The sequence below is a fragment of the Triticum aestivum genome, chromosome 2A, assembly GCF_018294505.1.
Source record: "Triticum aestivum cultivar Chinese Spring chromosome 2A, IWGSC CS RefSeq v2.1, whole genome shotgun sequence".
In the NCBI taxonomy this organism is placed as follows: Eukaryota; Viridiplantae; Streptophyta; class Magnoliopsida; order Poales; family Poaceae; genus Triticum; species Triticum aestivum.
The window spans coordinates 79267838-79339926 of NC_057797.1; the positions used below are offsets into that span (position 1 = coordinate 79267838).

Consider the following 72089-nt stretch of genomic DNA (forward strand, 5'->3'; position numbering starts at 1 on the left):
TGACCATAGACATTGGATGTCATTGATAACGGGATCACATCATTAGGACAATGATGTGATGGACAAGACCCAATCTTAAGCATAGCACAAGATCGTGTAGTTCGTTTGCTAAAGCTTTTCTAATGTCAAGTATCATTTCCTTAGACCATGAGATTGTGCAACTCCCGGATACCGTAGGAATGCTTTGGGTGCACCAAACGTCACAACGTAACTGGGTGGCTATAAAGGTGCACTACAGGTATCTCCGAAAGTGTCTATTGGGTTGGCACGAATCAAGACTGGGATTTGTCACTCTGTATGACGGAGAGGTATCTCTAGGCCCACTCGGTAATGCATCATCATAATGAGCTCATTGTGACTAAGTAGTTGGTCACGGGATCATGCATTACGGAACGATTAAAGTGACTTGCTAGTAACGAGATTGAACGAGGTATTGGGATACCGACGATCGAATCTCGGGAAAGTAACGTACCGATTGACAAAGGGAATTGTATATGGGATTGCTTGAATCCTCGACATCGTGGTTAATCCGAAGAGATCATCGTGGAACATGTGGGAGCCAACATGGGTATCCAGATCCCAAGGCGCAGCTAGGAGGAGAAGGGGGGAAACCCTAGGAGCAGATGGGCCTAAGGCCCACCCTAGGGCGCCCCCCCTCTCCCCCTCTTGGCCGCCCTCCTCCATCCCATCTAGGGCTGCCCCCCCCTAGGGGTGGGAACCCTAGAGGGGGCGCACCCTCCTCCCCTCCTCCTATAAATAGTGGGGGTTTTGGGGCTGCCTAAGACACGAGTCTCTCTCCCTCTTGGCGCAGCCCTACCCCTCTCCCTCCTCGTCTCTTGTAGTGGTTGGCGAAGCCCTGCTGGCATGCCACGCTCCTCCACCATCACTACACCGTCGTGCTGCTGCTTGACGGAGTCTTCCCCAACCTCTCCCTCTCTCCTTTCTGGATCAAGGAGTGGGAGACGTCACCGGGCTGTACGTGTGTTGAACGCGGAGGCGCCGTTGTTCGGCACTTAGATCGAATCGACCGCGATCTGAATCACTACGTGTACGACTCCACCAACCGCGTTCTTGTAACGCTTCCGCTTAGCGATCTTCAAGGGTATGAAGATGCACTCCCTCTCTCTCATTGCTAGTATCTCCTAGATTGATCTTGGTGACACGTAGGAAAATTTTCAATGATTGCTACGTTCCCCAACACCTAGATCCCCAATTTGTCGCTCATCTCGCCATCTTTGCCTTTGTCTGCGAGGCCATGGTGGGCATCATCTGCTCCGTGGCCCTTCTGCGCCATTTCTTCTGGCTACACCTGACCAACCCCCATCAATGCTCGGGGTGCTTGAGCTTCCAGGTCGTGGCGGCGACGACCGGCTCTGGGATTGACTTTGAACTCCCGCCGTCCGCGAGTGGGTCCCAGACGTAGTGGGTGTATGTGGATGTAGGAGTGCTCAGCCCTTTCTCTTGCCTCTGTCTGCACCCACTGTCCCCAGCTCCGGCTGGGCTCACGAGAAGCTTACGAGCCCCCGCCTCACCTTTGTCTGGTTCTGGCTGAGGAGGTTGAAAGACCTTGGCTTGACCGCGCCTATGGTGATGAAGGATTTCCTCCGACGCCGCATCGCCCCACTCCAGCGCCATTCCTAGCCGATGTGGGCCCTATCTATCAGCCTGGATCACATGAGGCTTCAGGAGTCAGAGCTTCCGCTCGAGGCACAAAGAACTGTGCTCGAGGTCCTGGCGGGCGAGCCCTTGCCAGTCAATGTGCCACCGGAGGGCTGTCTCCTGTACTGTTGCTCAAACAGGGTGGAGTTCGCGGGGCAGATGCCCCCCTTTGATGAATGGGGGCTGCGTCCGATTGGCCTTGAGGGGTCCCGCGAGAACCCCGTCACCGTGGTTCCCCTCCTTGTCGCTGGCGCCGAACTTGCCCCAAGAGTGGACGCAGGGGGGCAAGTGCCGCCAAAGGCCGGAGGTGCGGGCACCGAGGTGTCGAAGATGCCCGTGGTTCCTGAGACGTCATCTTCGGGAGCCCGTAACTCTCACAGTGAGGCGGCGGCTGAGGGGGTGACATGACCCGCTGCTCCCGAGGCCGAAGCTCCCGAGGCTTCTGGGGGCCGTCGCGAGGCGGAACTTGATGGCTCTCCCCAGCTTGGCGCTTCTAAGGTCATCCCCTCGGGCGCTTCACCAGCAGCGCCCTGCGCTGGTCGCCACGTCCAACGCTTCGGCCGGCTCCGCGTAGACTTTGATGCGCTCCACAAGAGGAAGGGGTCCCCAAGCTCCAGCAGCGGCGCCCTCCGGCCGTTGAAATAGAGGATCTACATCGCCATAGATGACTAAGTACCTTATCTTTGTAATTCCTCGAGTGTTGCTTCTCTTCCTGACGGTGGCTCTTCAGGATCCCATCTACTAAGGCCGTGAAGCCTCCGGGAAGCAACCTCCTCCTACCTTGAGTCTCCCGCTGGCCTTGAGCGTCCCAGGCCAGCATGCCGCCCCCGGTGCGAGGTCGGCCGGGGAGGCAGACGTGCTAGCCTGGCACCTCGAGCCCATGCTCCTGCCATCTCTTGTTCGTGGCCTCATCGGGGGTGCGATGAGCGTGCCAAGGGCTCCTCCTCTGGTTGTGGATGGCGGCTGGGTGGATCCGATCTTGGCTTCTACTTTGTGCATTGGACCCTCCCCCGTCCAGGCCTCCGTCGTGGCCCAGATAATGATCGGGGAAGTGCCAGCCCCCAGCCCTTGCTAGAAGGGAGCGAGCCGCTTCAGGACCCTTCAGCGACCCCTGCTGTGGAGGACGGAATCGGCCGTGCGCTCAAGTCCGCGCACGAATGGAGTGTCGTCCGCCATGAGCTCTTTCAGGAGGCGATGGGCGCGATGAGCGGCTTGGTGGAGAACTTGCGGATGTAGACGCGCGCTTCGAGGCCAAGGGTCGTCGGTTGATGGAGGAGCGGCACAAACTGAAGGTGGCCATCAACCTCGGGCGGCACTAGCGCGTTGCGACCTCGCGTGAGGCCTGCACTTGAGCCTTGGAAGAGGCCCGGGAACCCGATCGTCGCCACGAGATCGCACAGAACCGCACGTGGGAGCTCTAGGCCTGGAGCGCCTCCCTAGAGCAGCAAGTGGAGGCGCGCAAGGCCACCCTAGCATCAATGAAGGGGACACCTGCCGAGGAGGAAGAGATCCTGAAGCACGGGAAGCGCTGGCGCTGGAAGCCATGGAGCGCATCCTTGAGCTTGAGCGATTGAAGACAAGGGAGCGCCAAGTCGCCCAAGCGGAGGATGTTGTCTATGCGCGCGAGGCCAGGGCTCAGGAGGAGGTCGACCGCCGGGTGGCCGAGGCTCGCGCGGATCTTGTGGGCAGGCACGACCTGAAGTTAAAGCTCATAGAAGCCGAAGTCATGGGTAGGACTAATGCCCTCAGGTCAGGGTTGACTGAGGCGGAACATCGCAAGAAAGCTGCCACAACCGCCCTGACCTCAGTGCAAGCTGAGCCGGCTTCCGCTCGTGCCGAGCTGCTTTCCCTTCAGTAGCGGGTCGCCAGTGCCGAGTCCTCCGCGCAGCAGAGCCGGGAGGAAGCGCTCTGGCGGCGGACGCTGGAGCGTGAGGGTGCTCCCATGCTCCAAAGCCTTAGGATCAGAGCCAACGCAGCGTTGGGCACCATCTGTGATGAAGATACACCTCACCCCCACTCGAACGACTATGCCAGTGACCTCCTTTTCTTCACTGGCGTGGTGACACGCCTGGAGAATCGATCCGAGAGGGCTCGCGTGCTTGTTGAGGAAAGGAGCTGCAGCTTGCTCAAGCGCGCGTTCTCCCATGTCTTCAGCCACCTCCAAAACACCTACCCCAACTTCGACTTCAACGCCGCCATTTCCCCTATGCCTGAGGCCATCCGAGGCGACCTGGCACGCTGGGTAGAGGACAATGTGGATGCTCTAGTCAGGGCCTTCACCTCCGAGGATGACGCGCTGGTGGTCACTGCGGATGAAAGCGACATAGTTAACAATGGTGCGGGCTACTCCGGCAATGGTGAAGGTGATGCCGGCGATGAGGGAGGTGATGCCAGCAATGGTGATGACGACACTGAGGGCGACCCAGAGGACGCGGTGAGCGATATGTCTGATTGAGCCCGTGCTTCCTTGTTGCTGACCCTGTAAGTTAAAACTTGGACACGGCCTTGAAAGTTGTAAGAGCATTTTGGGAGGGGGGCCCTCATGTAAACATATTACTGCCTCTATTCCTTAGGCCAAGCCGAAGATGTGTTTTTATGAGCCCGCGAGTCACGTCGCAAGCTTACTGCTGAGATTTACCTTAGTCAGGACTAGTTCCCGATCAGCTCGTGAGGTCGTCAACTCCCGAAGGGCCTGCCGATCCGTCCGAGAGGGCCTCGCGAGGAGAAAGCGCCAGCCACGGAATGGCGTGCATGCAACGCGCGCGTGCCACGCCCAGCCTCTGCTCGCGAGGGGGAGGCAGCTGGTGCGAACTCCGAGTCAGGGCAAGGAACTAGATGGCAGAAAATTGAACGAACGAGAAAAGTTACCCCCCCCCCCACGCATACCAATGAAAATTCAACTTCAACTTAAATCCAAAGCCAGAAACAGGGCTACAGAAAAGAGGTTAAGAGCAAATGGCCGCGTCCAGCACCTAGTCTAGTCTTCTTGTCTTCTCACCAGCCCGGAGCTAAGTGCTGCCACTTGGACGTGGGAGGGAGCCCCCGAGGCCCGAGGGCAGCACTCCTAAGACTCCAGGGCGTGTACAGCCCCACTCATTATTATGTGCGAGTGTCACGGGCGGAGATCTTCACATGCGCGAGCCTTACTTCATATCGCCAGACGAGGGCCCCGCCTTGCGCCGCCCTCGACCACCGTTGGTGCGACCGGAAACCAGGACGAAACCAAGGGGCAAAGGGGACGCCAGCGGCGCCCTCGGCGACCATGGGTCCTCTGCCCGGGGGAAGGCTCGCCAGCACCTCCCCGACAGAGGGCCTACCTCCGGAGGATGCCTTGCTCCGTGCCATGCGGGGAGGGACCTGGCTCCCGGCCCCTCCCCTGCAGCCCCCAGTGCGCTCCTCCTGGTGGGAGGGAGGCCGTCGAGCTAGGGCCGCCGTCCGCTGTTGTGACATGATCCTCCTGCAACCCATGGTTAGCATAAGCTTGCTCCTGAGAGGTTAGTGGTACCCTGTAGCTGTTGTCGCCGGCAAGCTTGGCGAGGCTCCTACAGGGCTCCTGGAAGGCCTCAGCTTCTAGCGCCTCCTCCTCCCAGCCTGGCTCGAGGAACGAGCCAGGGTCATCTTCCAGCGCATACTCCTGGTTCATCATGCGGGGCACGTAATCCTCTGGGGCTATCGCCCCGAAGACCTCGCTGAAGTGCCAACGCTCCATGTTGCCTGGCCCAGCGCGCCGCACTAAGGATGGTAGGGAGGCACCCCGCTGGTGCCGCGGGTGGCAACGCTCGTGCCTGCGCTCATCGAAGGTGGCGCGGGCACGATTGGGCGTCCGGTATTGCTGGTCGTGCCGGTGTCGATGAAGCCTCCTGGCGCATCTGGGGGCATGCGGGTGCGGCGAGGCCCGTCGTGCGATCCGGCTGCGGCCTGAGGCGTAAGAAGGGAGCAGAAGGGCGAAGCTCCCGAGGCCGCGGCGTCCAGTAGCTCGGTGACGCGCTCCAGCAATGCATCATGACCGCTCTCCATCAGCCGGCATCGCAACAGCTCCCGAGCCACCGTGAGTGCGGCCCTCATGTTTGCTTGTTCCCGTCGGGTGTGCGGCGTCGTGGCCGCAGCATGGCTTGAGGCCCTTGCGGCTACCCGCGCTTGTCGTAGGGTAAGGGTGGATGGCGTCTGACCGTGCCGCCCGCGCCCCGCAGCGTTTGGCGGCGCGCGTGCCGCCTGGCGCGCAGGGTTGAGGTCTTTTTGGGCGGACGGCGCTGCCCGGGCCGGCCATGCTGCCCAGCGGTCGGCGTTGGTCCTCTGGTTGCCGGACATCGGAACCGCGGAGTGTCGGCGGATCAACTGGTGGAAGAGAAGCTCTGACGCACCCCTACCTGGCGCGCCAAATGTCGGATTTCGGGTTCCGGCAAAATCCTTGAGGTTCGAACACTGGGTGCACACGAAGATCTCTCCTCCTCTCTAGCTCGCACACTCCGTATGATCTCACGGCCTAGCTCGACGAACCCAAAGAACGAGAGACGCAAGACTTATACTGGTTCGGGCCACCATTGTGGTGTAATACCCTACTCCAATGTGGTGTGGTGGATTGCCTCTTGGGCTGAGGATGAATAGTTACAAAGGAAGAACAGCCTCCTGAGGAGAGGTGTTCTTGTGCTTGGTGAACTTGTGTGGTTCGGGATGATCTGGGTCCGATCTGATCTCCTCGCTATGATGGTGGCTAGTCCTATATATAGAGGCCCTGGTCATCTTTCCAAATATTGAGCGGGAAGGGATCCCACAACGGCCAATTCGAAGGGGGGCAACTAGTACAAGCTATCCTGACAAAAGTAGTCTTCGCCTGCCAAAGGCTCTGGTGGTGACGCCGTCTTGGGGCCCACTGTGACCTCCTTCCTGCTGTCCTGCTGGTCTTGGCCTTGTTGCACCGATATGGAAACATTTGCCTGATACCTCGGGACTCCTCGCCGGCGCTTGCTCTTTAGAACCAAAGAGGAAACGATGACACTGCGCGCGCTGGCCCCCGCCTGGCTCCAGTCGTCATGGCTTGCGTCACACAAACCTCACGAGGTGCCCCTTGCCTTGATCTTTCCGCCCCTCGCGAGCCAGCCTGGTGGGGCCGCCCCTGAGGAGGTCCTGCGCAGTCCGCCTCGCGAGGCTTGGCCCCTCGCGTGGGTCTTGAGTGATTGTTGGTGAAGATGGGCCGTACAGGGCCGCTGGTGGAGCCACGCCGTAGGCCGCAGACAGACAAGTCTGGGGACCTCCGTCCCCAGAACACCGACAAGCACCGTCAACATGTCTGCCACAATATTGAAGAGGATAGGAGACATCGGAGACAAACAGATCAAGATAAGTTTTTTATTCAGCCAATTAAAGCTACTATGTCCGAACAAACATAGTTCTAATATTACTCATATTCATCGTCATTGTAATTTATCTAGTCACACTTTGCAAACTTTGGTAGAACTATTGAGTGCGACGTTTCTGTGTCCAGGCTCATCTGCACCCGCTCAGAAAAAATTCTCAAAAAATTTAAAACAAATACAAAATATTTCAAAAAAAAATTCCATGGTAGCCAATTTATCACGTGAGGTCCGCTCCAAATTTTAGGTCATTTGGACTTCTAAGTAGCTTTCAGCAAAAAACACAAATCGGGTCAGAATAGTGCGTGAACAGTATACATTTTTACACCTCGAATTTGTCTTTTTTTTCCGAGAGATGCTCAGATGTCCAAATCATTTGAAAATTGCAGCGAATCTCACGGATCAAATTTTCTACCACAAAATATGAATTTTTTTTCTAGTATTTGCTTTGATTTTTTTCATCAAGGCGGGTGCAGCTGAGTTTGAGTTGAGAAGTGGATTACCGCTCAAGGGCGAACTATGATGTGGCTTGGTTCCGGACCAAAGGACGTTTTGCAGCTGTCATGCGTGATTGTACTCCTGGTTAAGTAATACAAGAATTATTTCGCAAAAAAATCAATATATGTTCAACACTGTGAATGCCATACTCATGATTATTTTCTGAATTTCCCCGCAAAAAAAGAGATTATTTTCTGAATTAAATTAATCAAAAATTTGCTACTATACTCAACGCCAACGACTCTTCGCTGGTTTTCCTGTCGAAAACAAAGACCGCCCGCTGGTTCATTGATAAAGACCTGCCCTCACGTGAGCGGACAGTGGTGAGTCAGCGACCGAAATTCAGACATTCTCAGAAACAGAGATTTTATCCACGCGACCACGTACAAGCAGAGTTGCAAAAAGAAGTGAATTCCACGTTTTATCCGTCCCACATTTGTGACTGTATTTACCCTACGATGTAGAGAGATATTGCCCGCTCAAAACAACAAGTGCTCAAAACTAATATTTGTAGCTGCAACTAGCATTGCCGACTCGCATGACTTCTACACAAGCCTCCAAAAGCAGATCCCCACGGGTTTTTGGCACAGCATTTCGTTCCAGATACTTCATAGATAAGATAATCATAGTCTTGAGCGAAGCAGTGCACGTGAGCGTGCAGTGAAACCGCCCATCTTCCCTCGGAATCCAGCAATGGACGCAGATGAGACACGGATGAGCCACGCACCACAGCAATCTTAGAGAAGTCACAATTTCTCCCACCGTTTTAAAATAGATAACCCAACTTTATATTAACTTTAGTATAAAGTTGAGTAATTTATTTTGGGACGGAGGGAGTATTTGCGAAATGCGAAGTATAGTAGTACTACTCACCACTCAGGATGATGAACTGCAGGCGTGACGACCAAACCAGACGAGTCATTTATTAGCGGCACTACACGGGCAGATGAGATTAACCAGAGCGGACGCGGTCGCCGGCTGCAAATCGACATGCGCGGGGCGGATCAGTTGGCCGCCGGCTTGAAGGAGGTGAGGTTGCGGGTGTTTTTTCTTGACCGGTCAACCTGCCAGTTTGAGACGGATTTGACACGCCCGGCTGTATTATACGAAACGGCAAAGCACCTCCCGAACAATCAGGTAACCAACGGCTGTTCAATGGTTTTTCTACTGAAAACAGACTGCCCACTGGTTCATTGACAAAGACTTGCCCTCACGTGAGCCCATAGGCGATAGTGATTGAAATTCAGACATTCTCTCCCCTCAAAAAAAAATACAGACATTCTCAGAAACAGAGATTTTATCCACGCGACCACGTGCGAGCAGAGTTGCAAAAATAGAAGTGAACTCCACCTTTTATCCCTCCCACATTTCTGACAGTGTTTACTACCCAACGATGTACGACGATGTAGAGAGATACTCTCCGCAAAAACGAACTGGCTCAAGAACAAATATTGTCCCTCAAATATATATAAGTAACATTAAATTAGTGTTAGATACATTTATTTGAAGTGTTGGAATTTTGATAGTAGGCCTTTGGTCCAAAGCCTAACTAAAATTCTGAAATTCTCTTGGCCCATTATGCACACATGTAAGTGGAGTGAGTGAGGCTAAAGTTTAATCCCACTCCGGAAGTTGAGAGAGAGTTGCACCTCTTTATAAGGTGAGCTCTTCTACCACTTGTATGAGCATGAGAAGAGGAGACCTACACGCGCGCTCCTCCTCCTCGCTCGCCGTGGGTTGCGGGATTGAGCCGAGCCAAGGACAGAGCTATGCACGTTGTCTATATTTTTGCTGCTCGGGAAAATTAATGAGTCATTAATTAATAATTAACGGACGCGTTAATTACTGAACCGTTTCCGATTTTTTTGGATCGTGACGACTCGGACGTGGGGTTTACTCCCACGACCTGCCCGGCCGCCGCTTCGTATGGTTTCTCACCACCGTTCCAGATCATTGCGCCGCCAAGCAAGTCTTCTCCATCCCTCCTTTCGGCGTGCACCGGGAGAAGGGACAACAGGCCTCCGGAACCCCGCCTCTCGTGATCCTGTACGGGAGAGGGTCGATCAGGTTTTTGGGGAGCGCACTCGCGCGACTGCTGGCAGCGACGACTTCTTCCCCCGACCTCGGCAACCTCATCCTCGACGACATGGGCGACAACGTCAACGCCGGCAGTGCTGCTCCCGCTGCACCGTATGTGATTCTGTCCTTCTTGTTCGAGATCATGGTAGAATTCATGTTTCTAGTATGTGCCCTAGATGTGATCTGTTCATCTGCTATGCTAGTTCGCATGATTAATTTAATCTCTGCTAATGTAGTCATGATTTATCTTCTAATTATTCGGATTAAATCTCGTAGTAACTTGCTCATATTTCCGACAATCCAAAAACCTGATTATAGGCAATTTACTCCGAGTGGTTTTGGTGCGCATCTGAAGCCGCCCGCCTTTAAGGGGGGCGCAATATAAGAGGTGGCGCACGAGAGCAGTCTACTGGTTTTAGACCATGGGCTGCTATGAGTCTATGACGCCACCAAGGGCAAGCCTGATGGCGATCTTAATCCAGCACAGCTGGAAGCCTTTGAGAAGATCGATACTCTCTTTAAAGGCACTCTTATGAGTGTTCTGCATGATTCCATTGTGGATTCGTATATGTCGTTTGAAAACGGCAAGGACATGTGGGCTGCGCTCGAGGCCAAGTTTGGTGCCTCGGACGCCGGCATCGAGTTGTACATCATGGAGCAATTCTATGACTACAAGATGACTGATGAGCGCTCTGTTGTACAACGGGCTCATGAGATACAGTCGCTCGCAAAAGAACTTGAGTACTTCAAGTGTGTGTTGCTGGGAAAATTTGTTGCCGGAGGCATCATTGCCAAACTTCCACCTTCGTGGAACAATTTTGCTACTTCCCTGAAACACAAGAGACAGGAGTTTTCCGTTGCGGATCTCATTGGTACTCTTGATGTTGAAGAGAAGGCGAGAGCAAATGACACACGTGCTCGAGTTGCTGAGGGAGCTTCTAGTGCCCACATGGTACAGAAGAAGAACTCCCAGCCCAACAAGTTCAAAAACAATAAGAACAAAACTCAGGGCAAAGGCAAGTTTGATACAGAGAACAAGCCATCACATTCTAACAACTTCAAGAAGAATTCTCATAAGGGGAAGGGACTTTGCCATATCTGCGGTGATCCTAATCACTGGGCTCCGAAGTGTCCTAACCGCTTTGAGGAGCGCGAACATGAGAAGAGCGGCAAGTCCGCTAATGTTGTCATCGGTGATATTGATATGAAGGAATCAGGGTACGGTATTTTTCCTACCATCCTTTCAGTATTTCAATCCCCTGATTGGTTAATTAACACCGGTGCCAATGTACATGTTTGTGCTGACGCCTCCATGTTTTCTTCTTACCAGGTAACAGGGACTTCACCCGTGCTGATGGGGAACGGGTCACATGCCATCGTTCGTGGTGTTGGTACGGTCGATCTGAAGTTTACTTCGGGGAAGACTATGCGCCTGAAGAACGTTCATCATGTGTCGTCCATAAATAAAAATCTCATTAGCGGTTCCCGTTTATGTCGAGATGGTTTTAAGTTGGTTTTCGAATCCAATAAAGTTGTAATTTCTAAGTATGGACAATTTGTTGGAAAAGGCTATGAGAGCGGAGGCTTGTTTCGCCCGTCTTTATCAGATATTTGCACTAAAGTTATTAATAATGTTTGCCACAACAATGAGTCTGATATTTGGCATTCACGACTTTGTCACATTAACTTTGGTTGCATGACGCGGCTAGCCAATATGAATTTATTCCGAAAATCTCTACTATCAAAGGCTCTAAGTGCCAAGTATGTGTGCAAGCTAAGCAACCTCGCAAGTCCCATAAGACTACAGAGGCAAGAGACTTGGCGCCACTAGAGCTTATACATTCTGGTCTTTGTGAGATGAATGGCGTGTTGACAAAATGTGGAAAGAGATACTTCATGACGTTGATTGATGACTCCACTGGATATTGTTATGTGTATCTTCTAAAATCAAAAGATGAGGCTTTAACTTTTTTCAAAAACTATAAAGCTGAGGCAGAGAACCAACTTGATCGAAAAATTAAACGGCTTAGGTCTGATCGTGGTGGAAAGTACTTTTCCAATGAATTTGATCTGTTTTGTGCGGAACATGGTATAATCCATGAGAGGACGCCTCCATACTCACCTCAGTCAAATGGGGTAGCCGAAAGAAAGAATCGAACTCTAACTGATATGGTTAACACCATGTTAGATACATCGGGTCTTTCCAAGGAATGGTGAGGGGAGGCGCTAATGACTGCGTGTCATGTCTTAAACCGAGTTCCCACAAAGCATAAGACCATGACTCCGTTTGAGGAATGGGAAAGGAAAAGATCGAAACTCTCTTACCTACCTACTTGGGGTCGTTTGGTGAAAGTCAATATACCAATTCCCAAGAAGCACAAGTTTGGACCAAAAACCGTGGATTGTGTTCTTCTGGGCTATGCTTTTCATAGCATTGGATATAGATTTTTGATAATAAAATCAAAGGTATCCGACATGCATGTTGGTACGATTATGGAGTCGAATGATGCAACTTTCTTTGAGGACATATTTCCTATGAAGGATATGTCGAGTTCATCAAATCAGGAGATACATACTCCATCTAGTGAGGAATTCGCTGTAATTCCTGAACCCACTATTGCAATGGAACACGTTGAGAATCCTATTGTGGGTGACAATGGAACTCCTGTGAGGAGAAAGAGACAGAGGACTGCAAAGTCTTTTGGTGATGATTTCATTGTGTACCTTGTGGATGACACACCCAGGACTATTTCAGAAGCCTATGCATCTCCTGATGCTGACTACTGGAAGGAAGCTGTTCGTAGAGAGATGGATTCCATCTTAACTAATGGTACTTGGGAGATCACTGACCATCCTTATGGGTGCAAATCTGTAGGATGTAAGTGGGTGTTTAAGAAGAAGCTTAGACCTGATGGTACGATTGAAAAGTATAAGGCACGGCTTGTGGCCAAGGGTTATACCCAGAAACAAGGTGAAGACTTTTTTGATACTTACTCACTCGTGGCTAGGCTGACCATAATTCGGGTGCTAATATCACTGGCTGCCTCACATGGTCTTCTCGTTCATCAAATGAACGTTAAGACAAGTTTCCTCAATGGAGAGTTGAAGGAGGAAATTTACATGGGTCAGCCAGATGATTTTGTAGTACCTAGTCAGGAAAGAAAGGTGTGCAAGTTATTAAAGTCTTTATATGGCCTTAAACAAGCTCCTAAGGAGTGGCATGAGAAGTTCGAAAGAACATTAACTGCTGCCGGCTTTGTAGTAAATGATGATGACAAGTGTGTGTACTATCGCTATGGTGGGGGTGAAGGAGTTATTCTTTGTATGTATGTCGACGACATACTGATCTTTGGAACCAAACTTGATTTAATCAAGGAGGTTAAGGATTTCTTATCTCGTTGTTTTGAGATGAAGGATCTAGGAGTAGCTGATGTTATCTTAAACATCAAGCTGTTGAGAGATGAGAATGGTGGGATCACACTGCTTCAGTCTCACTATGTGGAAAAGGTCTTGAGTCATTTTGGGTATAGCAACTGCACGCCTTCTCCAACTTCATATGATGCTAGTGTGTTGCTTCGAAAGAACCGACGGATTGCTAGAGATCAACTGAGGTATTCTTAGATTATTGGCTCGCTTATGTATTTGGCGAGTGCCACGAGGCCTGACATCTCTTTTGCTATGAGCAAGCTGAGTCGGATTGTGTCAAAACCGGGAGATGATCATTGGCATGCGCTTGAGAGAGTTATGCGCTATTTGAAAGGCACCACGAGCTATGTGATTCACTACACCGGGTATCCAAGGGTACTGGAGGGTTATAGTGACTCAAACTGGATATCTGATACTGATGAGATTAAGGCCACAAGTGGTTATGTTTTTACAGTTGGTGGTGGCGCTGTTTCCTGAAAGTCTTGCAAGCAGACCATCTTAACGAGGTCAACTATGAAAACAGAACTCACAGCATTAGACACTGTCACTTTTGAAGCAGAGTGGCTTCGTGAACTCTTGATGGGCTTACCTATGGTTGAAAAACCAATACCCCCTATCCCGATGAACTGTGATAATCAAATTGTGATCGTCACGATAAACAGTTCAAAGGACAATATAAAGTCCTCAAGACATGTGAAGAGGAGACTAAAATCTGTCAGAAAATTGAGGAACTTCGGAGTTATTACGTTGGTTTATATCCAAACATCGAAAAACTTGGCAGATCCCTTCACAAAGGGTCTATCACATAACGTGATAGATAATGCATCGATGGAGATGGGCTTGAGACCCACCGCATGAGTTGTCCATAGTGGTAACCCACTCTATGTGATCGGAGAGTGAAGTAGAAGTGGGAGACAAGCTGTTGGTCAGCTGAGAAGAGAGTATCCCTATATTAACTATCCCACTCCGTGAAGATGCAATACTCTCCTGATCTGCATGGCAGGTTGATACTTATCTTAATGTGTTACAAGTGGCTTATTCGGGTAAGCAGAGATGTTGTCCTGCAGAACATCTTCTGAGGAACACATCTATATGAATCTGACTGTTAACATCGCAGTCTGTGAGAATTGGGTGTTCTCTAATAAATTCATGAAAAGCCCCTGGAGTACGACGTATACGCTCCACCCGCGGGGAAGCCTTGCGGCAGCCCAGTATCGGTCAAGAATTTGTGTGAGACTAGTCTCGCAGAAAACTTGTAGTTCAAGGTATAGTCCACTATTTAAGTTGTGATCTAGTGTAGCATAAATCTCTAAGTGGAAGTTCAACTTCACAGTCTCCACTAAGCACCGGTATATAAACAATGTTTTGGAACTAAATGATGAGATGTGCCAATGAAACTTTGTGGGGAATTGTTGGGATTTTGCTAGTAGGCCTTTGGCCCAAAGCCCAATTAAAATTCTAAAATTCTCTTGGCCCATTCATGCACACATGTGAGTGGAGTGAATGAGGCTAAAGTTTAGTCCCACCCTGGAAGTTGAGAGAGAGTTGCACCTCTTTATAAGTTGAGCTCTTCTACCACTTGTATGAGCATGAGAAGAGGAGACCTACACGCGCGCTCCTCCTCCTCGCTCACCTCGCCACGCCGCGCCGCGGATTGCGGCATTGAGCCGAGCCGAGGACAGAGCTATGCACATTGTCTCGGACGTGGGGTTTACTCCCACGACCTGCCCGGCCCGCACTATATAGTCAAGCGGACGTCTACCCTAGCCGCCGTCGCTTCGTATGGTTTCTCACCACCGTTTCAGATCATTGCGCCGCCAAACAAGTCTTCTCCATTCCTCCTTTCGGCATGTACCGGGAGAAGGGACAGCAGGCCTCCGGAACCCTGCCTCTGGTGATCTTGTACGGGAGAGGGGCGATCAGGTTTTTGAGGAGCACACTCGCGCGATTGCTGGCAGCGACGACTTCACGAACGACGACTTCTTCCCCGACCTCGGCAACCTCATCCTCGACGACATGGGCGACAACGTCAACACCGGCGGTGCTGCTCCCGCTGCACCGTATGTGATTCTATCATTCCTGTTCGAGATCGTGATAGAATTCATGTTTCTAGTATGTGCCCTAGATGTGATCTGTTCATCTGCTATGCTAGTTCGTATGATTAGTTTAATCTCTGCTACTATAGTCATGATTTATTTTCTAATTATCCGGATTAAATCTCATAGTAACTTACTTATATTTCCAACATGAAGAACAAGATTGGGACAAATTTATTCGGACGAAGAAAGTATTTGCAGCTGCAACTAGCATCGCCGACTTGCATGACCGTGACATTATTATACAAGCCTCCAAAAGCAAGTCCTCACGGGGTTTTGGCACAACTTGTGCGTTCGGTGAGACACGACCTGGTCTAAATCAGCGACTCCTGGCTAGTTTTTCAATTGAAAACAAAGAACGCGCACCAGTTCACTGATAAAGACATGCCCTCACATGACCCGATAGTGAGTGAGTGAATGAAATTCAGACACTACGAGAAAGCCAGATTTTATCCACGTGAAACAGAAAACAGCGGCTTGCATAACTTTACACAAGCCTCCAGAATCTAAAAAATAAAATAAAGCACACAAGCTTCCAGAATCTAAAGCAAATTTCCTCACGGGGTTTTGGCACAACATTCGGTTCCAGAAACTTCACAGATAAGATAATCATCGCCTTAGCGAAGCAGTGCACGTGAGCGTGCAGTGAAACCACCCCCCTTCCTTCCAAATCAAGCAATGGGTGACAGCCAGGGATCACAACAATCTCAGAGTACTCACAATTTTATTTGCCAAATACACTAGTAGTAGTAGTAGTAGTCAGGATGATGAACTGCAGGCGGGACGGCCAAACCGCACGACTCATTTATTGGCAGCACTAGCAGTACTACAAACTACACAAAGGACGGGCGGACGAGATTAACCGGAGCGGACGCGGATCGGCATGCGCCGGAGGGGGTCGGATCAGTTGGCCGCCGGCTTGAAGGAGGTGAGCTGGCGGGTGTTGGTCCAGGACTGCTCGTAGACCTCGGCGACGTAGGGCGCGCTGTTGCCGGAGCCGTCGGCCGCGTCGACGAAGAGGCGGTAGTTCATGCCGGAGACGACCTGCTGCTCGCCGCGCGTGACCCGGCGGAACCGCAGCCCGTCGCTGGCCAGCCTCGCGTGCTGCTCCACCGCCCACCCGCCCAGCTCCTGGATGTGCGCGTCCCTCACGTCCGGGATGGGGCCCCACCCGCCGACCCGCGCGCCGCGGCCGCCCAGCGCCACCGCCGGGGCGGCGGCCGCGAGGCCCGCGACGAGGAGGGCGAGGAGGAGGAGGACGGGTCCCCGCGCCATGGAGATGACTGGAGACTGGTCTTGGGGGTTGGGAATTGGGAGCGGTGGTGGATCTGCTGGAAGCGTCGAAGGAAGTGATTGCGTGAAGGCGGTTTGGTTTGGGCGCACTTGGGTCGTGATGGCGAATTTATTGAACGGTCTTGGTGCCAAGGGCCCATGGGAAGTGGCGACAGGAGAGCGAATGACTTTTTGGACGCAAACAATGCACGTGAACGTGAACGCTGCATCTCATTCGGCCTCCCTATATGACTTTTTGAAGCTTCATAGGGCCCCTCGGCACATTCCAGAGTGCGCCAACGGTTTTTTCGGCGGTTTTCAGTTTCTTTATTCTAATTTTTTTACTGTCGGCAAGGAGGGCCAATATTGGACGCCTGCGTCGCGTGCGTCCAAGAGTAGAGCTTTCCCCCAAGGGCACGCAAACGGGCCGGCCTCATTTGCAAACGGCGAATGTAAATCTTCATGAAGAAAATGAGGCGTGCGGAGTAGAACTCCGGACCTCAGGATACAGAGCACGGTTGATAGCGAGTCGAGTCGAGTCGAGCTAGCAAGTCTGCCGTGGTAAAACGCAGCGCTAAATTTTAAGTAGTAGTTATAGAGGCAGATTGTTCTAAAAATTTTTACAGTGGCAGATCCGTTGTTTTTCTCAAAAATTTCAACATTTCTTGGAGAAACTATGACAAAAATTTCTTAAAGAATTTGAATAATGTTTGAAAATGTGAACAGATTTCAAATTCTAATAAAACATTTAAAGCGAGAACAAATTTGGAGAAAATGTGATTTTTTTAAAACATGAACATTTTTTATACACTGAATTTTTTGTAATATACACCGAACAACTTTCACATACATAATGAACATTTTTTAAGATAAGTTGAACATTTATTGACATATGGTGAACATTTTTTAATATACAATGAACATTTTTTTTAATACACAATGAACTTTCTGTATAATACGCAAAAAGGAGAAGAAAAAAGAAAAGGTAAACGGAAAAAACCGAAGGAAAGAACTATAAGAAAAATCACAGAAAATAAAAAAATAAAAACATATTGTGGATAAAGAACAAAACATGAAGAAAACAAACAAAGAAAAGAGAAAGAAAAAACAAAAATAAATAAATAAATAAAAGAAAATCCGGTTTGGAAGAAGGTTCCTAGATCCCTCAGCAAATAAAACAACATCGAAGTCATGGGCTGGCCCATGTGGACGCGACAGATGATGGCTCACTTCAGCAAAAAAGCATCTGTTTGCCTCTAATGTGCACCCAATACCAATAGGTATTGTCGTTGGCAAAAGGACCCAACGTCTTCTCTACTATCTCTATCTCTACTAACTTAAAAATCTCTGTCTCTATACTTCTCCATATCTCTATATCAATACATACTAATATATTCCCTCCGTTTCTAAATATATGTTTTTATAAAGATTTCACTATGTAGAATACATATGAAGCAAAATAAATGAATCTATACTCTAAAATGCATCTACATACATCTGTATATGATCCATAATGCAATCTTTATAGAGACTTATATTTAGGAACGAAGGGAGTACGAAGGAAGATTCATACGTAAATCCATCGGCCTGGCCTCACGCGATCGAGCAGCCACCCGTTTACACATTGGCCTCGCTCATTTTCAGGTGCGGTTATGTCCCATCTGTTCCGAGGAAGAAGCCTACCTCGCCTACATAGCACCGCTGGTGGACCGACCAAGTAGGACGTGCATGTCATGTTGACGACAATCAAATTTAATTTTTTCCTTTTTAATTTCTTTATATTTTAAATGCATATACCACATAAAATTAAATTTATGTAATAACTTTAAAACCACAAATTTGAAAAAAAAATGTTAACATGATATAAAAAATTAGGTAGTGCAGTTTTTTTAAAATTAGAACTTTCAAAAAGGTGCGTAGGCTCATCTGCACCCGGTGAACAATAAAATAAGAAAGAGCAGAAAAATAAAAAAGATAATCCTTTTTTTCCCTCCAAGATGCTCAAGGGCATGATGTTCGTGGGTGTTTCGACATTCGAGGTGCCCATAGCAAAAAAAAATACAAATTCACGCCCCAAAATTTTGCAGAGACATCCCGCACAGAAGCAGAAGAGGTTCATGGGTGACGTCTACCCACTAGAAAATCATTTTCCATGGAAGTTTCGATGGGAGCCCAAGAATTCGTGAGATACTACTAGTAGTCCTCGCTGTAAAATGGCTGGACGTGGATGAACTAGGTACGAGACACTGTCAGAACTGCCCAAGAAGTCCATGGATTCCGTGGAAAGATGAAAGGGAGATCATTTTCTTGCTCCGCCCGCACGACACGGTGCGGAAGATAATACTCAAGGAAGCAGTACTACTCACTGCAAGGCTCCGGTTGCTACTTGACACACACGCCCGTGTAGTTTTCTGCCCGGCGTCTCCACGCCGCCAGAAGAAAAATCGTAACAATGGCGAGTTTTTATGGGCTGCGCGTGTGCTTCTTCAAGGCAAACACTGCAACCGTGGCAAAGGAACCATGCAGTCTATGCTAGCCCTTGGTCTGCTCCTGCTGCTGAGCATCCACGCAGAGATGGCCTTGGCGGCGGAAGACGGCCAGTTCGCCTACCAAGGCTTCGCGACGGCGAACCTTACGCTGGATGGCCTTGCCGGTGTCACGCCCAACGGCCTCCTGCTGCTCACCAACACGGAGACCCTGGGAAAGGGCCATGCCTTCCACCCTGCTCCACTCCGCTTCCTCCAAACTTCCACGAGCAGCACCGCCATGGCGCGGTCCTTCTCCACGTCCTTCGTGTTCGCCATTACTTCCAACTACGATGGGCTGACCAGCTATGGGCTTGCATGTTGGAAATATGAGCAATTTACCAAATAATTTTATTAACAGAAATACTAGATAAAGCATGACTAATATAATAGAGATAAAACAAGTCATGCATTCTCACAAAGAGAAGGTAAGTAGCTTCTGCATATATGAACCGTAGCCTATCATATCTGTAGCAGACAGTAGAACTAGTTGCATATATGAAGTAGAACCTAACATATTTAGGGCAAGTATTAGTACGAGAAAATGCGGCAGGATATCTAACAGAAAGAAGAACACATACGGGACAGCAGCAGCAGTAACACTGGACTTGCGGTCGGTGTCCTTGCCAGCCATGTCGTCGAGGAGGTTGTCCACGTCGGGGAAGAAGTCGTCGTCGGGGAAGTAGTCGTCGGAGTCTGGGGCGTCCGTGACGAAGAAGTCAGTCAGTAGTCGCGCAGAGCGCTCCCCAAAAACCTTATGACCCTTCTCCCGTACAGGACTCAAAGAGGTGCGGTTTCGGAGGCCTACTGTCCCGACCTGCGGTGCACGCCGCAAGCTGGGATGAGGAAGACAGCAGCAGCTCAGAGATTGGAACCGGTGGCGAGAGGAAGGAGAAGTTCTGGTGTGTCTCTCTAAGAGGAGCGACCTCCCTTTTATAGGCGCAAGAGAAGGAGGCGAGAGGCTGCGCCAGGACCTGAAGGGAACGCGGGAGACGAAACAAACAGACAGCAGCCGAAGGGTGCAGCGTTCGTATTCAATGTCCACTACAGCAAAAACTTTCCAGCTCCCGAATGACCTTTCGTATACCCGTAGTGCGTGGCAAAAATTTAGACATCGGCTCGGCTCATTCCCGCAACCCGCGGCGCGGCGCGGCGCGTCGTGACGAGGCGTGGCGAGGCGGACGGTGGAGGAGGATCGCGCGTGGATGTCCCTCTTGTTCTCATGCTCATACAAGTGGGGAAAAACCTCCCTTATAAGGAGGTCCAACTCCCACAAAACTAGCAATGTGGGACTAAACTTTAGTAGTATCCCTTGCTTTGCACAAATGAGCTAAGTAGGCCTCTAGGATTTATTAGGAATTTCTGAAATAGTTATTGGGTTGCCCCCAATATAGACTAAATTCCAGCAATCCCTCACCAGATCCCAGAGGCACACAGAAATTTGCCTTTGGTTCCAAAACACTGTTTTATATACTGGTACTGCAGTGGAGACTGTTAAATTGAACTTCCACCTAGAACTCTATGCTACACTAGTAAGCAACTTGAACAGTGGACTGGGCCTTGAACTGCAAGTTTTCTGCGAATCTAGCTTCACATAAAGCCTTGACCGATACGTGGCTACCGTGGGTCTTCTCCGCGGGCGGAGCTTATGCGTCATACTCCGAGACCTTTCATGAGTTTTCTAGAGAGAACCCTACTCCCATAGATTGCGACGTTTAACAATCAGACTCATATAGGTGCGTTTTTCAAAAGATGTTCTGCAGGACAACATCTCTGCTTTAAAGAGTCACTTAGAACACATTAAGATATACATCAACCTGCCATGCAGATTAGGAGAGTATTGCATCTTTATGGAGTGGTATTTTAACAGTAAGGGTACTCTCCTCCCAGTTGACCAACAGCTTGTCTTCCACATCTAATTCACGGGATCTCCGATCACAAAGAATAGGTTACCACTGTGAACAACTCATATTGTGGGTCTCATACCCATCTCCCTCGATGCATTATCTATCACATTACGCGATAGACCCTTAGTAAAAGGATCTGTCAGATTTTTAGATGTTTGGATATAATCCAATGCAATAACTCTGGAGTTTTTCATTTTTTTGACAGACTTTAACCTTCTCTGAATGTGTCTTGATGACTTCATGTTATCCTTTGAGCTGCTCACTTTCGTGATCACAGTTTGATTGTCGCAGTTCATAAGAGTACCCGGTACATGTTTCTCAACAACCGGCAAGTCATTCAAGAGCCGGCGAAGCCAATCTGCTTCGACCGTAACTGTATCTAGTGCTGTGAGTTCTGCTTCCATTGTTGACCTCGTTAAGATGGTCTGCTTGCAAGACTTCCAAGAAACAGCGCCACCTCCATGAGTGAATACATAACCGCTCGTGGCCTTTATCTCATCAGCATCTGAGATCTAGTTTGAGTCACTATACCCTTCAAGCACCTTTGGGTGCCCGGTGTAGTGAATTCCATAATTTGCAGTGTCTTTCAAATAACGCAAAACTCTCTCTAGAGCTTTCCAATGCACGTCTCCTGGTTTTGAGACAAACCGACTCAGTTTGCTAACAGCAAAAGAGATGTCAGATCTTGTAGCACTGGCTAAGTACATAAGCGAGCCAATAATCTGAGAATACTTCAATTGGTCTCTAGCAATTCTTCGATTTTTTCGAAGCAACACACTAGCATCATATGGTGTTGGAGAGGGCTTGCAGTCACTGTAGCCAAAGAGACTCAAGATCTTTTCCACATAGTGAGATTGAAGCAATGTAATCCCACCATCATCGTCTCTCAACAACTTGATGTTCAGAATGACATCAACCACTCCTAAATCCTTCATCTCAAAACAACAAGATAGGAAATTTTTTACCTCCTTAATAACATTCAGATTTGTTCCGAAAATCAGTATGTCATCAACATACAAGCAAAGGATAACTCCCTCGCCCCCACCATGGCGATAGTACACACATTTGTCAGCTTCGTTTACAATGAAGCCTGCAGCTATTAAAGTTCTTTCAAACTTCTCATGCCACTGTTTCGGTGCTTGCTTGAGTCCATACAAAGACTTCAGCAATTTGCACGCTTTTCCTTCCTGAACATCTAGTACGAACCCATCTGGTTGTTCCATATAACTTTCCTCATCCAACTCTCCATTTAGGAAAGCAGTCTTAACATCCATTTGATGAATGAGAAGACCATGTGAGGCAGCTAGTGAAAGTAGAACTCGAATAGTGGTCAGTCGAGCCATAGGTGAGTAAGTATCAAAGAAGTCTTCACCTTCCTTTTGGGTATAATCCTTAGCCACGAGCCAAGCCTTGTACTTTTCAATAGTACCATCAGGCCTAAGCTTCTTCTTGAATACCCATTTGCATCCTATAGGTTTGCACCCATAAGGACGATCAGTTATCTCCCAAGTTTCATTCTCTAAGATGGAATCCATCTCGTTATAAACCGCTTCCTTCTAGTAGTCAGCATCTTCAGATGCATAAGCCTCTGAAATAGAACTGGGAGTGTCATCTATGAGATACACAAGGAAATCATCACCAAAGGACTTTGTAGTCCTCTGTCTCTTGCTCCTAGTAGGAACTTCATTGTTCTCCTCCACAGGACTTTCAAAGTGTTCCATCGAAATGGCAGGTTCGGTAATTGTAACTGGCTCCTGATTCGATGAACTAGGCATCTCCTGATTAGATGAGGTAGACATATCCTTCATGGGACAGATATCTTCAAAGAAAGTCGCATTATTCGACTCCATGATCGTACCGACATGTATGTCAGGTACCTCAGATTTTACAACCAAGAATCTATAGCCAATGCTATGAAATGCATATCCCAGGAAAACACAATCCACAGTCTTTGGTCCAAGCTTCCGCTTCTTTGGAATTGGAACATTGACTTTCGCCAAACAACCCCATGTTCGTAGATAAGAGAGTTTTAACCTTTTCTTCTCCCATTCCTCGAATGGAGTTATCTCTTTGTTCTTTGTGGGAACTCGGTTTAGGACATGACATGCAGTCAATATCGCCTCCCCCCACCATGCCTTGGAGAGACCCGAAGTGTCTAACATGGCGTTAACCAAATCTGTTAGAGTATGGTTCTTTCTTTCAGCCACCCCATTTGACTGAGGTGAATAGGGAGGCATCCTCTCATGGATTATACCATGTTCCGCACAAAAAGCATCAAATTCATTGGAAAAATACTCTCCACCACGGTCGGACCTAAGCCTCTTGATTTTTTGATCAAGTTGGTTTTCCACTTTAGCTTTATAGATCTTGAAAAAGTTCAAAGCCTCATCCTTAGATTTTAGAAGATACACACGGCAGTATCTAGTGGAGTCGTCAATTAACGTCATGAAATATTTCATTCCACCTTTTGTCAAAACACCATTCATTTCACATAGATCTAAATGTATGAGCTCTAGTGGTGCAAGATTTCTCGTTTCCGCAGTCGTGTGAGACTTACGAGGTTGCTTAGCTTGCACACAAACTTGACACTTAGATCCCTTGACAATGGTGAAACTAGGAATTAAGTTCAACTTCGCTAGTCGCGACATGCAACCAAAATTAACATGACAGAGACGTGAATGCCACACATTGGATTCACTATTGTTGCAAATATGATTAACAACTTTATTGCAAACGTCTGATAAGGATAAACGAAACAGACCTCCCGACTCATAGCCTTTACCAACAAAGGTTCCATACTTGGATATTACAAATTTATTCGACTCAAAGACAAGCTTGTAGCCATCTCTACATAGAAGAGATCCGCTAACAAGATTTTTATTGACGGAGGGGACATAATGCACATTCTTCAGCCGCACGGTCTTTCCCGAAGTAAACTTCAGATTGACCGTGCCAACACCACGAACAAAAGCATTTGAACCATTGCCCATCAGCACGGTTAAAGTCCCTGCGGTCTGATAAGACGAAAACATGGAAATATCACCGCATACATGCACATTAGCACCCGTGTCAATCAACCAATCAGGAGAATGACATACTGAACAAATAGTGGGAAATATACCATACCCATCATCCTTCATGTCAGTGTCTCCAATCACAACATTAGCGGTCTTGCCGCCTTTCCCAGGGTGATGCTTGTCATAGCGATTATGGCAACTAGGAGCCCAATGATCAGGATCCCCACACACATGACAGACACCTTTCTTCTTGTCATTCTTCTTCTTGAAGTTCGTGTGTTGCACAACCTTGTTCTTCCCATCAAACTTTTCTTTACCATCAAACTTGCCCTTGTTCTTGAACTTGTGGGGCTGGAAGTTCTTCTTCTATACCAGATTGGCACTAGATCCTCCCTCAATACCTCGAGCACGCGTGTCCTTTGCTCTCGCCTTTTCTTCCACATCAAGAGTGCCAATGAGATCCGGTACGGAAAACTCTTGTCTCTTATGTTTCAGTAAGGTAGCAAAGTTCCTCCACGAAGGAGGAAGCTTAGTGATGATATATCTGGCAACAAACTTGTCCAGTAACATACAACTGAAGTGATCAAGTTCTCTCGCAAATGACTGTAACTCATGAGCTTGCTCAACCACGGAGCACTCTTCAGTCATCATGTAGTCATAGAACCAGCATCCGAGACCCCAAACTTGGCCTTGAGTGCATCCCACATATCTTTTCCATTATCAATTGACGCATAAGCATCAACTATGTTCTCACCAAGAACACTCAAGAGAGCAGCCTTAAACAGAGTATCCATTTTCTGAAAAGCTTGTGCCTGTTCAGCATCAAGCTCTCCTTCAGGTTTGCCAAGAGTGGCGTCATAGCAACTCATGGTCTGAAACCATAAGACAGCTCTCACGCGCCACCTATTATAGTGGATACCCTCAAACATAGGAGGTCTCATGAAAGCAGCAAAACCACTTAGTGTAAATTTGGAAGTGCGTTATATCGACTAGAGGGGGGGTGAATAGGCAATTTTTATGAAATTCTTCACTGAGGAATTTGCTGGTGAGGAAATTTCTTAGCGAAGAACTACTAGCAGCGGAATAAGTACTCAAAAGTAAACACAACAGAATACAAGCATAGTCATCATGATGAAATGAAGACAGGCACGGAGTACAGGAAGCGTAATCACATGATAACACAGGATGAAGACAAACCGACTCAAGAAATTGAACTGAGGAAATTGAGAAAGTCTTCAGTCAAAGTCTTCAAACACAGAGATGAACAAACATACAACACGGTTATGAGGAAATGAAAGAGTTGAGGAAATAGAACCAGTAAGCTCGGTGAAGACAATGATTTGGTAGACCAGTTCCAACAGCTGTCTCAGTTGTACGTCTGGTTGGAGCGGATGAGTATTTAAACTCGAGGACACACAGTCCCGGACACCCAGTCAAGGACACTTAGTCCAAGACACCCAGTCCTCACCGTATTCTCCTTGAACTAAGGTCACACAGACCTCGTCCAATCACTCGTGGTAAGTCTTCAGGCGACTTCCAAACCTTCACAAACTTGGTCACTTGGCGATCCACAATTCCTCTTGGATGCTATAGACCATGACGCCTAACCATCTGGAAGAAGCACAGTCTTCAAAGATAACAAGCGTCAGATGCACTCAGGATCAATCTCTTCAGTGATGCTCAATCACTTGGGGTTTGTAGGTGTTTGGGTTTTGTTTTTTTGGTTTTTCCTCACTTGATGATGGGTTGCTCTCAAATGACAAGTGTCAGTTTCTCTCGGAGCAGCCAACCAGCTAGTGGTTGCAGGGGGCGGCTATTTATAGCCTAGGGGGCAGCCCGACATGATAAGACATAAATGCCCTTCAATGTTATGACCGTTAGGTGGATAGATATTTTGGGACAGCTGGCGCATAGCACAGCAACGGTCGGAATTTTGAGTAGTAAAATCCTCAGGGCTATCATGTTCCTCACTGTGTAGGCAATCCGCACTGGCGAATTCCTAACTCCTCAGTCAGGACAAATTCCTCAGAGACCAGAAGAACTTCGTCTCTGTCACTGAAGAAATTGACTGAACTGTATGAGATTTCCAATGGCTTCACTCGAAGGGATTGGTAGGTGTAGGATTTTGAGTTGAGCATCACACGGAAATTTTTCCTTAGTATTTCCTCCACCCCCTTTAACAGTACGGTGTTTCCTATGACTCAAGAAAGAGAAAAACAAAACTATGAACATGAAAGTCTTCAAGCTTCATATTTCTCGCATGAATATCAAGTCTTCACGGACACACCAATTTCTTCACTTTCAAAGTCTTCATGAAAGTCTTCAGAAATACCAAAATCTTCAGTCGAAGATATTCATTTTTAGGGGTCGACTTTTCCTGTAAATACCAAACTCCTCATAGACTTATAGACATGTGTACACTCACACACGCATTAGTCCCTTAACCTATAAGTCTTCAATACACCAAAATCACTAAGGGGCACTAGATGCACTTACAATCTCCCTCTTTTTGGTGATTGATGACAATATAGGTTAAGTTTTCAACGGGGATAAACATATGAAGTGTAAATACTGATATTGAGGAATTTGATTGCAAGATATAGAAGAACTCCCCCTGAAGATGTGCATAGTGAGGAATTTGCTTTTGAATCAATGCACACTTGAAGAGTTGAATCATGGAGATCTCCCCCTATATCTTGTAATTCATACATGCATTTAACATATAATATGAAGAATTTGAAATGCATGATGAAATATGGTGCCTGGTGAAATTCAGCATGCGTGCAATAATATTTAACGAGGAATAAGCATGCAGAATAGTGCATCAAGAGTATCAGAGCATAGTGCATCAAAAGTATCAGAGCACCATCGGGTTTAAGATTACAACTCGATCCAATAAAGTTTCAGAAGAATGACAGTTGTAACTTAGCAGATAAAAAACGTCCATATAGTAGACCCGCTTGAAGACTAACTCATATTTCTCCCCCTTTGTCATCGAATGACCAAAAGGATCGAAAATGAGGACTAACGCCCCTGAAGATAATCATGTTGATGAAGGAGCGCCAGCGTTGTTGGGGTCGTTGGTTGATGTAGGGCCTGCCGCAGTGTCGTCCAAATCTTCGTGTTCATCAGTGTCGCGTGATGAAGAATATGAGCTGGCCACCAGAGAAGGAACCTTGACCTTCTTGAATTTCTTCGGTGGAGGTGCAGACCAGTCAAAATCTTCATTAAGACCCATGTTCTTCGGATCTTCTTCACCATACAGATGTGACAGGATTGCCCAGGTGTGATCGAAGACTTGATGGAGGAGTAGTGGTTTTTCTTCACTGCATTGTGTGTGGCAGTCATGTTGTGAAGAAGTGAGCCAAACTGACGCTTAACCCATTTGTGATTTCGATCCACCTTCTGGTGAAGACTAAGCAGAAGTTCACAGTTAGTCATCACACGCGGAGCAGTGGCTTGAGGAGTGGACTTAGGTGCATTGGCAGAGTCATGTGTGGCAGAGTCATCATTGGTGGAATAAGATGCAGCTTTGCGAAACTGACCATCCAATGGATGAATGCCTTCATCAATTACAGCTGGTGCCTTGCCCTTTCCATCAACTGAGGAATATGTCTGCTTGAGGACTTCAATTGGGGGCAGGTAGCTGAGATGGTTCTGAAAATCAGCTTTGTAGTTGAGTGAAGACCTTGTCCTGAGGAATCTCATGATCCAAGGTGCATAAGGCTTCAGCTCAAACGGAGACAGTGCAACATTGGCCATAGTCCTCATGAAGAAATCGTGATAATTGACAGGAATGCCATGAACGATGTTGAATACCAGATTCTTCATGATGCCAACATTTTCCTCATCAGATGAGTCATGGCCTTTGATAGGACTGATTGTCCTCGTAAGAATACGATAGACAGTTCTGGGCACGTACAACAATTCATTCACGAGGAATTTGGTTCTTGGTGCTTGACCTGGCTTCAAAGGTTTCATCAGCACCTGCATGTAATGATGTGTGAGCTTAGGTTCACTGTAGATGCAGCAAGCTTCTTCAAGGGGAGGACTAAGTGGTAGAGCACGAAGCAATTCAGAGGCTGGTGCGGTGTAGTGAGTGTTTTCAGACATCCAGTCCAGCACCCATGAATTCACATCTTCAGCATCTCCGGTGATGTGCAGTGTTGCATAGAATTGAAGAATCAGTTCTTCATTCCAATCGCAGATGTCAGAGCAAAAGTTGAGCAGCCCAGCGTTGTGAAGAACACTGAGGACTGGTGCGAAGCACGGCAGAGATTCCATATCCACGTGAGGAATATGCTCATGGTAGAAAATCTTCTCCTTGTTGAATAACACTGAGGAATAGAAATTGGCTTGACTAGCAGTCCAGAAACGCCTCTTCCTAATGCGAGCAGAGTCATATGGGTTGTAATCTTCGAAGAATACATGCTCGCCGAAGAAATCATCCGCCTTGAACTTTTGCTTGCATGAGAATGGATCCTTCGGCTTCGGCAGAGGAGTTTCAGTGAGTTGCATCACGACCTCAGGAATCTCAATCGCAGGTTCTTCAGGCTGAGGAATTTCTGGTTCCTCCTCAGTGACAGTCTGTGTAGTTGGTTGTTCAGCAGCAGCAGTTTTTTCAGCGCTAGTGGCTGGAATTTCCTCATGGACAGATGCAGTGGGATGAGTTTCTTTAGAACCCATGTGAACAGTTTGTGTGGGGGACTAAGGAATTTGATGTAGAGGGGTGAACATTGGAGAGTTTGGATGCTGACTTTCCCAGAATTCATCACTGATTATGGGTGTGGAGCAGCCAATGTCCACATCATCATCTTCCATTTCTTCAACGCCAGCCTCTTCAGCTGTGAACTGAGGCACAGGCGAGGAGATGATAGGTGTTGAAGGGATCGCATCCACTTCAATTTCTTCATCCAATGGTTCATACGAAGCAGCAGAATGAGTTTCTTCATCAGATCCGCTGGGGATCACATATTCTTCATCAAAAGGAACAAGGTCCTTTGATGGCCTGGTTGAGATGGGAACAACATCAATCGGATGTGCAAAAGAACTTGTCATAGGCTTCATTTTCTTCGAAGCTGAAGAATCTGAAGTAGCTGATGCTTTTCTTTTCTTCACTGCAGCATGCTCTGCAGCCTTGGTCTTCTTCACATCCGATGCAGATGGAAGGATTAGAGTTGAAGTTGGTGCAGGAGCAGCTGAGGAATCTAGTTGATTTTCTTTAGGCACAACTGATGCAGTTGCCCTGAGTTCTTCAGTTTCTTCAGGCACACCACTAGTGGGTGCCCTGGTAATTTCTTCAGCGGCTGGAATGCAGTCATCAGCCCTGCAACTCACATTATCTTCAGCAGCCTGATTGTCATCAGTGATGCTGTCATTTTCTTCAGTAGGCTGAGCAGATGCTTCATCCTGAGGAATTTCCTGTTGCGTTGGGGCTGCAACATTGGAAGTGAAGTTATCCACAAGTTTCACAAAACGAACCTTGGCTCCAAGCCAATCAGCGCGATATGCTTCAAAGTCATCACTGAGTTTCTTAATCTCAGTCTGAGTAGTGACAAGTTCTTCAGTTGTCATAGAAACAACATTTTTCTTCAGATAGCGCTCTTTCTTGTACTGCACTTTCTTAATCTGCCTGGCCTTCTCAAATTTCCACTTTTCTTCTTGAATGAAGTGGGTCAGCATGTGACTCTGGCCAGGAGTCAGCTTGAAGTCAGGCAAGGGAGTGTTGGGGTCCTTGTGCCAATCATCAATGTAGTCAAGGATCAGCTTGGGATCCAAAAGCAGTGGCACCTCTGATCCTTTGGCTCTAGCGGCCCTGACTTGCCTGTCTCTGATGATTTCTGCAAGTTCATCATCATCAGCTTTGTCTTCATCAGACGACACTTGGAAAGCGACTTGCTTCTTTTGAGGACTTGGGCGTGGACCTCGTCCAGCAGTGGCCTTTGTCTTCAGCAGTGAGGGGCCAGCTGAGGAACTTGGTGCAGCTGAGGAACTAGCTGAGACACATGAGGCAATGGAGATGCCGACAGTCCTTTGGCATGAAGCGAGACGCACAGGTGCTGAGGATTTGGTCGAAACAGCTGAAGGCTTTGGCAGAGGAGCTGAGGACTTTGGAGGAATAGGAGCAGCATGAGGAATTAGCCGTGAGGGCTTTGATGATTCTGGCCGTGAGGGCATTGCTGAGGAAGCACTTGGCTTGCGTGCAGGCTTCTTTGACATAGCCTTCTTTGGCTTGACAGCAAGGACCTCAGCAGAGGCAGCAGCAGCAGCAGAGTCTTCATTAAATTTCCTCACCGCTTCTCTGGCTTGCTTAGCCAGCTTGGCTTGGCGCTTGGCCCATTCATTAGGATAGTCCTCACCGCGCTTGAGGCTGGTGGGATCTGCTATTTGGCCAGGTGCCAATGGAGCTCTTGGGCATGGAGGATTGAGTGCGAATTTCTTCATATACTTAGGAGTGACATATCTGTACTCCCTCCATTCTCTTGCCCATCTCCTCTCTATCTTCTGAATGCGCACTTTGCGCTCATTCTTGATTTCCTCAGTAGGTGTGCAGTACCCAGCATATATGTCATTAGGGATTTCAAACACTGTATTTACCGCATGCCTCTTTCCTCCCTTCTGTGGCCTTTTACCATCAGCCATTTTCTTTAGTTGAGGAATTTGAACAATCGAATTCTCTGAAGAAGTATGCAACTTTTCTTCGAGGAACGCTGCAAATGAGTTAAGTTGATGAGAACCTAGTGATTCAGCAGCTGACATGTGTACCTGTGAACAGAGTATAGTTGCGAGGAATTTGGAGAGGTCATATGCGTTCTCAGAAGGTTTTTCAAAATGAACAAGTTTGAGGAATTTGACCAGATGAGTCTTGAAGATTTTCACTAAGCGTTCTTTGTCTTAGGTTCCAGAGTTGTATAGATCGAAGATCCACACAATTGAGGAATCTTGAAGAAAAATGATGCTTAGAGAAACGAATCAAGAACAGATGACTTTGTGAGGTGTTCAGTGTGTGAAGATATGAAGAAAAACACTTTTGAAGATTTTGTAGATAATCTTTCGAATCAGCGAGGGCAGTAAAAGTAACTTTTATTTACCCTCGACGAAGAACATGATGAACTGGAGTGAGGAGATGTGAAGTTCGTCTGTGCAGATCTTCCACGCCATAACTTGGCGGAGGAAGACGGCTACGGCGGCGGTGGGTGAAGATGTCCACGGTCGGCGCGAGTACGTCGGCGACGAGGTCGAGACAGTGAAGCTCTTCCTCACCGGCGGCGATGAAGTAGCGGCGGCGCTAGGGTTTGAGAAGCTCGAGCTGGAGAGAGAGGTTGAGCGGAGTAAAAGAAGTGAGGAAGGGAAGGAGGGGTATTTATATCCACGGTGAAAAACTGCTCGCCCGAAGAAATTGGACGAACGTGCCCCTGACTCTTCTCATTCACATGACATGTGTCACCCACGTAGTGAGAGGTGGAGATCGTGTTAGATCGTGGGTGAGTGGGTAAGTGTATCGAGGGATGTGGAACGGTTTGAGCGGCAAAACCGAAAATTTCGATAAGATAGGTTTTAAAGTTCCGTTCGCAATTTCTTTAGCTGACAAGGACATAATGAAGATTTTGAACGAGTTTCAAATAGAATGCACATGAAGAATTTGTGAACAGATTAGGTTGAGTATAGCATAGAGGGGAAGGGTCTGATCACATTCACTTAGCAGAAAACCAACTTGAAGAAATAGCAATAAGTGAATGGTGTAGAGGACATAAACTCATATATATAGCCAATGAAGAAAAACGACGGAACCAGTGAAGACTATGCAAAGTTGAAGAATATGAATAATTTGAGGAATTTCAACTTTTGGTAGTGGCGTGACCCACCGTATAAGAATGATGATTTCAGACACCGCGTACAATTATCGTAGGGTTCTGAGAATCAAATTCTTTGTTAATTTCTTCACACTAAGAGTGTTATTCTTCATTGATTGAAGAAAAATGTTTCTTCATGTGTTGCACATCAAAGTCATCAATTTTGCATAAGTGTTAGGATGAGTGTCCTTTTCAAAGAACATTCGAAGACCCTAAGATATTTAGCTCACACCGCAACTTGCTAAATCTCTTCTCATCCAAGGGCTTTGTGAAGATATCGGCTAGCTGTTCTTCAGTCTTCACATGCTCAATAGAAATGTCGCCCTTCAACACATGATCACGAAGAAAATGATGATGAATCTGAATGTGCTTTGTCTTCGAGTGCTGAACTGGGTTGTGAGCAATCTTGATGGCACTCTCATTGTCATAGAAGAGAGGCACATTCCTCATGTTGACGTCGTAGTCCTTGAGAGTTTGCTTCATCCATAGCAATTGGGCACAGCAAGAACCAGCGGCAATGTACTCAGCTTCAGCAGTAGATAGTGATATGCAGTTCTGTTTCTTCGAGGACCAACAGACCAAAGATCGTCCGAGGAAATGACATGTACCAGATGTTGACTTGCGATCCACACGATCACCAGCATAGTCAGAGTCAGAATATCCAACAAGATCAAAAGCCGAGCCCTTGGGGTACCATAATCCAAGTGTTGGTGTGTGAGCTAGATATCGAAGAATATGCTTCACAGCCTTATGGTGTGATTCCTTCGGTGCAGCTTGAAATCAGGCACACATGCAAACACTAAGCATTATATCTGGCCTAGATGCACATAAGTATAATAAGGAACCTATCATGGAGCGGTATACCTTATGATCGAAGTCAATACCATTTTCATCAGTGCACAAATGGCCATTTGTGGGCATAGGAATTTTGACGCCTTTGCAATCTTGCATGCCGAATTTCCTCAGTACATCCTTGAGGTATTTCTCCTGAGATATGAATATGCCATTGTGTTGTTGACGAATTTGGAGACCTAAGAAGAATTTCAACTCTCCCATCCTAGACATTTGATATTATTCACTTATCATATAGGCAAATTCATCACTATAACGTTGGTCAGTACAACCAAAGATAATATCATCAACATATACTTGGCACACAAACAATTCACCATCATAAGATTTAGTGAAAAGAGTAGGGTCGAGTGAACCGGGTTTGAAGCCTTTCTTCATGAAGAGTTCCTTCAAGGTATCATACCAAGCCCGTGGGGCCTGCTTGAGGCCATAGAGGGCCTTGTTGAGTCTGAAGACTTTGTCAAGATTCTTTGGATCTTCAAAACCTGGGGGTTGAGCAACATATACTTCTTCCTCAAGCTTACCATTGAGGAATGCACTTTTCACATCCATTTGATATAGAGTGATATCATGATGGCTAGCATAAGCAAGTAATATGCGAATAGCCTCAAGTCTAGCAACAGGTGCAAAAGTTTCATCGAAATCAATTCCTTCAACCTGTGTGTAGCCTTGAGCTACAAGCCGTGCCTTATTCCTCACCACAAGGCCATTTTCATCTTGCTTGTTGCGGTAGATCCACTTTGTGCCGATGATATTGTGCTTGAGAGGATCTGTACGTTTGACCAGTTCCCAGACATTGTTAAGCTCGAACTGATGTAATTCCTCTTGCATGGCCTGAATCTACTCAGGCTCCAGAAATGCTTCATCTACCTTAGTGGGCTCTGTAATAGAGACAAAAGCATACTGCCCACAAAAGTTAGACAAATGTGAAGCTTTTGAGCGTGTGAGAGGACCTGGCGCTTTGATGTCATTGATGATCTTTTCAACTTGCACTTCTTTTGCAATGTGAGGATGAGCTGGTTGTCATTGAAGAATTTGATCAGCGTTTTCTTCAGCATTTTCTTCAGGTGCATTAGCTCGACGTTCTTCATGTTCTGGAATGAATTCTTCAGCAGATTCTTCAGTAGGAATGACATCCTCAGTAGCCTTGAACTTGATAGTTTCCTCAGGTGCTGGTTCATCTATCACAGTACGTAGGTGCTCTCTTTGCGAGCCATTAGTTTCATCGAACCGCACATCTACAGTTTCAACAACTTTGTGAAGAACGTTGTTGAAGACTCTGTAGGTGTGCGAGTCCTTTCTGTAACCAAGCATAAAACCTTCATGTGCTTTCGGTGCAAATTTTGAGTTGTGATGAGGATCTCTAATCCAACATTTAGCACCGAAGACTTTGAAATAACTTACATTGGGTTTCTTATTAGTGAGGAGTTCATAGGCAGTCTTTTTGAAGAATTTGTGAAGATATACTCTGTTGATGATGTGGCATGCAGTATCAATTGTCTTAGTCCAGAAATGACGAGGCGTTTTGTATTCATCAAGCATAGTGCGAGCCATCTCAGCAATAGTCCTGTTCTTGCGCTCAACGACGCCGTTCTGCTGAGGAGTGTAAGGAGCAGATAACTCATGAGTGATACCAAGTTCATCAAGATAGTCATCGAGACCAGAATTCTTGAACTCAGTGCCATTGTCACTTCTGATGTGCTTGATCTTCACACCAAAGTTGGTTGAAGCCCTCGAGGAAAATCGTTTGAAGACTTCCTGCACTTCATGTTTGTAAGTAAAAAGGTGTACCCATGTGTAACGAGAATAATCATCAACAATAACGAAGCCATATTGAGATGCTTCATTTGAGATAGCAGAATAATGATTAGGACCAAAGAGATCCATGTGAAGCAATTCAAATGGGCGAGTGGTGGTCATGATAGTCTTCGCTGGATGCTTGGCCTTGGTCATCTTCCCAGCTTCACAGGCTCCGCATAGGTGATCCTTGAGGAATTTGACATTCTCGATGCCAATGACATGCTTCTTCCTCGCAAGCGTGTGCAAATTCCTCATGCCTGCATGACCAAGTCGTCGATGCCAGAGCCAGCCTTATGAAGCTTTTGCAAGTAAGCACATGGCTGGTTGTGGTCCTGTAGAGAAATCAACAATATACAGGTCTCTTCTCCTAAAGCCTTCAAAGACTTTGGAATTGTCAGCTTCCATAACCACAACACAACGGTACTTGCCAAAGACAACAACCATATCAAGATCACAAAGCATTGAGACAGACATAAGGTTGTATCCTAAGGACTCAACAAGCATGACTTTGTCCATGTGTCGATCCTTTGTAATCGCAACCTTACCTAGACCCAATACCGGACTTTTGCCTCTGTCAGCAAAGATAATATGCTTCAGATGCGACGGACATAATGGAGCATCCATCAATAGATTCTTGTCACCAGTCATGTGGTTTGTACATCCACTATCGAGGACCCACTCAGTGGCTTTGGGTTGATCATCCTGTAGATGAATTAATGCATCTTACAAACTCATATACTTCATCAGTGAAGAATATGACATCAATTCATTAGATCCATTTCATCAAGTAAAAGAACTAATAACGCAATATGAGGGCGTGAGAAATGAAAGTTCATTCCTTCATGGTTAGCCTGCGTCCTTTCAGGCATGCTCATGTCTCCAGCAAATTCTTCAGACGATTACATGCATCTAGAGACCTGACCCTGCAGAAGAGATTAGTTCTTTTTCTTCACCACCCACATCTGAAGGGGTGGCAAAGAGTTCATCATTCTGCGAGCTCCATACGATAAGGATGGCATAGAAGCCAATCCATTTCGTTTCACATAAGATGGGTTAGAGTAAGCATATGAGTAAGCAGAGAAATTCTTTGAGGACTTATGGACATAATGATTTGAAGAATAATGCACATATCCATAATCCTTAGATCTTCCCTGCGAAACAGACGGGTTAGCATGATTATGTTTATATGAGGACTTTGATCCATATGAGGAATTTGGTCCGTATGAGGAATTTGATCTGGGGTTCCTATTCTTCACACGTGGCGTCATGATGACATTCACCTGAAGATTTTCAAGGCATCTTTTGGGAACCCAGATTTTCTTCATAGGGGAGCCGTTCCTGCAGTTAGTGCCAATATATCTAGCAAATACTTCACCATTCTGGTTTTTGAATAGCTTATAGTTGGAGTAAATTGACTCATCATCAGAATGAGAAGATTCACATGCAAATCCAGATAAGTTAGATGGATCAATTGGAGGTCCCTTTGCAGCAACCCATGTAGCTTTGGGGTACTGCTCAGGCTTCCAATATGTACCATCAACATTGAGTTTCCTCTCAAAGGCGATACCCTCTTTCCTAGGGTTCCTGTTGAGGATCTGCTTTTTAAGCACATCACAAAGAGCCTGATGCCCTTTGAGGCTTTTGTACATGCCTGTCGTGTACAATTCCTTCAGCCCTGCGTCGTCAGTGATACTAGCAATGTCCTCAGATGAGGAATTAGTGATAGCAGAGGCATGTGAAGAATTTGAACCATTAGCAGCATTTGAACATTCAGGTGAAGAATTAGCAGATTCACGTTCAATGCACTTCAAGCATGGTGGAACAAATTCTTCCTGAGAAGCGCTGATTTGTTGAGCAAGTAATGAATCGCGCTCCTTCTGAAGATCTTCATAACTCACTCTTAGCTTCTCAAGGTCTTGCTTTCTTTGAAGAAATTCATAAGAAAGCTTCTCATGATCCGATAAGAGAGTGTTATGTTGATCTTGAAGGGTGTCATACTTAGTATGAAGTCTCTGAAGACTTTCAGCCAAAGCTTTTGACTGATCCATTTCCTCACCCAACATATCATCGCTCTTGTTCAGCATACAGTGAGCTTTTTCCAAAGCTCTTTGTTGTTTAGTAGCAAGGGAAGCAAGTTTGACATAGCTGGGTCCAAATTCATCACCAGATTCATCATCACTGGACTCGGATAGGTAGCATTCGGTTACCTCAGCATCTTTTGCCATAAGGCATGATGCAGAAGATGATGATTCTGGTTCGAATGTCATCGTTTTGAGAGATTCCTTGAAGTCCTCAAACCAAGGATGATGACAAGTTCGATGACCTTCATAGACCTCAGAGAGACGGTCCCAGATGAGCTTCGCATGATCGAGATGCATGATATTCCTGAACTGATTTTGTGACAGACTGGAGCAGATGACATCCTTCGCCGTGAGGTTGAGAAGAGTATACTTGCGAATGTCATCAGCATCCGCCATCTTGCACAGATCAGTCAGGCCAATCTCAGTGACAGTCCACAACTCGCTGTTCATCGCCATGAGGCATTTCTTCATCATGGCCTTCCACTTGGGATACTCATGACCGTCAAAGATGGGGAATGTCACCTTCGTCATACCTGCGGTTGACATAACTAAAACTCCAGGCGGTTAAACCAAAATCACACAGAACAAGGGAGTACCTTGCTCTAATACCAATTGAAAGTGCGTTATATCTACTAGAGGGGCTGAATAGGCGATTTTTATGAAATTCTTCACTGAGGAATTTGCTGGTGAGGAAATTCCTTAGCGAAGAACTACTAGCAGCGGAATAAGTACTCAAAAGTAAACACAACAGAATACAAGCATAGTCATCATGATGAAATGAAGACAGGCACAGAGTACAGGAAGCGTAATCACAGGATAACACAGGATGAAGACAAACAGACTGAAGAAATTGAACTGAGGAAATTGAGAAAGTCTTCAGTCAAAGTCTTCAAACACAGATATGAACAAACATACAACACACAGTTATGAGGAAATGAAAGAGTTGAGGAAATAGAACCAGTAAGCTCGGTGAAGACAATGATTTGGTAGACCAGTTCCAACTGTTGTCTCAGTTGTACGTCTGGTTGGAGCGGCTGAGTATTTAAACTCGAGGACACACAGTCCCAGACACCCAGTCCTCAGCGTATTCTCCTTCAACTAAGGTCACACAGACCTCGTCCAATCACTCGTGGCAAGTCTTCAGGCGACTTCCAAACCTTCACAAACTTGGTCACTCGGCGATCCACAATTCCTCTTGGATGCTCTAGACCATGACGCCTAACTGTTTGGAAGAAGCACAGTCTTCAAAGATAACAAGCGTCAGATCCACTCAGGATCAATCTCTTCAGTGATGCTCAATCACTTGGGGTTTGTAGGTGTTTGGGTTTTGGGTTTTTTTGGTTTTTCCTCACTTGGTGATTTTCGCTCAAAGTCCTCGGAGGATGGGTTGCTCTCAAATGACAAGAGTCAGTTTCTCTCGGAGCAGCCAACCAGCTAGTGGTTGTAGGGGGCGGCTATTTATAGCCTAGGGAGCAGCCCGACATGATAAGACATAAATGCCCTTCAATGATATGACAGTTAGGTGGATAGATATTTTGGGACAGCTGGCGCATAGCACAGCAACGGTCGGAATTTTGAGTCGTAAAATTCTCAGGGCTATCGTGTTCCTCACTGTGTAGGCAATCTGCACTGGCGAATTCCTAACTCCTCAGTCAGGACAAATTCCTCAGAGACCAGAAGAACTTCGTCTCTGTCACTGAAGAAATTGACTGAACTATATGAGATTTCCAATGGCTTCACTCGAAGGGATTGGTAGGTGTAGGATTTTGAGTTGAGCATCACATGGAAATTTTTCCTTCGTATTTCCTAGACCCCCTTTAACAGTACGGTGTTTCCTATGACTCAAGAAAGAGAAAAACAAAACTATGAACACGAAAGTCTTCAAGCTTCATATTTCTCGCATGGATATCAAGTCTTCACGGACACACCAATTTCTTCACTTTCAAAGTCTTCATGAAAGTCTTCAAAAATACCAAAATCTTTAGTCGAAGATATTCATTTTTAGGGGTCGACTTTTCCTGTAAATATCAAACTCCTCATAGACTTATAGACCTGTGTACACTCACACACGCATTAGTCCCTTAACCTATAAGTCTTCAATACACCAAAATCACTAAGGGGCACTAGATGCACTTACAAAATTGCCTATAATAAGGTTTTTGGATTGTTGGAAATATGAGCAATTTACCAAATGATTTTATTAACAGAAATACTAGATAAAGCATGACTAATATAGTAGAGATAAAACAAGTCATGCATTCTGATAGAGAGAAGGTAAGTAGCTTCTGCATATATGAACCGTAGCCTACCATATCTATAGTAGACAGTAGAACTAGTTGCATATATGAAGTAGAACCTAACATATTTAGGGCAAGTACTAGTACGAGAAACTGTGGCAGGATATCTAACAGAAAGAAGAACACATACGGGACAACAGCAGCAGTAACACTGGACTTGGGGTCGGTGTCCTTGCTAGCCATGTCGTCGAGGAGGTTGGCGACATCGGGTAAGAAGTCATCGTCGGGGAAGTGGTCGTCGGAGTCCGGGGCGTCCGTGACAAAGGAGTCAGTCAGTAGTCGCGCAGAGTGCTTCCCAAAAACCTTATCACCCTTCTCCCATACAGGACTCAAAGAGGTGTGGTTTCGGAGGCCTACTGTCCCGACCTGCGGTGCATGCCACAAGCCGGGATGAGGAAGACAGCAGCATCTCAGAGATTGGAACCGGTGGCAAGAGGAAGGAGAAGTTCTGGTGCGTCTCTGTGAGAGGAGCGACCTCCCTTTTATAGGCGCAAGAGAAGGAGGCGAGAGGCTGCGCTGGGAGCTGAAGGGAACGCGGGAGATGAAACGAACAGACAACAGCTGAAGGGTGCAGTGTTCGTATTCAATGTCCACTACAGCAAAAACTTTCCAGCTCCCGAGTGACCTTTCGTATACCCGTAGTGCGTGGCAAAAATTTAGACATCGGCTCGGCTCATTCCCACAACCCGCGGGACGTCGTGACGAGGCGTGGCGAGGCGGGCGGCGAAGGAGGAGCGCGCGTGGATGTCCCTCTTGTTCTCATGCTCATACAAGTAGGGAAAGAACCTCCCTTATAAGGAGGTCCAACTCCTACTAAACTAGCAATGTGGGACTAAACTTTAGTAGTATCCCTTGCTTTGTACAAATGGGCCAAGTGGGCCTCTAGGATTTATTAGGAATTTCTGAAATAGTTATTGGGCTGCCCCCAATATAGACTAAATTCCAGCATTGCGTTCGTGGTCGCTCCAACCTCGAACCACTCAGCATCGAGCGGCGAGCAGTACCTGGGCCTCCTCAACACAATAAACGGCACGGCGAGCGACCCCATCTTGGCGGTCGAGCTCGACACCATCATGAACGTTGAGCTCCACGACATCGACAGCAATCACCTCGGCATCGACGTCAACAGCCTCATCTCACGGCAGGCCAGCCCGTCTGGGTACTACAACAACGAGAACGGGGCCTTTCAAGAGCTGAGGCTCAATAGCCGCCGACCGATGCAGGTCATGGTTTTCACTTTTACTATGATTTCATTAGTTCAATTATTCAATGATTATGGTAGTAGACATAAATTCAAATTATTTTGTTGACCTTTTCTAAATACTTGGTTGGATCTCAATCAAATTCAAGTGAAAATTTTGGTCCTTTGTCCAAAATGAAAATTGAAACCAGCGATTTCGGCTATGGCTGAAATATTTCTAAAAATGAAATTCAAAACCATGTGCAAGTGTGGGTAGACTACGACGCCCAATCTAGCCGACTCAACGTGACATTAGCACCCGTCCAAGTACCAAAGCCCAGGAATCCTTTACTCTCTGAAGTCATTGATCTCTCCACTGTCATGGCGGACACGATGTACATTGGTTTTTCGGCTTCCAGAGGTTATGGCCTAGGCACGCGCCACTATGTCCTTGGATGGAGCTTCAGCATGGGCGGGGCTACCCCGCTACTAGACATCTCCAAGCTACCCACCCTGCCATGCATGGGTCCCCAGTCTCGCTCCAAGATGTTGGATGTCGTGTTGCCACTGGTCGCGGCTTTGCTTGTCATTGCGGTGCTAGCCATGGTCTTCTTCTTCTTCTTGTGGCGTCGACGCCAATTCACGAAGGTGCAAGAAGATTGGGAGGACGAGTTTAGCCCACATCATTTTGCATACAAGGATATATTTTATGCCACTGAGGGGTTTTCAAGTAGGAATTTACTTGGTGTAGGAGGATTTGGAAGAGTGTACAAAGGAGTGCTTTCTGCCTCCAATCTGGAGATTGCGGTGAAGAGAGTGTCACATGATTCGAAACAAGGACTAAGAGAGTTCATTGCTAAGGTGGTGAGCATTGGTCGTCTCCGCCACCGGAATCTTGCACAGTTACTAGGCTATTGCCGTCGAAAGGGTGAACTTCTCTTGGTTTATGACTACATGGAAAATGGTAGTCTTGACAAATACTTGTACAATGGAAACAAGCCAACTCTACAATGGTCTGAGAGGTATCGAATCATCAAAGGTGTTGCATCAGGTTTGTTGTATCTTCATGAGGAATGGGATCAAACCGTCATCCATAGAGATTTTGACCATGGCACGGTTATATGACCATGGCACGGTTGCTAAAACAACACATGTGGTGGGCACCATGGGATACCTTGCACCCAAACTTATCCGCACTGGGAAGGCAACACCCTTAACTGATGTGTTCGCATTTGGCGTGTGTCTCCTAGAGGTCGCATGTGGTCGTAGGCCAATTAGCATCAGTAAGGATGTCACACAAATAGTGTTGGTCGACTGGGTGCTTGAAGGTCACCACAACGGCTCAATTCTTGACGCAGTAGATCCACGGCTCATGGGGAATTTCAACATAGAGGAAGTCACTCTCATGCTCAAATTAGGTTTATTATGCTCCTACCCATCATCCAGTGGAAGGCGTAGCATGCGGAAGATAGTGCAATACCTGGACCGTGGCCAATCAGTTCCTGACCTGTCTCCAACCTACATGAGTTACAACACGTTAGCAATGATGCAGAATGAAGGGTTCCATTCGTACATAATACCGTCCAATTCGTCGAATAGCATTGTGTGGTCAGTCTTCGGTGACAATTCTGCGGGAGGGGAGGTGAAGGCTTGCAATTGACGCCTCTTTTTTGTTCCTTGTCTCATTGTTCCTATAAGTGCTTGTAATCCACTCGTGATGTGAGCTTTCCTTTGAATATCTTGTGAACCATGTGTGCTGGGGGAGCTCTTTTACTAATGAACGAAACCACGTTTTCATAGTGATATTTCTATCTTGTACATCAGTTTAGTGGTCATTAGTGATATTACCTCAACTTTCAAGTGACAATCTCTAGCAAGTTGATGTGCACCCATGTGCGGTTCTCCCAAATTAAATGGTCCACCTAGGTACGTTTACTCTGTTCTAGTTAGGAAGTAGTAGTAATCGTCGAGACTCGAGAGTGAGGCCCTAGCTCTGCTGCTAGTCCCCAGCGAGGTGTGAGTGTGAGCTAGTTTTGGATTTCTGGCCCAACTTTTGCGTCTAGAAGCCTCACGCATTGTGATCACAACCAATCTGTTGTAATTTGATCATGTTATGTAATTGTGCTTATAACCCCAATTGATCTTCGAGTCAATATATACTAGTAGAATGCCCCGGCATTGTTGCTACGGAAAAAATGCATATATTGTTTGAACAATTATTCTAATATGAAATATGTGTCGAACTTAATGGAACATGGTTTCCATCCATACAATAATAGTTGAGAGATTTTACGGTACATTTTACTACCGCCAGAGGGGAGTAGTATAGGATCATATCAGCCATTGATTGCATGGGCTTTTTAGGTGTTGTGAGTACCAAATTTTATTTTATTTTTACCTACTCAAGGGTAATTTGGTCCAGTTAGCAGTATGAGACATGATCGTGAATAATCACTCAGGCATCCCATTTTCCTCTCTGGCCTCACATCTTCTTTTCCGCCTCCGCCGCCGGCGACCTTTCCCTCTTGGCGTTTCACCCTGCCCACGTCGTTCCGTTCCCCCTTTGTCCTATTCTAGTTATGGTGGTAAGGGCCAAGAAAAACATGAACTGCACATGATGAATTGGGCTTTGAATGTATGAACCAAATAGGAGAATCTTAATATTAAGGATTACAAAGTTATAACCCCATGCCGCCGCCGGCAGCGGCCATAGCTGTTATCCCCAAGAACCTGCGAGCAACTATTTCTCTCTTCTGCATGCAGCATCCCCATGACCCAGCGGCAGGCAACCAGGAAGCTCGCTGCTACCTCTTGAGCACTGCATTGGATTCCCTTGAAGAGGAAAGGATGATGCAACAAAGTAGCGTAAGTATTTCCCTCGGTTTTTGAGAACCAAGGTATCAATCCAGTAGGAGGCTACGCACGAGTCCCTCGTACCTGCACAAAACAAATAACTCCTCGCAACCAACTCGATAAGGGGTTGTCAATCCCTTCATAGTCACTTACGAGAGTGAGATCTGATAGATATGATAAGATAATATTTTTGGTATTTTTGTGATAAAGATGCAAAGTAAAATAAAAGGAAAGGAAATAACTAAGTATTGGAAGATTAATATGATGAAGATAGACCCGGGGGGCATAGGTTTCACTAGTGGCTTCTCTCAAGAGCATAAGTATTTTACGATGGGTGAACGAATTACTGTTGAGCAATTGACAAAATTGAGCATAGTTATGAGAATATCTAGGTATGATCATGTATATAGGCATCACGTCTGAGACAAGTAGACCGACTCCTGCCTACATCTACTACTATTACTCCACTCATCGACCGCTATCCAACATGCATCTAGAGTATTGAGTTCATGAAAACAGAGTAACGCCTTAAGCAAGATGACATGATGTAGAGGGATAAATTCATGCAATATGATAAAAAAACCATCTTGTTATCCTCGATGGCAACAATACAATACGTGCCTTGCTGCCCCTACTGTCACTGGGAAAGGACACCGCAAGATTGAACCCAAAGCTAAGCACTTCTCCCGTTGCAAGAAAGATCAATCTAGTAGGCCAAACCAAACTGATAATTGTTGGAAATATGCCCTAGAGGCAATAATAAAATGATTATTATTATATTTCCTTGTTCATGATAATTGTCTATTGTTCATGCTATAATTGTGTTATCCGGAAATCATTAATACATGTGTGAATACATAGACCATAACATGTCCCTAGTAAGCCTCTAGTTAACTAGCTCGCTGATCAATAGATAGTCATGGTTTCCTGACTATGGACATTGGATGTCATTGATAACGGGATCACATCATTAGGAGAATGATGTGATGGACAAGACCCAATCCTAAGCATAGCACAAGATCGTGTAGTTCGTTTGCTAGAGCTTTTCCAATGTCAAGTATCATTTCCTTAGACCATGAGATCGTGTAACTCCCGGATGCCGTAGGAGTGCTTTGGGTGTACCAAACGTCACAACATAACTGGGTGACTATAAAGGTATACTACAGGTATCCCCGAAAGTATCTGTTGGGTTGACACGGATCGAGACTGGAATTTGTCACTCCGTATGACGGAGAGGTATCTCTGGGCCCACTCGGTAATGCATCATCATAATGAGCTCAATGTGACCAAGTGTTTGGTCACGGGATCATGCATTACGGAACGAGTAAAGTGACTTGCTGGTAACGAGATTGAACGAGGTATTGGAATACCAACGATCGAATCTCGAGCAAGTAACGTACCGATTGACAAAGCGAATTGTATACGGGATTGATTGAATCCTCGACATCATGGTTCATCCAATGAGATCATCGTGGAACATGTGGGAGCCAACATGGGTATCCAGATCCCGCTGTTGGTTATTGACCGGAGAGTCGTCTCGGTCATGTCTACGTGTCTCCCGAACCCATAGGGTCTACACACTTAAGGTTCGGTTACGCTAGGGTTGTAGAGTATTAGTATGCAGTAACCCAAAAGTTGTTCGGAGCCCCGAATGAGATCCCGGACGTCATGAGGAGTTCCGGAATGGTCCGGAGGTGAAGATTTATATATAGGAAGTCCAGTTTCGGCCATCGGGAAAGTTTCGGGGGTAATCGGTATTGTACCGGGACCACCGAAAGGGTCCCGGGGGTCCACCGGGTGGGGCCACCTATCCCGGAGGGCCCCATGGGCTGAAGTGGGAGGGGAACCAGCTCCTGGTGGGCTGGTGCGCCCCCATGGGCCTCCCGCTGCGCCTAGGGTTGGAAACCCTATGGGTGGGGGCGCCCCACTTGGCTTGGGGGGCAAGTCCCCCCCCCTTGGCCGCCGCCCCCCTTGGAGATCCCATATCCTAGGGCTGCCCCCCCTAGGCGCCCCATATATAGTGAGGGGGAGGGAGGGCAGCTGCACGAAGTCTCTGGCGCCTCCCTCTCCCCACGTAACACCTCTCTCTCTCTCTCTCTCTCTCTCTCTCGTTGGAGCTTGGCGAAGCCCTGCCGAGATCACCGCTGCTTCCACCACCACGCCGTTGTGCTGCTGGATCTCCATCAACTTCTCCTTCCCCTTGCTGGATCAAGAAAGAGGAGACGTCTTCCCAACCGTACGTGTGTTGAACGCGGAGGTGCCGTCCGTTCGGCGCTTGGTCATCGGTGATTTGGATCACGACGAGTACGACTCCATCAACCCCGTTCTGTTGAACGCTTCCGCTCATGATCTACAAGGGTATGTAGATGCACTCCCCTCTCCCTCATTGCTAGATGACTCCATAGATTGATCTTGGTGATGCGTAGAAAATTTTAAAATTATGCTACGTTCCCCAACAGTGGCATCATGAGCTAGGTCTATGCATAGTTTCTATGCACGAGTAGAGCACAAGTTGTTGTGGGCGTTAATTTTGTCAATTTACTTGCCGTTACTAGTCTTATCTTGATTCGGCGGCATCGTGGGATGAAGCGGCGCGGACCGACCTTACACGTACGCTTACGTGAGACTGGTTCCACCGACTGACATGCACTAGTTGCATAAGGTGGCTAGCGGGTGTCTGTCTCTCCCACTTTAGTCAAATCAGATTCGATGAAAAGGGTCCTTATGAAGGGTATATAGAAATTGGCATATCACATTGTGGTTTTGGCGTAGGTAAGAAACGTTCTTGCTAGAAACCTATAGCAGCCACGTAAAAACTTGCAACAACAATTAGAGGACGTCTAACTTGTTTTTGCAGCATGTGCCATGTGATGTGATATGGCCAAAAGGATGTGATGAATGATATATGTGATGTATGAGATTGACCATGTTCTTGTAATAGGAATCACGACTTGCATGTCGATGAGTATGACAACCGGCAGGAGCCATAGGAGTTGTCTTAATTTATTTATGACCTGCGTGTCAACATAAACGTCATGTAATTACTTTACTTTATTGCTAAACCGTTAGCCATAGTAGTAGAAGTAATAGATGACGAGACAACTTCATGAAGACACGATGATGGAGATCATGATGATGGAGATCATGGTGTCATGCCGGTGACGATGATGATCATGGCGCCCCGAAGATGGAGATCAAAAGGAGCAAATGATATTGGCCATATCATGTCACTATTTGATTGCATGTGATGTTTATCATGTGTTTGCTTCTTATTTGCTTAGAACGACGGAAGTAAATAAGATGATCCCTCACAGTAATTTCAAGAAAGTGTTCCCCCTAACTGTGCACTGTTGCTATGGTCCGTTGTTCCGAAGCACCACGTGATGATCGGGTGTGATAGGTTCTAACGTTCGCATACAACGGGTGTAAGCCAGATTTACACACGCAATACACTTAGGTTGACTTGACGAGCCTAGCATGTACAGACATGGCCTCAGAACACGGAAGACCGAAAGGTCGAACATGAGTCGTATAGAAGATACGATCAACATGAAGATGTTCACCGATGATGAATAGTCCGTCTCACGTGATGATCAGACACGGCCTAGTTGACTCGGATCATGTATCACTTAGATGACTAGAGGGATGTCTGTCTGAGTGGGAGTTCATTAAATAATTTGATTAGATGAACTTAATTATCATGAACTTAGTCTAAAATCTTTGCAATATGTCTTGTAGATCAAATGGCCCACGCTAATGTTTCCCTCAACTTCAATGCGTTCCTAGAGAAAACCAAGCTGAAAGACGATGGCAGCAACTACACGGACTGGGTCTGTAACTTGAGGATTATCCTCATAGCTGCCAGGAAAGCCTATGTCCTTGATGCACCGCTAGGTGAAGCACCTGTTTTCCCTGCAGAACAATACGTTATGAACACTTGGCAGACACGTAGTGATGATTACTCCCTGGTTCAGTGCGGCATGCTTTACAGCTTAGAACCGGGGCTCCAAAAGCGTTTTCAGCAACATGGAGCATATGATATGTTCCAAGAGCTGAAAATGGTTTTCCAAGCTCATGCCCGGTCGAGAGATATGAAGTCTCCGACAAGTTCTACAGTTGTAAGATGGAGGAGAACAGTTCTGTCAGCGAGCACATACTCAAAATGTCTAGGCTGCATAATCGCTTGTCTCAGCTAGGAGTTAATCTCCCGGATGACGCGGTCGTTGACATAATCCTTCAGTCGCTCCCACCTAGCTACAAGAGCTTTGTGATGAACTTCAATATGCAGGGGATGGAAAAGACCATTCCCGAGGTATATTCAATGCTGAAATCAGCAGAGGTGGAAATCAAAAAGGAACATCAAGTGTTGATGGTGAATAAAACCACTAAGTTCAAGAAAGGCAAGGGTAAAAAGAACTTCAAGAAGGACGGCAAGGGAGTTTCCGTGCCCGGTAAGCAAGCTGCCGTGAAGAAGTCAAAGAATGGACCCAAGCCTGAGACTGAGTGCTTTTATTGCAAGGGAAATGGTCACTGGAAGCGGAATTGCCCCCAAGTACTTAGCGGAAAAGAAGGCCGGCAATACCAAAGGTATATGTGATATACATGTTATTGATGTGTACCTTACCAGCGCTCGTAGTAGCTCCTGGGTATTTGATACCGGTGCAGTTGCTCATATTTGTAACTCAAAACAGGAACTGCGGAATAAACGGAGACTGGCGAAGCACGAGGTGACGATGCGCGTCGGGAATGGTTCCAAGGTCGATGTGATCGCCGTCAGCACGCTACCTCTGCATTTACCTACGGGATTAGTTTTAAACCTCAATAATTGTTATTTAGTACCAGCTTTGAGCATGAACATTGTATCTGGATCTCGTTTAATGCGAGATGGCTACTCATTTAAATCTGAGAATAATGGTTGTTCTATTTATATGAGAGACATGTTTTATGGTCATGCCCCGCTGGTCAATGGTTTATTCTTATTTAATCTCGAACGTGATGTTACACACATTCATAGTGTGAATGCCAAAAGATGTAAGGTTGATAATGATAGTCCCACATACTTGTGGCACTGCCGCCTTGGTCACATTGGTGTCAAACGCATGAAGAAACTCCATGCAGATGGACTTTTGGAGACTCTTGATTATGAATCATTTGACACGTGCGAACCATGCCTCATGGGTAAAATGACCAAGACTCCGTTCTCCGAAACAATGGAGCGAGCAACCAACTTATTGGAAATCATACATACTGATGTGTGCGGTCCAATGAGCGTTGAGGCTCGCGGTGGCTATCATTATGTCCTCACCCTCACTGATGACTTAAGTAGATATGGGTATGTCTACTTAATGAAACACAAGTCTGAGAACTTTGAAAAGTTCAAGGAATTTCAGAGTGAGGTTGAGAATCAACATGACAGGAAAATCAAGTTCTTACGATCAGATCGTGGGGGAGAATATTTGAGTCACGAATTTGGCACACACTTAAGGAAATGTGGAATAGTTTCACAACTCACGTCGCCTGGAACACCACAGCGTAATGGTGTGTCCGAACGTCGTAATCGCACCCTATTGGATATGGTACGATCTATGATGTCTCTTACCAATCTACCGCTATCATTTTGGGGTTATGCTATAGAGACTGCCGCATTCACTTTAAATAGGGCTCCGTCGAAATCCTTTGAGACGACACCGTATGAATTGTGGTTTGGCAAGAAACCTAAGCTGTCGTTTCTGAAAGTTTGGGGATGCGATGCTTATGTCAAGAAACTTCAACCTGAAAAGCTCGAACCCAAATCGGAAAAATGCGTCTTCATAGGATACCCTAAAGAAACTATTGGGTATACCTTCTATCTTAGATCCGAAGGCAATACCTTTTTTGCCAAGAATGGATCCTTTCTAGAGAAAGAGTTTCTCTCGAAAGAAGTAAGTGGGAGGAAAGTAGAACTTGATGAAGTATTTCCTCTTGAACCGGAGAGTGGCGCGGCTCAAGAAATTGTTCCTGAGGTGTCTGCACCGACTAGGGAGGAAGATAATGATGATGATCATGAAACTTCAGATCAAGTTGCTACTGAACTTCGAAGGTCCACAAGGACGCGTTCCGCACCAGAGTGGTACGCCAACCCTGTCCTGGAAATCATGTTGTTGGACAATGGTGAACCTTCGAACTATGAAGAAGCGATGGCGGGCCCAGATTTTGACAAATGTCTGGAAGCCATGAAATACGAGATAGGATCCATGTATGAAAACAAAGTATGGACTTTGACTGACTTGCCCGTTGATCGGCGAGCCATAGAAAATAAATGGATCTTTAAGAAGAAGACAGACGCGGATGGTAATGTGACCATCTATAAAGCTCGGCTTGTCGCTAAGGGTTATCGACAAGTTCAAGGGGTTGACTACGATGAGACTTTCTCACCCGTAGCGAAGCTGAAGTCCGTCCGAATTATGTTAGCAATTGCCACATTCTATGATTATGAGATATGGCAAATGGACGTCAAAACGACACTCCTTAATGGTTTCCTTAAGGAAGAATTGTATATGATGCAGCCGGAAGGTTTTGTCGATCCTAAGGATGCTGACAAGGTGTGCAAGCTCCAACGCTCAATCTATGGGCTGGTGCAAGCATCTTGGAGTTGGAACATTTGTTTTGATGAGATGATCAAAGCATTTGGGTTTATGCAGACTTATGGAGAAGCCTGCGTTTACAAGAAAGTGAGTGGGAGCTCCGTAGCATTTCTCATATTGTATGTGGATGACATACTATTGATGGGAAATGATATAGAATTCTTGGAAAGCATAAAGACCTACTTGAACAAGTGTTTTTCAATGAAGGACCTTGGAGAAGCTGCTTATATATTAGGCATCAAGATCTATAGAGATAGATCGAGATGCCTCATTGGTCTTTCACAAAGTACATACCTTGACAAGATATTAAAGAAGTTCAATATGGATCAGTCCAAGAAGGGGTTCTTGCCTGTATTGCAAGGTATGAGATTGAGCACAGCTCAATGCCCGACCATGGCAGAAGATAGAGAAAAGATGAGTGTCGTCCCCTATGCCTCGGCCATAGGGTCTATCATGTATGCCATGCTGTGTACCAGACCTAATGTAAACCTTGCCGTAAGTTTGGTAGGAAGGTACCAAAGTAATCCCGGCATGGAACACTGGACAGCGGTCAAGAATATCCTGATGTACTTGAAAAGGACTAAGGATATGTTTCTCGTCTATGGAGGTGACGAAGAGCTCGTCGTAAAGGGTTACGTCGATGCTAGCTTCGACACAGATCTGGATGACTCTAAGTCACAAACCGGATACGTGTATATTTTGAATGGTGGGGCAATCAGCTGGTGCAGTTGCAAGCAAAGCGTAGTGGCGGGATCTACATGTGAAGCGGAGTACATGACAGCCTCGGAGGCAGCACAAGAAGCAATCTGGGTGAAGGAGTTCATTACTGACCTAGGAGTTATTCCCAATGCGTCGGGCCCGATGACTCTCTTCTGTGACAACACTGGAGCTATTGCCCTTGCCAAGGAGCCCAGGTTTCACAGGAAGACCAGGCATATCAAGCATCGCTTCAACTCCATTCGTGAAAATTTTCAAAATGGAGACATAGATATTTGCAAAGTGCATACGGACCTGAATGTCGCAGATCCATTGACTAAACCTCTTCCTCGAGCAAAACATAATCAACACCAGAACTCTATGGGTGTTCGATTCATCACAATGTAACTAGATTATTGACTCTAGTGCAAGTGGGAGATTGTTGGAAATATGCCCTAGAGGCAATAATAAAATGATTATTATTATATTTCCTTGTTCATGATAATTGTCTATTGTTCTTGCTATAATTGTGTTATCCGGAAATCATAATACATGTGTGAATACATAGACCATAACATGTCCCTAGTAAGCCTCTAGTTAACTAGCTCGTTGATCAATAGATAGTCACGGTTTCCTGAGTATGGACATTGGATGTCATTGATAACGAGATCACATCATTAGGAGAATAATGTGATGGACAAGACCCAATCCTAAGCATAGCACAAGATCGTGTAGTTTGTTTGCTAGAGCTTTTCCAATGTCAAGTATCATTTCCTTAGACCATGAGATCGTGTAACTCCCGGATGCCGTAGGAGTGCTTTGGGTGTACCAAACGTCACAACGTAACTGGGTGACTATAAAGGTATACTACAGGTATCCCCGAAAGTATCTGTTGGGTTGACACGGATCGAGACTAGAATTTGTCACTCCGTATGACGGAGAGGTATCTCCGGGCCCACTCGGTAATGCATCATCATAATGAGCTCAATGTGACCAAGTGTTTGGTCATGGGATCATGCATTACGGAACGAGTAAAGTGACTTGCCGGTAATGAGATTGAACGAAGTATTGGAACACCGACGATCGAATCTCGGGCAAGTAACGTACCGATTGACAAAGGGAATTGTATACGGGATTGATTGAATCCTCGACATCGTGGTTCATCCGATGAGATCATCGTGGAACATGTGGGAGCCAACATGGGTATCCAGATCCCGCTGTTGGTTATTGACCGGAGAGTCGTCTCGGTCATGTCTACGTGTCTCCCAAACCCGTAGGGTCTACACACTTAAGGTTCGGTTACGCTAGGGTTGTAGAGATATTAGTATGCGGTAACCCGAAAGTTGTTCGGAGTCCCGGATGAGATCCCAAACATGACGAGGAGTTCCGGAATGGTCCGGAGGTGAAGATTTATATATAGGAAGTCCAGTTTCAGCCATCGGGAAAGTTTCGGGGGTAATCGGTATTGTCCCGGGACCACCGGAAGGGTCCCGGTGGTCCAGCGGGTGGGGCCACCTATCCCGGAGGGCCCCATGGGCTGAAGTGGGAGGGGAACCAGCCCTTGGTGGGCTGGTGCGCCCCCCATGGGCCTCCCTCTGTGCCTAGGGTTGGAAACCCTAGGGGTGGGGGCGCCCCACTTGGCTTGGGGGGCAAGCCCCCCCCCCCTTGGTCGCCGCCCCCCTTGGAGATCCCATCTGTAGGATCGAAAGTATGTCTAGAGGGGGGGTGATTAGACTACTTGACCAAATAAAAACTTAACCTTTTCCCAATTTTAGTTCTTGGCAGATTTTAGCTATTTTAGGACAAGTCAAGCAATCATCACACAATTCAAGCAAGCATGCAAAGAGTATATTGGCAGTGGAAAGTAAAGCATGCAACTTGCAAGAATGTAAAGGGAAGGGTTTGGAGATTTCAAACGCAAATGGAGACACGTATGTTTTTCCCGTGGTTCGGATAGGTGGTGCTATCCTACATCCACGTCGATGGAGACTTCAACCAACGAAGGGTAACGGTTGCGCGAGTCCACACAGGGCTCCACCCAAGGGTAACGGTTACGCGATTCCACACAGGGCTCCACCCACGAAGGGTCCACGAAGAAGCAACCACCCACAAAGGGTCCATGAAGAAGCAACCTTGTCTATCCCACCATGGCCATCGCCCACACAGGACTTGCCTCACTAGCGGTAGATCTTCACGAAGTAGGCGATCTACTTGCCCTTACAAACTCCTTGGTTCAACTCCACAAACTTGTCGGAGGCTCCCAAGTGACACCTAGCCAATCTAGGAGACACCACTCTCCAAGAAGTAACAAATGGTGTGTAGGTAATGAACTCCTTGCTCTTGTGCTTCAAATGATAGTCTCCCCAACACTCAACTCTCTCTCATAGGATTTGGATTTAGTGGAAAGAAGATTTGAGTGGAAAGCAACTTGGGAAGGCTAGAGATCAAGATTCATATGGTAGGAATGGAATGTCTTGGTCTCAACACATGAGTAGGTGGTTCTCTCTCAGAACATATGAATTGGAATGGTGTGTGTGTGTTCTGATGGCTCTCTCCATGAATGAAGAGGAGGTGGAGGGGTATATATAGCCTCCACACAAAATCCAACCGTTACACAGTTTTCCAATCTCAGTGGGACCGAATCAATAAACTCGGTCGGACCGAAAATGTAAACCTAGTGACCGTTAGAGATTTTTGGTGGGACTGACATGCAACTCGGTAGGACCGATATGGTTAGGGTTTGGGCATAACGTAATCTCGGTGAGACCGATTACACAAACTCGGTGAGACCGAATTTGGTAATTAGCTAACCAGAGAGTTGGTCAGGCAAACTCGGTGGGACCGATTTGCTCTTTCGGTGAGACCGAGTGGAACTCGGTGAGACCGAAAAGTTACAAAGGGGAAACACTGAGTTTACATTGCAATCTCGGTGGGACCGATTCGCTCTTTCGGTGAGACCGAAAAGTTACGAAAGGGAAACAAAGAGTTTGCAATCCCATCTCGGTGAGACCGAGATCCTTATCGGTAGAACCGAATTGCTAGGGTTTGGCAGTGGCTAATGACAAGTGAAACTCGGTGGCGCCGGATAGGAAGAATCGGTAGGACCAAGTTTGGCTTAGGGTTTAGGTCATATGTGGATATGGGAAAGTAGTTGAGGGTTTTGGAGCATATCACTAAGCACATGAAGCAAGAGGCTCATTGAGCAACACCTCATCCCTCCTTGATAGTATTGGCTTTTCCTATGGACTCAATGTGATCTTGGATCACTAAAATATAAAATGAAGAGTCTTGAGCTTTTGAGCTTGAGCCAATCCTTTGTCCTTAGCATTTTGAGGGTTCCACTTTCACATCCATGCCATGCCAATCATTGAGCTTTCCTGAAATAATCATCTTGGAATAGCATTAGCTCAATGAGCTATATGTTGTTATGAATTACCAAAACCACCTAGGGATAGTTGCACTTTCAATCTCCCCCTTTTTGGTAATTGATGACAACAGATAGATCAAAGCTTCGACAAATGATAATAAGCATGAAATATATCGTCGCTTTGAGAAGTATGTGATAAGTAAGAGCTCCCCCTAAATTTGTGCATATTTAAAATTTGCTTTGGACTGAAAATGCACAAGGAGTTAGAGTCATGGGTTACTCTTCCTTGTCACATACATCTTGGTGGAGCGCTTAAAATGATAAGAATGAAATACATGCACTCATCACCAAGAATAGTGAATGATCACATAAGATAGATAAGATAATAGCATTAAGCAAGGATTAAGTGTAGCTTATGATCAAACACATGATCATCAATGTCTCACAAGCATAGTATCTCAGCACTCAAAAGCAAACAAGTTTGAAAAACCACCAAATAAAGCAAGAGAGAAAAGCAACACTCTCTCTCTCGAAGCCTATGATCTATACATCTTCTCCCCCTTTGGCAACAAGTTACCAAAAAGTTCCTAGAAAATGCATAGCACTAGATCGACGCTCAGGCTTGATCTTCTGGTGGTGGTGGAGTCCGGATCACTCCAAGGACGAAGGCTTCGGTAGATGCTAAAGTAGACGCTGGAGTTGGAGCTGAGGTAGATGCTGGAGCTGGTGGAACTGAGGCTGTGGCTGGTGCTGAGGTGGTGGCTCTTGTGTCAGCAACTGGCACAGCAGACGACCTTGGACCAATGGGCACTCTGGCAAAGGCATGGGTGGTAGTCCTGCCTCTCCTCTCCTGCATATCATCTTGGAGCTGCTCCACTGCAGTCTGAATCTCCGTTACCTTGACATCCAAGTCATAGAACTTTTGTTCCATGATTCTCTCTAGGCTTGCCTGGTTTTGAGTTAGGGTGGCTAGTCCTTTCTCAATCCGCAGGGTGGATGCAATGAGGTAACCAAGATGCTCTTGTTTGGTCTTCAAGAAGTACTCAGATGCCTTCTCTTGAGTTGGCATCTTGGCAGCTTTCTCCTTCCTTGCCTTCTCCTTCTTTGCAAATCCTTGGGCAGATGACGGTTCATTTTCAGTCATGACAACTTCATTGTCCTCAAAATCTGGACGGATGGGCAGGTGTTCCTTGTCCAATAAATATATGCCCGTTCCCATCTTGGAGTTGATGAGCTCCTGGATCTGAGGGGCATATCCGCAACTCCTCTTCTAGTCTGCTGCAGTCCTCTTGATTGTTTCCACTATTAGGCTCATCACCTTGAACTTCTGAGGTACATCAAATACATGAAGCAGGTTGATAGCATGGCCTCTGATCATCTTGTGATCTCCAGACTTGGGCAATAAGGTGTGCCTCAATATGCAATTGATTGTTGGTAGTCCTGACAGAAGATAGTGCACTGAGCCAAATTTGAACGTGTCAAGTGCCTCATTGGGAATTTCCTTGTACATATTGGACATGGAGTTATGGTCCATCTTCTTCTTGGCATATATATCCAAGTCATCACCATGCTCCTCTGGGGCATTAATGATCTGTGCCCACTCAGCAACTGTGGATTGGTACCTTGTACCCTCAGACATCCATATGATCCTCCCATCTGAATAAAAATGTGCTGTGGAGTAGAATTGCATGATCAGCTCCTCGTTCCACTTTGTGAGCTTCTGCCCAACAAAGTCAGCAACTCCACAAGCACTAAAGCTGTCAAATACTCCAGGGTAGTGCTCCTCATTCTCCTTCATGTAGGTCCAGTCGACCCATCTCATATCACAGACTATGGGCTTCTTATCAAGCAAAACTGTCTCATAAAAATCTTATTGCTCCTTGGTGTGGAACCTGTAATCCACGGCAGTCCTCCTCCTAGAAGCATACATGTCTGCTTCTCTCCACTTCCTGAGCCTTGAATCTCTCCTGAGCTTCATATCCTCAGCCACAGGATGAGCATCGTTGTGGTCTAGGATCTTGGGCTTTAGCTTTCTCAGGACATTCTCTTCCTCTTCTTCAGCAACAGTCTCTGGCACTGGGGCCTTGTTCTTCTCAGCTACAGGAATGCTCCTTGTATTCCTCTTTGGTTTTGGCTTGGAGGCAGCTTTGGGCTTAGATGCAGTAGCCCCTGACCTTATGGCATCACCCATCAGCTTGGGTGCCTTGGGTGTTGGTGCAGCTACCTCTTCTTCCTCTTCCTCTTCCATGATGGAAGCTTTTCCTAGCACTCTGGCTACGGTCTTCTTGACCCTTTCCTTCCTCTTCTTGCCTTCTGCAGCAACTGGCTCTTGGGGAGTGGGCTTCTCAGTTGAGGCTCTTGCCTTTGACATGGGCTGCCTGCCTGCTGGCCTTTTAATTTTCAGCCCTGGCTTTGTGCCTTGAGCTGGCTCAACTCTCTTGGAAGTGGCCTCTTCCTCTGCCACATAGTCCTCATCTTTGGAATCTGAAGTCCTCTTCTTCCTCTGTCTCGTGGCAGCCTTTGGCAAGTTGCTAGGGGTGCTCCTGCTGCCCTCATCTGAAGAACTTGAGGGACTAGTGCCCTCACTCATGTGCACCTGCTGCTCTGACATGTTTTGGCTATCACTTTGATCAGACATGCTGCAAACTGACTGCTGACCCTGTGAACAGATTATAGATGAGGTAGAAAGGATGAGCATCACAAAATGCAGAGATTTTTGCAAAAGAATGATCCAAAAACTTAGTTTTAGTTTCCCACTGAAATCATCTTGGATCTACCGATTTTCAAACTCGGTGATACCGAAGCAGTTTTGGAACCTAAACTAGTGAACTCGGTAGGACCGAGTCACAGTTCGGTGGCACCGAGACTGCTAGGTTTTCACTGAGTTCCAAAATCGGTCACACTGATAAGTAATTCTCGGTCAGACCGAGTCTCACTTGTGCAATGGCATAAGCCAAATCGGTGGGACTGAGATGGTTTCGGCGGAAACCTAACCCTAAAATTTTCGAATCAAACCTAATCTATAAGCGTTTTGACTGGATAGAAGTGTTTCAATCGTGGCAAGAAACATGAAGAACACAATGTGCTAGGAATTGGACGGGGAATAGCACTATGATCGAGTCCATACCCTAGTTCGGCGGAGACTCGCTACGGCGGCAATGGCGGGGGCAGAATTCCCGTTGACGGCGACGGAGACCAGCTACTGGAGGCGGCTGGTGGCGAGAAGACGATCCGGAGACCACGAAGGCAGAGCAGGCTATCGCGCGGGCGAAGGGGTTCGGAGAAATTTCCAAAATTTTGCCCGTGACTATATATAGCCCGACCCTGTCGGTGTGACCGAGTGGAACAACTCGGTGGCACTGAGATTCATAACTGCGTGCAGTTACTGAAACTCGGTGTGACCGAAATGTTCAAATCGGTTGCACCAAGATCGAAAACCTAGATCAACTTAATGATCTCGGTAGGACCGAAAGTAGGGTATCGGTCAGACCGAGAATCATAAAGAGGTTTTGGAAGTTTAAGTCTATGACGAATCGGGGACTCCGAGCGCTCCTCACACAGAGTGGTTCGAATCTGACTTGATCAAATTTTGTGACGTAGCATGAATAGAATTTGAGACGAGAAAAGCATAGATAGCTAGAGGAGGTTCTTAGGCATTCTTGTCCATCCACTTGGCAAAAAGAAATAAAACCGAACAATCAAAACAACAAGTGGATGTCCTCGAATGAGTAAAATATGCAACCAGCATGCTCACACAATAAGATGGCAAATGAAATATGTGGCAAGGCATGCACAACCAATTCTAGCATCTATCAAGCAATTTGCGATGACTAGGTCATCTATATATGAGTATATTGACTTAGGAGTCAAGTGAGAACACTTGATCATAGGTCATACTCATCGTTTAAGCTCAAGTGGGGTTACCACTTTTACATAAAGCATTGTTTTGTTCACATCTTTAGAGTTGCTTTAGCTCAAGTCTTAGAGTAAATCTCCCCCTAGATGTGATATCCCCCCTAAGAGGGATGAACTAACCTTGGGTTTTGTCGATGATGACTTCATGTAGATGTTGAAGATGTGGATGCTCAATGTTGATGTAGATCACTTGGAGCTATCCATTTGAGTGAATTGCACTTTCAATACCTACATGGGTTAGTCCCACAAGGAACAAACAAGGATATCCATAGACATAGAGTGATGCACACACAAGATGATGTCCATGAAGACTTTTAGGTTACCTTGTCCCTTGTCTTACCAACAAGAGGGTTTGTGACTCCTTGAACTAGTGCAAGATGTGGAAGTTGATTGCACTTGTTCTTGCCAAAATGATAAGAGTGAAGTATGTTGGCGGAGTCACCCTCGAGAACTCTCTAGTTCTTCTTCTTTTGGAACCACACCATCTTGATGGGAATCCTTAGAGTTGTAGTCGTCCTTGATGAAGTGGAACTTGAGGTAGTCTTGGGAATCCACTTGACTAAGGTCTTTGGAGCTTCTTCAAATGCATCAATTTCCTCTTGAAGCTTGTCCTTGCCTTTTTGCTTGTAGTCTTGTGGTGGAAGATCATCTTGAGCTTGTGTCCCCTTGAAAGAAGTATCATACTTCTCTTGTTGAGGAATAAACTTTGTCTTGGGCTATTGATCTTCTTCCCACTCAACTCCATTGGCATTGAACTTTCGTTCAAAACCAACACCTTGATTCTTCCGGTGCATTCCTTGCTTGCGCACAATTTCCTCGAAGTGCTTACTCCCGGCAAGGCTTTTGTACACTCCTTTCTCTATAATTCCCTTCAATAAACTATTTTCTTGCTCAAGTGTAACTTGGCTAAGAGAATCATTAGTGGAATCAAGAGAACTACTAGAAGCAACAATATTGGATTTAACATGATCATTGTTACTGCTAGAGGAAGAATCTTTCTTGTTACTAGACTTGACTTGAGGCATGTAAGTGGATAAGAGTAAACGCTTGGCAATGTAAGAAGAACTTTTCTTGCGGAGATCATCATTGATTGCTTTTAAGAACTCATGCTCTTGCTCAAGATTGAGCTTCTCAAAGCGTAATTTCTCATGAGCTCTTAAAAGTTCTCGATGATCTTCGAAGATGGTTTCATGAGCTAACTTAAGAGTGTTTAGTTCTTTAGTTAGGGACTCAATCTTCTCCTTATCATCGTCATTCGTTTTATCTTGATTAGCATGTTTAATTGACATTTCATCATAGTATTCATCACTAGAGTTGTTAATAAGAAAATCATCACCTAACAAGTCATCTTCATCACTATTGAAATCAACATACTCGGGGTGTGTTACCTTAGGACCTTTGGCCATGAAGCATCTTCCAATTCCTTCATTTGGTGAGTCAAATATGTCGTAGGAGTTGGTTGACACAAGTGCTAGACCGGCAACACCTTCATCTTGAGTATCTTCGGAGTCGGAGTGATAACTTCTTTCGGAGTGGCTGTCGGAGTCGGAGTCGGATACCCATTCACCAACATGAGCTTGATGTCTTCGTCTTGTATAGCTCCTTGATGATTTTTCCTTCCTTTCCGAATCCTTGCTTCTCCGTGAGTATCTTTGTTCATAACGATCATCTCTACTCCTTCTCTCTCTTGGTGGTGATCCTTTGCTTCTTCTTTTTGGAGAATCTTCTCTTATCTTGTAGGGAGACGTAAACTCATTGGAATAGTGTCCGGGTCTTCCACAATTGTAGCAGTTTCGCTCTCGACTAGAAGATCTTTTGTCATTGTAGGACCTTGACTTGAAGCTTCTATCTTTGCTTCTACTCTTGTAGAACTGGTTGAAGTTCTTCACCATTAAGCTCAATTCTTCATTGAAGTCTTGTTTCTCACTTGATGATGTAGGGGCTTCACATGAGGCTTTATAGGCACCACTTGATTTGTTGTGAAGTTCCTCTTTATCCTTAAGTGACATCTCATGAGCAACAATTCTCCCAATCACCTCCGTTGGCTTGAGATATTTGTAATTGGGCATCATTTGGATCAATGTGCACACGGTATCATATTTTCCATCCAAGGCTCTTAGAATCTTCTTGATGATGAACCTATCGGTCATCTCTTCACTTCCTAAGCCGGCAATCTCATTTGTGATGAGAGCAAGCCTAGAGTACATTTCAGCGACACCTTCACCACCCTTCATCTTGAACTTGTCAAGTTGGCTTTGGAGCACATCCAACTTGGATTCCTTGATGGAGTCGGTACCTTCGTGCATATCAATCAAAGTGTCCCAAATTTCCTTTGCATTCTCAAGACGGCTGATTTTGTTGAATTCTTCGGGGCACAATCCATTGAAGAGAATATCACAAGCTTGAGCATTGTATTGCAACATCTTCAACTCAACCGCGGTAGCTTCACGGTTTGGTTCTCTCCCATCAAAGAAGTCACCTTGCAAACCAACACACACAATAGCCCAAACGACGGGGTTATGTCCAAGAATATGCATTTTCATTTTATGCTTCCAACTAGCAAAATTAGTACCATCAAAGTAAGGACCTCTACGGTGATAATTTCCCTCGCTAGATGCCATACTCTCCTAGGTTGTGAAACCAAGGCTATGACCACCAAAAGCTATGGAGATCAAAGCAAATGGAGACCAAAGCTCTGATACCACTTGTAGGATCGAAAGTATGTCTAGAGGGGGGGTGATTAGACTACTTGACCAAATAAAAACTTAACCTTTTCCCAATTTTAGTTCTTGGCAGATTTTAGCTATTTTAGGACAAGTCAAGCAATCATCACACAATTCAAGCAAGCATGCAAAGAGTATATTGGCAGCGGAAAGTAAAGCATGCAACTTGCAAGAATGTAAAGGGAAGGGTTTGGAGATTTCAAACGCAATTGGAGACACGGATGTTTTTCCCGTGGTTCGGATAGGTGGTGCTATCCTACATCCACGTTGATGGAGACTTCAACCCACGAAGGGTAACGGTTGCGCGAGTCCACACATGGCTCCACCCAAGGGTAACGGTTGCGTGAGTCCACATAGGGCTCCACCCACGAAGGGTCCACGAAGAAGCAACCACCCACAAAGGGTCCATGAAGAAGCAACCTTGTCTATCCCACCATGGCCATCGCCCACACAGGACTTGCCTCACTAGCGGTAGATCTTCACGAAGTAGGCGATCTCCTTGCCCTTACAAACTCCTTGGTTCAACTCCACAAACTTGTCAGAGGCTCCCAAGTGACACCTAGCCAATCTAGGAGACACCACTCTCCAAGAAGTAACAAATGGTGTGTAGCTAATGAACTCCTTGCTCTTGTGCTTCAAATGATAGTCTCCCCAACACTCAACTCTCTCTCATAGGATTTGGATTTAGTGGAAAGAAGATTTGAGTGGAAAGCAACTTGGGAAGGCTAGAGATCAAGATTCATATGGTAGGAATGGAATGTCTTGGTCTCAACACATGAGTAGGTGGTTCTCTCTCAGAACATATGAATTGGAATGGTGTGTGTGTGTGTTCTGATGGCTCTCTCCACGAATGAAGAGGAGGTGGAGGGGTATATATAGCCTCCACACAAAATCCAGCCGTTACACAGTTTTCCAATCTCAGTGGGACCGAATGAATAAACTCGGTCGGACCGAAAATGTAAACCTAGTGACCGTTAGAGATTTTCGGTGGGACTGACATGCAACTCGGTAGGACCGATATGGTTAGGGTTTGGGCATAACGTAATCTCGGTGAGACCGATTACACAAACTCGGTGAGAACGAATTTGGTAATTAGCTAACCAGAGAGTTGGTCAGGCAAACTCGGTGGGACCGATTTGCTCTTTCGATGAGACCGAGTGGAACTCGGTGTGACCGAAAAGTTACAAAGGGGAAACACTGAGTTTACATTGCAATCTCGGTGGGACCGATTCGCTCTTTCGGTGAGACCGAAAAGTTACGAAAGGGAAACAGAGAGTTTGCAATCCCATCTCTGTGAGACCGAGATCCTTATCGGTAGAACCGAATTGCTAGGGTTTGGCAGTGGCTAATGACAAGTGAAACTCGGTGGCGCCGGATAGGAAGAATCGGTAGGACCAAGTTTGGCTTAGGGTTTAGGTCATATGTGGATATGGGAAAGTAGTTGAGGGTTTTGGAGCATATCACTAAGCACATGAAGCAAGAGGCTCATTGAGCAACACCTCATCCCTCCTTGATAGTATTGGCTTTTCCTATGGACTCAATGTGATCTTGGATCACTAAAATATAAAATGAAGAGTCTTGAGCTTTTGAGGTTGAGCCAATCCTTTGTCCTTAGCATTCTGAGGATTCCACTTTCACATCCATGCCATGCCAATCAATGAGCTTTCCTGAAATAATCATCTTGGAATAGCATTAGCTCAATGAGCTATATGTTGTTATAAATTACCAAAACCACCTACGGATAGTTGCACTTTCAGTCTCCCCCTTTTTGGTAATTGATGACAACAGATGCTTTGACAAATGATAATAAGCATGAAATACGCTTTGAGAAGTATGTGATAAGTAAGAGCTCCCCCTAAATTTGTGCATATTTAAAATTTGCTTTGGACTGCAAATGCACAAGGAGTTAGAGTCATGGGTTACTCTTCCTTGTCACATACATCTTGGTGGAGCGCTTAAAATGATAAGAATGAAATACATGCACTCATCACCAAGAATAGTGAATGATCACATAAGATAGATAAGATAATAGCATCAAGCAAGGATTAAGTGTAGCTTATGATCAAACACATGATCATCAATGTCTCACAAGCATAGTATCTCAAGCACTCAAAAGCAAACAAGTTTGAAAAACCACCAAATAAAGCAAGAGAGAAAAGCAACACTCTCTCTCTCGAAGCCTATGATCTATACATCTTCTCCCCCTTTGGCAACAAGTTACCAAAAAGTTCCTAGAAAATGCATAGCACTAGATCGACGCTCAGGCTTGATCCTCTAGTGGTGGTGGAGTCCGGATCACTCCAAGGACGAAGGCTTCGGTAGATGCTAAAGTAGACGCTGGAGTTGGAGCTGAGGTAGATGCTGGAGCTGGTGGAACTGAGGCTGTGGCTGGTGCTGAGGTGGTGGCTCTTTTGTCAGCAACTGGCACGGCAGACGACCTTGGACCAATGGGCACTCTGGCAAAAGGCATGGGTGGTAGTCCTGCCTCTCCTCTCCTGCATATCATCTTGGAGCTGCTCCACTGCAGTCTGAATCTCCGTTACCTTGACATCCAAGTCATAGAACTTTTGTTCCATGATTCTCTCTAGGCTTGCCTGGTTTTGAGTTAGGGTGGCTAGTCCTTTCTCAATCCGCAGGGTGGATGCAATGAGGTAACCAAGATGCTCTTGTTTGGTCTTCAAGAAGTACTCAGATGCCTTCTCTTGAGTTGGCATCTTGGCAGCTTTCTCCTTCCTTGCCTTCTCCTTCTTTGCAAATGCTTGGGCAGATGACGGTTCATTTTCAGTCATGACAACTTCATTGTCCTCAAAATCTGGACGGATGGGCAGGTGTTCCTTGTCCAATAAATATATGCCCGTGCCCATCTTGGAGTTGATGAGCTCCTGGATCTGAGGGGCATATCCGCAACTCCTCTTCTGGTCTGCTGCAGTCCTCTTGATTGTTTCCACTATTAGGCTCATCACCTTGAACTTCTGAGGTACATCAAATACATGAAGCAGGTTGATAGCATGGCCTCTGATCATCTTGTGATCTCCAGACTTGGGAAATAAGGTGTGCCTCAATATCCAATTGATCGTTGGCAGTCCTGACAGAAGATAGTGCACTGAGCCAAATTTGAACGTGTCAAGTGCCTCATTGGGAATTTCCTTGTACATATTGGACATGGAGTTATGGTCCATCTTCTTCTTGGCATATATATCCAAGTCATCATCATGCTCCTCTGGGGCATTAATGATCTGTGCCCACTCAGCAACTGTGGATTGGTACCTTGTACCCTCAGACATCCATATGATCCTCCCATCTGAATCAAAATGTGTTGTGGAGTAGAATTGCATGATCAGCTCCTCGTTCCACTTTTTGAGCTTCTGCCCAACAAAGTCAGCAACTCCACAAGCACTAAAGCTGTCAAATACTCAAGGGTAGTGCTCCTAATTCTCCTTCATGTAGGTCCAGTCGACCCATCTCATATCACAGACTATGGGCTTCTTATCAAGCAAAACTGTCTCATAAAAATCTTGCCGCTCCTTGGTGTGGAACCTGTAATCCACGGCAGTCCTCCTCCTAGAAGCATACGAGTCTGCTTCTCTCCACTTCCTCAGCCCTGAATCTCTCCTGAGCTTCATATCCTCAGCCACAGGATGAGCATCGTTGTGGTCTAGGATCTTGGGCTTTAGCTTTCTCAGGACATTCTCTTCCTCTTCTTCAGCAACAGTCTCTGGCACTGGGGCCTTGTTCTTCTCAGCTGCAGGAATGCTCCTTGTATTCCTCTTTGGTTTTGGCTTGGAGGCAGCTTTGGGCTTAGATGCAGTAGCCCCTGACCTTATGGCATCACCCATCAGCTTGGGTGCCTTGGGTGCTGGTGCAGCTACCTCTTCTTCCTCTTCCTCTTCCATGATGGAAGCTTTTCCTAGCACTCTGGCTACGGTCTTCTTGACCCTTTCCTTCCTCTTCTTGCCTTCTGCAGCAACTGGCTCTTGGGGAGTGGGCTTCTCAGTTGAGGCTCTTGCCTTTGACATGGGCTGCCTGCATGCTGGCCTTTTGATTTTCAGCCCTGGCTTTGTGCCTTGAGCTGGCTCAACTCTCTTGGAAGTGGCCTCTTCCTCTGCCACATAGTCCTCATCTTCGGAATCTGAAGTCCTCTTCTTCCTCTGTCTCGTGGCAGCCTTTGGCAAGTTGCTAGGGGTGCTCCTGCTGCCCTCATCTGAAGAACTTGAGGGACTAGTGCCCTCACTCATGTGCACCTGCTGCTCTGACATGTTTTGGCTATCACTTTGATCAGACATGCTGCAAACTGACTGCTGACCCTGTGAACAGATTATAGATGAGGTAGAAAGGATGAGCATCACAAAATGCAGAGATTTTTGCAAAAGAATGATCCAAAAACTTAGTTTTAGTTTCCCACTGAAATCATCTCGGATCTACCGATTTTCAAACTCGGTGATACCGAAGCAGTTTTGGAACCTAAACTAGTGAACTCGGTAGGACCGAGTCACAGTTCGGTGGCACCGAGACTGCTAGGGTTTCACTGAGTTCCAAAATTGGTCACACCGATAAGTAATTCTCGGTCGGACCGAGTCTCACTTGTGCAATGGCATAAGCCAAATCGGTGGGACCGAGTTTTTCAACTCGGTGAGTCCGAGATGGTTTCGGCGGAAACCTAACCCTAAAATTTTTGAATCAAACCTAATCTATAAGCGTTTTGACTGGATAGAAGTGTTTCAATCGTGGCAAGAAACATGATGAACACAATGTGCTAGGAATTGGGCGGGGAATAGCACTGTGATCGAGTCCATACCCTAGTTCGGCGGAGACTCGCTACGGCAGCAACGGCGGGGGAAGAATTCCCGTTGATAGTGACGGAGACCAGCTACTGGAGGCGGCTGGTGGCGAGAAGACGATCCGGAGACCTCTGCGGGCGAAGGGGTTCGGAGAAATTTCCAAAAGTTTGCCCGTGACTATATATAGCCCGACCCTGTCGGTGTGACCGAGTGGAACAACTCGGTGGCACTGAGATTCATAACTGCGTGCAGTTACTGAAACTCGGTGTGACCGAAATGTTCAAATCGGTTGCACCAAGATCGAAAACCTAGATCAACTTAATGATCTCGGTAGGACCGAAAGTAGGGTATCGGTCAGACCGAGAATCATAAAGAGGTTTTGGAAGTTTAAGTCTATGACGAATCGGGGACTCCGAGCGCTCCTCACACAGAGTGGTTCGAATCTGACTTGATCAAATTTTGTGATGCATCATGAATAGAATTTGAGACGAGAAAAGCATAGATAGCTAGAGGAGGTTCTTAGGCATTCTTGTCCATCCACTTGGCAAAAAGAAATAAAACCGAACAATCAAAACAACAAGTGGATGTCCTCGAATGAGTAAAATATGCAACCAGCATGCTCACACAATAAGATGGCAAATGAAATATGTGGCAAGGCATGCACAACCAATTCTAGCATCTATCAAGCAATTTGCGATGACTAGGTCATCTATATATGAGTATATTGACTTAGGAGTCAAGTGAGAACACTTGATCATAGGTCATACTCATCGTTTAAGCTCAAGTGGGGTTACCACTTTTACATAAAGCATTGTTTTGTTCACATCTTTAGAGTTGCATTAGCTCAAGTCTTAGAGTAAAGCTCCCCCCAGATGTGATATCCCCCCTAAGAGGGATGAACTAACCTTGGGTTTTGTCAATGATGACTTCATGTAGATGTTGAAGATGTGGATGCTCAATGTTGATGTAGATCACTTGGAGCTATCCATTTGACTGAATTGCACTTTCAATACCTACATGGGTTAGTCCCACAAGGAACAAACAAGGATATCCATAGACATAGAGTGATGCACACACAAGATGATGTCCATGAAGACTTTTAGGTTACCTTGTCCCTTATCTTACCAACAAGAGGGTTTGTGACTCCTTGAACTAGTGCAAGATGTGGAAGTTGATTGCACTTGTTCTTGCCAAAATGATAAGAGTGAAGTATGTTGGCGGAGTCACCCTCGAGAACTCTCTAGTTCTTCTTCTTTTGGATCCACACCATCTTGATGGGAATCCTTGGAGTTGTAGTCGTACTTGATGAAGTGGAACTTGAGGTAGTCTTGGGAATCCACTTGACTAAGGTCTTTGGAGCTTCTTCAAATGCATCAATTTCCTCTTGAAGCTTGTCCTTGCCTTTTTGCTTGTAGTCTTGTGGTGGAAGATCATCTTGAGCTTGTGTCCCCTTGAAAGAAGTATCATACTTCTCTTGTTGAGGAATAAACTTTGTCTTGGGCTATTGATCTTCTTCCCACTCAACTCCATTGGCATTGAACTTTCGTTCAAAACCAACACCTTGATTCTTCCGGTGCATTCCTTGCTTGCGCACAATTTCCTCGAATTGCTTACTCCCGGCAAGGCTATTGTACACTCCTTTCTCTATAATTCCCTTCAATAAACTATTTTCTTGCTCAAGTGTAACTTGGCTAAGAGAATCATTAGTGGAATCAAGAGAACTACTAGAAGCAACAATATTGGATTTAACATGATCATTGTTACTGCTAGAGGAAGAATCTTTCTTGTTACTAGACTTGACTTGAGGCATGTAAGTGGATAAGAGTAAACGCTTGGCAATGTAAGAAGAACTTTTCTTGCGGAGATCATCATTGATTGCTTTTAAGAACTCATGCTCTTGCTCAAGATTGAGCTTCTCAAAGCGTAATTTCTCATGAGCTCTTAAAAGTTCTCGATGATCTTCGAAGATGGTTTCATGAGCTAACTTAAGAGTGTTTAGTTCTTTAGTTAGGGACTCAATCTTCTCCTTATCATCGTCATTCGTTTTATCTTGATTAGCATGTTTAATTGACATTTCATTATAGTATTCATCACTAGAGTTGTCAATAAGCAAATCATCACCTAACAAGTCATCTTCATCACTATTGAAATCAGCATACTCGGGGTGTGTTACCTTAGGACCTTTGGCCATGAAGCATCTTCCAATTCCTTCATTTGGTGAGTCAAATATGTCGTAGGAGTTGGTTGACACAAGTGCTAGACCGGCAACACCTTCATCTTGAGTATCTTCGGAGTCGGAGTGATAACTTCTTTCGGAGTGGCTGTCGGAGTCGGAGCCGGATACCCATTCACCAACATGAGCTTGATGTCTTCGTCTTGTATAGCTCCTTGATGATTTTTCCTTCCTTTCCGAATCCTTGCTTCTCCGTGAGTATCTTTGTTCATAACGATCATCTCTACTCCTTCTCTCTCTTGGTGGTGATCCTTTGCTTCTTCTTTTTGGAGAATCTTCTCTTCTCTTGTAGGGAGACGTACACTCATTGGAATAGTGTCCGGGTCTTCCACAATTGTAGCAGTTTCGCTCTCGACTAGAAGATCTTTTGTCATTGTAGGACCTTGACTTGAAGCTTCTATCTTTGCTTCTACTCTTGTAGAACTTGTTGAAGTTCTTCATCATTAAGCTCAATTCTTCATTGAAGTCTTGTTTCTCACTTGATGATGTAGGGGCTTCACATGAGGCTTTATAGGCACCACTTGATTTGTTGTGAAGTTCCTCTTTATCCTTAAGTGACATCTCATGAGCAACAATTCTCCCAATCACCTCCGTTGGCTTGAGATCTTTGTAATTGGGCATCATTTGGATCAATGTGCACACGGTATTATATTTTCCATCCAAGGCTCTTAGAATCTTCTTGATGATGAATCTATCGGTCATCTCTTCACTTCCTAAGCCGGCAATCTCATTTGTGATGAGAGCAAGCCTAGAGTACATTTCAGCGACACCTTCACCATCCTTCATCTTGAACTTGTCAGGTTGGCTTTGGAGCACATCCAACTTGGATTCCTTGACGGAGTCGGTACCTTCGTGCATATCAATCAAAGTGTCCCAAATTTTCTTTGCATTCTCAAGACGGCTGATTTTGTTGAATTCTTCGGGGCACAATCCGTTGAAGAGAATATCACAAGCTTGAGCATTGTATTGCAACATCTTCAACTCATCCGCGGTAGCTTCACGGTTTGGTTCTCTCCCATCAAAGAAGTCACCTTGCAAACCAACACACACAATAGCCCAAACGGCGGGGTTATGTCCAAGAATATGCATTTTCATTTTATGCTTCCAACTAGCAAAATTAGTACCATCAAAGTAAGGACCTCTACGGTGATAATTTCCCTCGCTAGACGCCATACTCTCCTAGGTTGTGAAACCAAGGCTATGACCACCAAAAGCTATGGAGATCAAAGCAAATGGAGACCAAAGCTCTGATACCACTTGTAGGATTGAAAGTATGTCTAGAGGGGGGGGTGATTAGACTACTTGACCAAATAAAAACTTAACCTTTTCCCAATTTTAGTTCTTGGCAGATTTTAGCTATTTTAGGACAAGTCAAGCAATCATCACACAATTCAAGCAAGCATGCAAAGAGTATATTGGCAGCGGAAAGTAAAGCATGCAACTTGCAAGAATGTAAAGGGGAGGGTTTGGAGATTTCAAACGCAATTGGAGACACGGATGTTTTTCCCGTGGTTCGGATAGGTGGTGCTATCCTACATCCACGTTGATGGAGACTTCAACCCACGAAGGGTAACGGTTGCGCGAGTCCACACAGGGCTCCACCCAAGGGTAACGGTTGCGAGTCCACACAGGGCTCCACCCACGAAGGGTCCATGAAGAAGCAACCACCCACAAAGGGTCCACGAAGAAGCAACCTTGTCTATCCCACCATGGCCATCGCCCACACAGGACTTGCCTCACTAGCGGTAGATCTTCACGAAGTAGGCGATCTCCTTGCCCTTACAAACTCCTTGGTTCAACTCCACAAACTTGTCGGAGGCTCCCAAGTGACACCTAGCCAATCTAGGAGACACCACTCTCCAAGAAGTAACAAATGGTGTGTAGGTAATGAACTCCTTGCTCTTGTGCTTCAAATGATAGTCTCCCCAACACTCAACTCTCTCTCATAGGATTTGGATTTAGTGGAAAGAAGATTTGAGTGGACAGCAACTTGGGAAGGCTAGAGATCAAGATTTATATGGTAGGAATGGAATGTCTTGGTCTCAACACATGAGTAGGTGGTTCTCTCTCAGAACATATGAATTGGAATGGTGTGTGTGTGTTCTGATGGCTCTCTCCACGAATGAAGAGGAGGTGGAGGGGTATATATAGGATCCACACAAAATCCAACCGTTACACAGTTTTCCAATCTCGGTGGGACCGAATCAATAAACCCGGTCGGACCGAAAATGTAAATCTAGTGACCGTTAGAGATTTTTGGTGGGACTGACATGCAACTCGGTAGGACCGATATGGTTAGGATTTGGGCATAACGTAATCTGGTGAGACCGATTACACAACCTCGATGAGACCGAATTTGGTAATTAGCTAACCAGAGAGTTGGTCAGGCAAACTCGGTGGGACCGATTTGCTCTTTCGGTGAGATCGAGTGGAACTCGGTGAGACCGAAAAGTTACAAAGGGGAAACACTGAGTTTACACTGCAATCTCGGTGGGACCGATTCGCTCTTTCGGTGAGACCGAAAAGTTACGAAAGGGAAACAGAGAGTTTGCACTCCCATCTCGGTGAGACCGAGATCCTTATCGGTAGAACCGAATTGCTAGGGTTTGGCAGTGGCTAATGACAAGTGAAACTCGGTGGCGCCGGATAGGAAGAATCGGTAGGACCAAGTTTGGCTTAGGGTTTAGGTCATATGTGGATATGGGAAAGTAGTTGAGGGTTTTGGAGCATATCACTAAGCACATGAAGCAAGAGGCTCATTAAGCAATACCTCATCCCTCCTTGATAGTATTGGCTTTTCCTATGGACTCAATGTGATCTTGGATCACTAAAATATAAAATGAAGAGTCTTGAGCTTTTGAGCTTGAGCCAATCCTTTGTCCTTAGCATTTTGAGGGTTCCACTTTCACATCCATGCCATGCCAATCATTGAGCTTTCCTGAAATAATCATCTTGGAATAGCATTAGCTCAATGAGCTATATGTTGTTATGAATTACCAAAACCACCTAGGGATAGTTGCACTTTCACCATCTCCTAGGGCCGGCGCCCCCCTAGGGGCCCTATATATAGTGGGGGGAGGGAGGGCAGCCGCACGAAGTCTCTGGCGCCTCCCTCTCCCCACGTAACACCTCTCTCTCTCTCTCGTTGGAGCTTGGCGAAGCCCTGCCGAGATCACCGCTGCTTCCACCACCACGCCGTCGTGCTGCTGGATCTCCATCAACCTCTCCTTCCCCTTGCTGGATCAAGAAGGAGGAGACGTCTTCCCAACCGTACGTGTGTTGAACACGGAGGTGCCGTCCGTTCGACGCTTGGTCATCGGTGATTTGGATCACGACGAGTACGACTCCATCAACCCCGTTCTCTTGAATGCTTCCGCTCGCGATCTACAAGGGTATGTAGATGCACTCCCCTCTCCCTCGTTGCTAGATGACTCCATAGATTGATCTTGGTGATGCGTAGAAAATTTTAAAATTATGCTACGTTCCCCAACAATAATTCGAAGAGACTTGCAAAGATAACCAATCATACATAAAAGAATTCATAGAAGATTCAAATATTGTTCATAGATAATCTTGATCATAAACCCACAATTCATTGGTCTCAACAAACACACCGCAAAAAGATGATTACATCGAATAGATCTCCACAAGAGAGGGGGAGAACATTGTATTGAGATCCAAAAAGAGAGAAGAAGCCATCTAGCTAATAACTATGGACCCGAAGGTCTGAGGTAAACTACTCACACTTCATCGGAGGGGCTATGGTGTTGATGTAGAAGCCCTCCGTGATGGATGCCCCCTCCGGCGGAGCTCCGGAACAGGCCCCAAGATGGGATCACGTGGATGCAGAAGGTTGCGGCAGTGGAATTAGGTTTTTGGCTCCGTATCTGATCGTTTGGGGGTACGTAGGTATATATAGGAGGAAGGAGTATGTCGGTGGAGCAACAGGGGGCCCACGAGGGTGGAGGGCGCGCCTCGGGGGTAGGCGCGCCCCCCTACCTCGTGGCCTCCTCCTTTTATTTCTTGACGTAGGGTCCAAGTCTCCTGGATCATGTTCGGTGAGAAAATCACGTTCCCGAAGGTTTCATTCCGTTTGGACTTTGTTTCATATTCCTTTTTTTCGAAACCTAGAATAGGTTCTGGGCTGGGCCTCTGGTTAATAGGTTAGTCCCAAAAATAATATAAAAGTGGATAATAAAGCCCAATAATGTCCAAAATAGTAGATAACATAGCATGGAGCAATCAAAAATTATAGATACGTTGGAGACGTATCAAGCATACCCAAGCTTAATTCCTGCTCGTCCTCTAGTAGGTAAATGATAAAAACAGAATTTTTGATGCGGAGTGCTACTTGGCATAATTTTAATGTAATTCTTAATTGTGGTATGAATATTTAGATCCGAAAGATTCAAGTTAAAAGTTCATATTGACATAAAAATAATAATACTTCAAGCATACTAACTAAGCAATTATGTCTTCTCAAAATAACATGGCCAAAGAAATTTCATCCCTACAAAATCATATAGTTTAGTCATGCTCCATTTTCGTCACACAAGAATGATCTCATCATGCACAACCCCGATGACAAGCCAAGCAATTATTTCATACTTTGGTAATCTCAAACCTATAAACTTTCACGCAATATATGAGCGCGAGCCATGGACATAGCACTATGGGTGGAATAGAATATGATGATGAGGGTTATGTGGAGAGGACAAAAAGGAGAAAGTCTCACATCAACGAGGCTAATCAATGGGCTATGGAGATGCCCATCGATTGATGTTAATGCAAGGAGTAGGGATTGCCATGCAACAGATGCACTAGAGCTATAAATGTATGAAAGCTCAACAAAAGAAACTAAGTGGGTGTGCATCCAACTTGCTTGCTCACGAAGACCTAGGGCACTTGAGGAGGCCCATTGTTGGAATATACAAGACCAGTTCTATAATGAAAAATTCCCACTAGTATATGAAAGTGACAAAACAGAAGACTCGTTATCATGAACATT

The 72089-nt window shown here is 46.1% G+C and overlaps 1 protein-coding gene and 1 pseudogene across 1 annotated transcript; one reads left to right on the forward strand and one right to left on the reverse strand.

The window, feature by feature from the left end:
* Positions 1 to 15805: 15805 nt before the first annotated feature.
* LOC123187619 (cysteine proteinase inhibitor 8) lies at positions 15806 to 16497 on the reverse strand. The gene has a single exon (XM_044599533.1). It carries the CDS (start codon positions 16382 to 16384, stop codon positions 16013 to 16015), a length of 372 nt encoding a protein of 123 aa, XP_044455468.1. The 5' UTR covers positions 16385 to 16497; the 3' UTR covers positions 15806 to 16012.
* A 2404-nt stretch (positions 16498 to 18901) lies between these two features.
* On the forward strand, positions 18902 to 41539 carry LOC123184827 (L-type lectin-domain containing receptor kinase SIT2-like; annotated as a pseudogene).
* The last annotated feature ends 30550 nt before the right edge of the window (positions 41540 to 72089 follow it).

Coding starts and splice junctions, on each gene's coding strand:
- LOC123187619 (XM_044599533.1), bottom strand. CDS start 16,384: ATGGCGCGGGGACCCGTCCTCCTCCTCCTCGCCCTCCTCGTCGCGGGC.